This window comes from Pipistrellus hanaki (assembly GCF_964339955.1).
Source record: "Pipistrellus hanaki genome assembly, chromosome: 2".
In the NCBI taxonomy this organism is placed as follows: domain Eukaryota; kingdom Metazoa; phylum Chordata; class Mammalia; order Chiroptera; family Vespertilionidae; genus Pipistrellus; species Pipistrellus hanaki.
Genome location: NC_140504.1, coordinates 6979053 through 7038085, shown reverse-complemented (window position 1 = coordinate 7038085; position 59033 = coordinate 6979053). Strand labels below are relative to the sequence as shown.

General features: G+C 59.0%; 3 protein-coding genes across 6 annotated transcripts; 2 read left to right on the top strand and 1 right to left on the bottom strand.

Annotated features, from left to right (window-relative positions):
- Nucleotides 1-2106: 2106 nt before the first annotated feature.
- Nucleotides 2107-14271, bottom strand: AIRE (autoimmune regulator). The gene is made up of 14 exons (XM_084873851.1): nucleotides 14021-14271; nucleotides 12944-13118; nucleotides 12490-12645; nucleotides 12048-12122; nucleotides 11266-11379; nucleotides 10065-10207; nucleotides 9850-9954; nucleotides 8836-8999; nucleotides 7742-7826; nucleotides 6580-6762; nucleotides 5854-5972; nucleotides 5634-5736; nucleotides 2967-3035; nucleotides 2107-2432 (listed from the first exon to the last, which is right to left on the bottom strand). Exons 1-14 carry the CDS (start codon nucleotides 14168-14170, stop codon nucleotides 2352-2354), a joined length of 1722 nt encoding a protein of 573 aa, XP_084729977.1. The 5' UTR covers nucleotides 14171-14271; the 3' UTR covers nucleotides 2107-2351.
- A 6048-nt stretch (nucleotides 14272-20319) lies between these two features.
- Nucleotides 20320-31765, top strand: DNMT3L (DNA methyltransferase 3 like; the record flags this gene model as incomplete). The annotated part of the gene is given in 15 exon segments (XM_084873785.1): nucleotides 20320-20443; nucleotides 20881-20979; nucleotides 21314-21358; nucleotides 22570-22649; nucleotides 22729-22841; nucleotides 23874-24042; nucleotides 24115-24274; nucleotides 26119-26247; nucleotides 27129-27217; nucleotides 27920-27995; nucleotides 28532-28671; nucleotides 29221-29306; nucleotides 30894-31033; nucleotides 31036-31061; nucleotides 31685-31765. Coding segments are annotated over 15 exon segments (1557 nt in total).
- Nucleotides 31766-36263: 4498 nt separating this feature from the next.
- On the top strand, nucleotides 36264-46302 carry ICOSLG (inducible T cell costimulator ligand). Of its 4 annotated transcripts, none has more exons than XM_084873765.1 (8): nucleotides 36264-36384; nucleotides 36419-36447; nucleotides 39181-39221; nucleotides 40006-40368; nucleotides 41257-41556; nucleotides 43103-43276; nucleotides 43768-43803; nucleotides 44638-46302. In XM_084873765.1, the coding sequence occupies exons 2-8, from the start codon at nucleotides 36434-36436 to the stop codon at nucleotides 44646-44648; spliced, it is 939 nt and encodes a 312-aa protein (XP_084729891.1). In that variant the 5' UTR covers nucleotides 36264-36384; nucleotides 36419-36433; the 3' UTR covers nucleotides 44649-46302. The 4 variants fall into 4 exon arrangements, with proteins under 4 accessions (XP_084729891.1, XP_084729890.1, XP_084729893.1 ...); XM_084873766.1 differs by having other exon boundaries at nucleotides 36272-36367; XM_084873764.1 differs by having other exon boundaries at nucleotides 36264-36447.
- Nucleotides 46303-59033: the final 12731 nt, after the last annotated feature.

The window sequence follows — 59033 nt, the reverse complement described above, 5'->3', positions numbered from 1 at the left end:
ACCTGCCTGACCCAGACCGGAACAGCTGCTCAACCAAGAGGTACGGGGCACTCACCCCATGCTGGTGGGAGTCAGGCCCCCTCCAGGGCTAAATAGACCCTAAACATGAGCTGTTCTAGGGGGGCCTGCCCCTCCCTCGCTCCACCCTGCAGGTGCAGCCTAAGTGTGACAGTCAGCACCATCTGCCTCAGAGATAAGGACTCTGGGGACAGACCAGGCCAGGGGGAAAACGTTTAAAGGAGTAAGGTCGGTCGTAACTCAGTGCCGGGAGTTCCTTTGGGTGGGACATACAGGCCTCCCTCCAGATCAGGCTGGTAAATTGGGGTCATAAAACACCGCAGCATCCTGCACTCCCATTGGGAGTCAGGACAGACATTCTGTTTGAAGCAAAACAGGCCAGGTTGTGTAAATCACCTAAGGAACAGCTAAAGACGGCCAGTTCTTTGTCCTGAGGGGCCAATCAGAGAGTGAGAGACCAACAGTGGGATGGGATGGGAAAAAGAGGAATAAGAGGAGGGACTGCCCCTCCATCGGGGCTCTCACCTGGGTGTTTGCCGGCTGCTGCGTCAGCCAAGGTTTGAGCCCAGATTCGAATCTGTAATAAACTCTTGCATGCTTGATCAAATTGGCTCCGGTGGTTCATCTCTTGGGGACTCGCTTCGTAACACTAAGGAGCCCATGTTCAGGCAAAGAGGGCCCCCAGAGGGGCTGTGTGAGCCAGCCAGACCCAGAGAGGCTGAGGGCTGTGAGTCTTGACTGGGACCCCTACTCCTGCTGTCACTCCCTGCCTGGGCCTCCTTGTGTGGGAGCAAAAGCCATGCCCCACGTGAGCACAAATCCTAGCTTTGCTGCCCACTCAGAGGCCTGTGGCCGCTTCCCTTCCTCCCAGGCCTCTGACCCCCCGGGATCTGGGCCTTCTGTCATGGGTTCCTGAGGGTGAGGGAGCCATGACAGCCATCCCCTCCACCAACACTGACCCAACAGCTGTGCCAGGCCCTGGGGACATGGCCCCAAACCAGGCAGGGCCCCAGGGACTGACCCCAGCTGCAGTTCTGGGAGACAGACACGCTAGGAAGAAGCCGACCAATCCAGAAGCCAGCTTCAGACCTTGGAAGTGGCCGTGAGGAAAATTGGGCAGAGGGGCTGGAAGCTCCATCAGGGAGCCTTCTGAAGCCACCTGGTCCTTTAGGGCCCCTGCTCCGAGGCTCCTGGAGCTCAGTCCGCACTCCGGCCCTGACCCCACTCTCCCCAGGGCTTCCTCCCAGAAACCTGGAGCCTGCGGTATCTGCCTGCCCCACTGACCTTCCCTGTCATTCACTTTCTGTGTGGCCTGCGGGTTGGGGTGGGGCTCTCACATGACTTGTTTACAGCTGTGCGTGACTCATTCAAGTGTGCCCCAATCACACAACCTCCGATTTGACCTCCGATTTGTTGCACAGACACACCTGCCCCTCCACTGGCATGCTTCTACCCTCTGACCCCAGTGCTGCCTACCTCTGTATCACAGTTACCCCATGTGAGGCCACCTTCCTCTAGTATGTGGTCCATCCCTCCACTGGAATATCCCTCTGGGACCCCACGGCTGGAAAAATGCTTGGTGCTTAGAAAATCTACAAGGAAGTGTTCTTGAATGAATGCATGACTGACTGACTAAATGAATAACTGAATGCATGAGGTGGCATTGGAGCTGAGCTCTCAATGCTGAGAAAGCAGGCTGCAAAGCATCAAGGGAAGGAAATATGAGCAGAGGGAGCAGCCCTCAAAGGCCCTGGGCTGGATGAGCTTGGCCCCTCAGAAACAGAGGCAAGCAGGAGCGCGGTGCGGGCAGAGACAGAGGTGGGCGGGGCCAGGCCAAACGTGGAACCTGGACTTTCCTCCCAGCGCCAAAGGCAGCACCGGGGCGCTGCCGGCAGAGGGCAGCGTGGAGCTGTCCCATCTCTTTTTGATTCCAGCTCCCAGGCGTGAGTTTCCAGCCAGCCAGCTCTCCACCTACACTTCGGGATCCAGAAACACAGGGGTTCGGACCCCCGGAATAAACACACCCCATCCCCTGGAGAACATGTTAAAACCACACAGACGTGACGTGACTTTAATGGTAGTGCGCATGCTGCTCTGTGTTTACAAAGACGGGTTGTGTTTATAAGCCACATTGACAATCCTTGGAACTTGGCGGCTCCTCTTGGCTGTAACCTGGACAGGTCCAGGGCGAGGGAGCGTGTCCCTCTGTCCCCCGCAGAGTCACCGTGGGCACAGCACGTGGGCACTCACAGGTCCACCGAGGCAGGGCTGGGAGGGTCCGATCTCACTCGGCCCCTTCCCCTTCCATGCTTGGAGGCGTGGGCCCTCCTGGATCAGGAGGGGAAGGTGGGCACCTCGGCCAGCGGGCGGGACATGCTCTGGATGGCCCACTGCAGGATGCCATCGAAGGAGTGCTGCGGACAGAGCAGAACCAGGGTGCTGGGACCCGCCAGAACCTCCAGGAAAGGAATGCCTGCCCCACCCACATCTGGCCCCCTGGGATAGGGGAATGGCCAGGGGTGTTGACCTCCGGGCCAAAGGTGATGAGGCCCCTAAAAGCCACACTTTCTTCCCTGCGAACCTAGCAGAGAGGCCGGGTCAGGAAGAGGAGGGAGAGAGCCACAAACAGCAGAGCTCCTGCCCGAGCTCCTTTCCCCCCACCCCCCACCCCGGAAAGGCATGGCCTCCAAGTCAGACTCTGGTGGCCCTCTTGCTGGGGTTCTGCAACACCCCCTGGGCACCAGGACCTGCAAGCCGGCTAGAAGGGGGAGCAGCCCAGGGTCCCCTTGTTGAGGCTGTGTGCTCATGTGCACAGAGGGGTCAGGGCCATGCTAGAGCCCAGAGCCAGGACTTCTTGCCCCTCCTGTGGCTCGGGTGCTGGCCGGCTTGTGGATGGTGGGGGTCGGGGGGAGCAGGAAGGACAAGGTGGAGGCCATGTGATGGGTTACCTCGCTCAGGAGGGACTCCAGGTCATCCCTGTGCAGAACGGGCTCGTGACCAGTAGAACTGTCCCCTGTCTGGAAGCCAGGAAAGGGAGGTCACCCCAACGTCCACAGCCCAGTTAGGGACATCCCCATGGAAACAGAACTCCCTGCAGAGGCTTCAGGGGCAGGGGGGTGTGGCAAGTGCTGGGAGGGGGCAGAGGGGTGCTGAAAACTGAATTCTAGCACCCAGCTCCTTCTGGAGGCAGTGGGCACAGGCAGGGTGGATGTGAGGGAGCTGGGAGCTGCCTGCCCCAAGCCCTCGGATGTGCCTGCCTCCGCACGTTGCGTGTGGCCCTCTGGGGAATGTGAGGTGACTGAGAGAACTCCGTCACTGATGGAAAACTGAAGACCCGAGAGGGAAGTGCCTGGTCTAAGGCCAGCCAGTCGTGCCCCTGGCAAAGGTGCCAGAGCAGGGAATGAGGCCAGGAGGGGAGACATCCATACTGAAGTGGAACTAAGTGAAAATGGCCGGCGTGTAGCTCAGAACAGGAAGTGCCAGCATTCCGCCGGGGAGGGTCTGATAAACACAGGCCCCAGCCCCAAGGTGTGCGGGAGCCTTCAGGAAACGGTCTGGGGCAAAGGGAGCTGCAAATTTTGACTCCAAAATGGCAGGACATTTTACATCACAATGAGAAGAGGCCAGCCCTTGGTGTTAAGAGGAAAGAAACTGGGTCTCAATAAAGGAAGCTTATTCTGGAGGGAGGAGTCCCTCCTGGGAGACCCACCCCCCAGGCTGCCCGGAGGCAGTGAGCTGGCCTGGGCACACCCTGAGCAGATGGGTGGGGACCGGGCCGCTGTGAGTCCCGCCAGGTGGTCCCCACAGTCCCTTCCTGGGCGGGCCTGCATGCTGGATGGGCCTGGATGCGGGCAGGACCCCTGGGGCCCCCAGATTCCTCCAGGCCAGGGATGTGGTCAGGGAGGCCTCTGCATAGGGCAGCTAGGGCAAGAGGCCCCACCCTCTCGGGGCTCCTGACTGGGGGGCAACGGGACCCCCCCGATTCTGAGGGAGCCCCCGATGACTGCTGCTCGGCTGCTGGGGCCTCGGCTGCCTCTCCTCCTGGACAAATGAGGGTGGAGAGGGTTGCTTCTCACCACGGACTCCTGGCTGCAGGATGGGGCTGGGAAGGGTCCCAACCCAGGGCTGCTGGAGGAGCGGGGTGTGCATGGAAATGGGGTTCTAAGGAACGTTCCTCACCGAGCGATCTGACCATACACTCCTACCTAACCCGGCAGGTCATGGTGGATAGTCAGAGGCACAGAGCTTCTTTAGTGAAAGCTTTTCTTTGCCTCAAACCAGTGGCCGGCAAACTCATTAGTCCACAGAGCCAAATATCAACAGCATAACAATTGAAATTTCTTTGGAGAGCCACATTTTTTAAACTTAAACTTCTTCTAACGCCACTTCAAAATAGACTCGCCCAGGCTGTGGTATTTTGTGGAAGAGCCACACTCAAGGGGCCAAAGAGCCGCCTATGGCTTGAGAGCCAAAGTTGGCCGAACACTGCCTTAGACCAACCCCATCCATTGCTTCTATGCATCTAGTTAACAAGCCTTTGAAATGCCCCTGTCAGACCCCTCCTTCTAAAGCGTGACCCCCTCCAGACAGCACACAGTCTTAACTGTCCTGTATCCCATCCGGGCCTTGCTTTCTGCCACCTCCACCCAGGCTTCCCTGTGGCCCTTCCTGAGCCTCAGTGCAGAGAAGAAACTGCAAACTTTATTCTGTGGAGCATTGTTCTCCGTCTGTTGAGATCTTGCTTCCAAGCTTATCCTGTTTTGAGCCACATACATTTTTATAAAAAGTCTCTACAGCCCTAGCAGGTTTGGCTCAGTGGCTAGAGCGTCAGCCTGTGGACTGAAAAGTCCCGGGGTTCAAATCTGGTCAAGGGCACATGCTTGGGTTGTGGATTCAATCCCTAGTGTGGGGCCTGCTTTCAAAATATTTAAAAATGCTTTTTAAAAAATGCTCTAGCCAGGCCCATATGGCTCAGTGGTTGAACATCGACCTATAAACCTGGAGGTCAGGGTTCGATTCTGATTAGGGCCTTGGGGGAGGGGAGGTTTGGGCTCCACCCCCAGTGTGGAGTGTGCAGGAGGCAGCCAATCAGTGGTTCTCTCTTCTTATCATTGATGTTTCTCTCTCCCTCTCCCTTCCTCTCTGCAATCAATAAAAATATATTTTTAAAAAATGCTCAACAAGTTTGAACTTCCTTTGGGCGGGGGGGGGGGGGGGGGGGGGTTGCACGAGTAGTTCATCCTACGTCATCACGTGTGCATGATCACCCCACGGTGGGGTCCCCTTTCCGCTTGCCCCTCACCCTATCCCCCCCTCCACTTCACATACACACACACACCCCCACCGGGTACTCCCGGCTGGGGGAAGGGTACGGGGCCAGGGAGCTCTGGGCACAGACGTGATCCAACCTGGGACCACTGCTTAGGCGGGCTTCCTTTCCGATAGATGGAAGTTACCAAAAGGGAGTCCCTTGAAACAAAGCCATCGCACAGAAACAAGGAACACGTGTTTCGGGGTGTGATGAAAACCCGCGAAATGGGCGCCAGAGCTCCTTCCCCAGATGCTCTCCCTTCACCTCTCCACCCCGCGGGCCCCCTGCCCCCGGGGGCGCTCACCTTGGCGGGCCCGGGGGCCGGGCGGGCGGGGCTCGGGGCGGGCGGCCCCTCCCCAGGGGCCGGGCCGGGGTCTCCGGAGCAGGATCGGCAGCGCAGGACGGCCCTGCGCAGAGCGGGGGACAGGCTGCGGGGTGCCGGGGCTCGGCCGGGGCTGGCGGGGGGCAGGAGGGACCCCCGCAGGACCGCTGGGTGCCCCCCCTTCCCCGGGTCCCTCACTCACCCTGGCCGCGCGCCGGCGGGGAAGTGGCAGAGCCAGTGGAAGGCGGCAGCGCAGTGCGCGCACCGCAGCGCGTCCGCGCCGTCCCCGCACACCCCGCACCGCGCGCCGGCCGCCGGGCCCTGCGGGGCGGACGGGAAGGGCCCGCTACCGACCCTGCACCCCCACCCTCTCCCAGGGATCCCGCCGGGCTGGGCCGCAGGGTGGCCGCGCGCAGGGAGGGGCGGCTTGGGGTCCCGGCCCGGAGAAAACGGGCGCCCCCACCTCGCTCCTCCTGGGTGCGCCTCGGCCCCTTCCAGGCCGGTCAAGGGGTCTCTGAAATGGCTCTCTCCAGAGGAGGCATGGAGAGCTGGGGTTCGTGGGGACTCCCCCAATGCCACCCCAGCCCCTGTGCTGTCTGTCCAGCCTCTTTTAGGGCTGGGAATTTCAGGAGCAATAAGGATGCCGCCCCCTGGAGGAATCCCTCCCAGAATCCTCTCCCCCTCCCCCTCTCTCCCACCCCCGTTCTGGGTGCTCTCCCACAGCACCCACCCCCCATGCCTCCTTCCAGCTTCTTCCCACCTGCCCTCCCCATGGTTCATCAGACTGCTCCTGGCAGAGCCCCTCCCCCAACCCCCAACCCCCAGCCCTGACTCCTAATCTCCTTAGACTCCTGCCCCCTTTCCCTCCACTTTCCCCTGAGTCACTTCCTCCAGGCAACACCAGACCCCAGGGCCCTGGCCCCCTCACCTGCTGCCCCTCAGGGCCCACGCTGAGTAGGGGGCGGAGGGCGGAGGGGTCCAGGATGGGCAGGGGGGCCCCGGGCGGTGGGTTCAGCAGGTGCTTGTAGGCGACGGCAGTGTCCATACCAGCGGGGGGCTCCCTGAGCAGTCCCTTCACCTCCTCTCCCGAGGACCGCGGTCCCAGGATGACCTGGAACCAGGGCCCCAGGCTCAGAGGGGCTGCAGGGACCCGCCCAGCACCAGCCAGGGCGTCAGTGACTGCTGGGAACCGGGGCTGGTGTGGGAGCCATGCCACGTGGGTCAGAAAGGCCGGGGTGCCGTCCCAGCTCCGAGGCCCTTCACCCTTCACCCTTTCCCCATCTGAAGGTGGGGTGCCCCAAAGCCTCGGGGACTGTCGAGGTAAACACCCCATCTACATCCAGGCCTGTGTTATATCCTTCATGTCTTTGCTGCATCAGACACAAAAACATTTTGGGGTGAACATTATCAAAGCACATCCCTTGGGATGACAGAGCAGAGGCACCCCAGTTCAAGCATTGAGAAACGGGGCCACTGTAAGGGCAGCGGCCCAGCTGCTGACACCCCTCAGGCCCTGCTATAGAAAGTTGAATTGGGGGGGCGGGGGGAGTGGGGAGGCAGAAGAGATCAACCAAAGGACTTGTATGCATGCATAAAAGCCTAACCAGTGGTCATCTCTCTCCCTTTCTCTCTGTACAAAAGTCAATAAAATATATTTTTAAAAAAATTAAAAAAAAAAAAATTGGTTGCGGGCACATCCCCAGTAGGGGGTGTGTAAGAGGCAGCTGATCGATGACTCTCTCGTTGATGTTTCTAACTCTCTATCTCTCTCCCTTTCTCTCTGTACAAAAGTCAATAAAATATATTTTTTTAAAAATTAAAAAAAAAAAAAAAAAAAAGCCTAACCAGTGGTCACGGACAACAGGGGGGTGGGGGCATGTGTGGGGAGGAGTTTGGGATGGGAATGGGGGTGGGTGGGTGGATGAGGACAAATATGTGATACCTTAATCAATAAAGAAATGTTTTAAAAAAGAAAGTTGAATGAAAGTGGCCAGGCCAGGGTGGGGACACGTTGTTCAACGGCTGGGCAGGCCCGGCCCCAGGAGGGGCCCGCGGGCAGGGCCTGCAGGAAGACAAGGGCCTGTGCTTACCGGGATCTCCGCAGGTGGCTCTTTGGCCCCAGGCAGGTCGGGCTCGGCTCTTCCCTGGAGGCAGCTGGAGCACCTCCAGGTGCCGCTGCTCACGTGGTCCGGGCCAGAGGCATGCAGAGCAAGGCAGAGGCTTGGTAGCTTCCCAGCCCCAAAGCTCAGGGAGGCCTGAGGGCTCCTCCCAGTCGCCCTTCCCTTTTACAGATGGGGAACCAGGCAGGAAGTGGGCAGAGCCACCGTGGAAGGGCCCGCCCCGCCAGTTCTTAGGAGAGCCCAGGATGCCCACTATGTGCCTCAGGTGGGATGAACCTCACCCACAAGATCAGTGTCCCGGGGTGCTTCTCGGATGAGCCCCAAGATGCCCGGCACCCACACCTGCAGCCGCCTGTGCCTGCTGTCAGGGGCTGGGCCTGCAGGTGGGGCCTCCCGGGGCTGGTGGTTATACGCTGGACCCACCACGTGGGTAAGGGCAGGAAGGAAGAGGATGGAAGAATGACGGGGTGTCCGGGGTGGGCAAGCAGGACAGTGACCTGAGCCGAGCCCCCTTGTTTAGAAGCTCAGAGAGATGTGACCCGGTCAAGGTCACACAGCAAGCAGGGGCAGAGTGGTGGCTACAACTCCTCCTAGGCCCTCCCCGCAGACCACCATGACCTGTGGTCACGGGTGCTAGAGGGCAAGGCTCTCCCGGTGACTGGGCAGGGTGCACTGGGAGGCAGACCAGCCCTTGGGGTGCAGCTTTGTGGCCTGACTTCATCTGGGGGTGGAGGGGTCAGCTGCTTGAGGGGAGTTTGCCCGGGAGTGTGGAGTGAGATGGGACAGACTGGCCACTCCTTGCTTCCGGCATCCATTCTGCTTCACCACCCTCAGTGCCCTGCGGGCCAAGCTGGCCAGACTGGGGACAGTGTGAGGGAGGTGGAGGGGGAGCAGCCAGGGCCCCACTGTCCAGTGCCCTGAGCCCCACTGTCCAGTGCCCGGAGGCCTCCCACTCGGGCCAGTGGGTAGAGGGGGCTGTGAAGCAGGTGGGAGGGGGGCCAGTGGGTAGAGGGGGCTGTGAAGCAGGTGGGCGGGTGCTGCGGGTGACCAGCACGCGGGCTCACCTGGGGATCTCCTGCAGCGGCGGGGACAGGCAGGCCAGGTGGAAGGCGCGGGGGCAGCCGTCACAGCAGATGAGCTCCCCGCCGTCCCGGCACACGGCACACTCGTCCTCGTTCTTCTGGCCGGAAAGAGACCCCATCCTCCGGTGGACAGGGGGTGGGCCAGCCTCCCCCAGAACGGCTGCACTGCAGGTGCCCCAGAGGCTCCCCAGGGGCACCCCGGTTCCCGGCCCGCTCCCCGGGCCTGCCCACCACCCCTTCCATCTCTGAGACTCTAGTCCCTGCACACCCGCCACATCCACCTCTCTCGGGAAGAACCTTTAGGAAGCGGGTTTCTCCCGGGCAGCTGTGCTCCAGTGGCCCCAGGCTGCACGCCCACCCCACCTGCCCCTTCCTCACAGGGTAAGGAGCTGTAGGCCCAGAGGAGTTCCTGTTTGCCCTGGGCACCTGATGTCCCCTCCCCCTGAGGCCTCCAGTCTGTATGTGCCCTTGCCTGCATGTACCCATGATGCCCTCCTTCCTGGGTGCCACCTCCTCCAGAAGCCCCCTGAGCTGCCAGGCTGGCAGCCAGGCACAGCAGTGAGCACACTCATTATAACAATTCTCCCAGACCTGCCAGCCCAGAGCGGGCCTGGGTCCTGCTGGATCCCGGGGCCCGGACAGGGCCTGGTGTGGAGGGGCCGGGATCTGGGACTCGTTCTGCCTCAGTAAGAAACGCTGCCAGAGCCCAAAGGTGAGCTTGGCATTCAGGGTCTGGCTCCCAGGAGGGGCAACCACCATCCATGGGCCAGTTTGGAGGTGAGGGGCAGCTGGCCTCTGGACCAAACATTTTTAAAAGCCCGGCAGGACTCACTGTCTCTGGCTTATTTGAATGTTCACCATTGTGTGTTATCAGGAAAAAGACACTATTGAAAACAAGAGCTCCCCCTGCGAACAGGGGCGTAAGCCTGTCCTGCCATCACTGAGTGAGGTGCCCCAGACAAGTGGGAAGCCCTGGCATCATGGAGATGAGGGCACCCCCCCCCCATGTCTGGGAGTTACCTGGTGGAGCTGGGGCTCACTGGGGAGGGGGAGGGGGGCCGGGACCCTGTCCTGCTGGCCTGCTCTGGGGTCCTCGCCAGCCTGCCAGGGAGAGACAGGGTCACCAACAGGGGAGACAGTCAGGGCCGGAGCCCCCGCGGCCACTGTGTGTACTGGAGGCGGGAGCCACGTGGCTGTCGGGCAGCACTTACGGGGGCTGCGACCTGGGGGCCCTTTGCTCGGACCAGGGTCTTCAGGCCGCCGCCGCTGCGGGCCTTGCTCCTCCCCCCGCCGGGGTCCTCAAACTTGCCGGGAGTGTACACACCGCCAACCTGGATGCACTTCTGGGTGCCGCCTGGGAGGAGAAGCTGACTGGCCCGGCTGCCTGCCCAGGTGCCCGCTCCGCTGCACGCAGGCCCCGGCCGGTGGCCAGCGGGCAGCAGGGAGGCCGGCGCTCTGCAGCTGGGTGCTCCTTCTCCCCCACCCGCCCCTGGGAGTGGTCTCTGCTGGGAACTGTATTGTGTGTCCCCCAAATCCACGTCCGCCTGGAATGTGGATACGGGACCTTATTTGAAAAGTAGGGTCTTCGCAGATGTGATTAGTTACAATGGACTTGCCCTGGACCCTGTGTCCAGCTACTGGTGTCCTCGTGAGAAGAGGAGAGGACCCAGAGAGACAGGGAGGAGGCCCCGTGACAACAGAGGTGGAGGCTGCGGCTGACGAGGCGCCAAGCCAGGGAGCCAGGGAGCCAGGGAAGGAGGGTCTGGGAGAGGCAGGTCGGCTCTGCCCTCGAGCCTCCTCGAAAGTGGCTTTGCGGACACGGAGAGTTTGGAGTTGCTGTTGCTTGACGCCACCCAGTTAGTGGCAATGCGGCACAACAGCCCTGAGAAACTACTGCCGGGTCCTTGTGTCCTCCCGGCGAGAGACCAGGGCCTCCGGCAGCTCCGAGGGGCCAGCTGGGCGCGGCCGTCCTGTGTCCTCAGCTGGTGCCCGGAACAGCGGGTGGAGTAAGGAGGTGCAGAGAAGGGGTGCTGCAGGCTGTCCTGCGAGAGAGCAGCCCTCCCCGGAGGTCTGAGCAGCACAGGCTCCCGCAGGCCTCAGGCTTACAAGCTGAGGACGTTCAAGGACGTGAGCCCGTGATCCTGAAGAGGCCCGTCCGAGTGGCGGGAGGGAGGGAGGTGACCCAGGGTGTGACCTGGACCACTCACCTCGCAGAAGTTCCCTGGCCTGCATGGTCAGCAGTTCCTCCTGTGCCTCCCCCCCCCCCCCCCCATCTCGGGGAGCTGTGCCTCCCACCCTTCCAAAGCCAGAACCACTCGGGGGACGCTGGCTGCCTTGTCCACGCTCCTGCCTGCTCTGGGGCCACCGGAGAGTGAAGGGGGGGCGTGGATCTCAGGGCCCAGCACCGTCTACCTGACTCAAACACCTGCTGGATGAGGATCCCCTCCACAGCCCCGCAGGCTCCCGGGACATCCCCAGACGACACAGCCACGGCTCTCTGGACCGAAGCGGACATCGTCTGGATTCCTGGGGAAGGGAGCACCAGGCGGGGGCCACCCATTGGGAAGATGGCCCCTGAGCACCCCCTCCATGCGGGCAGTGGGGAGCAAGAGGCACCCGGGCGGCAGAATCCTTCTCTCCTCCGCTCAGGGCAGGCCTTGGAGCAGGCCCAGCCCCTCCACACACATGCACACATACACACACACACACAGCCCATGTGTCAGAGCACAGACTGTGTGTGTGTGTGTGTGTGTGCGCGCGTGTGTGTGTGCGTGTGTGTGTGTGTGTGTGTGTGTGTGTGCGTGTGTATAGTGTGTGTACCCACTGGACATGGCAGGCAGGCAGAAATGATCAGGTTCCCCCGGAACATGGCCCAGGGTGGTGCTGGGAGGAAGGCACCAGGTGACCACAGAGGGCCTCTGGGGCCCTGTGTCTTGGGGCAGATGGGGACAGACAAAGGCCAGGCTGAATCCAGCCCAAGGACCAGGAGGCTTCTCTGGAGGAAGCAGAGGAGAGCTGCCTTGCAGGACGGGCACAGGAGGGGTAACCTCAGGCCCGTCCTCTCTTCTGGATGTGGCTTAGGGGTGAGATGCCATGGCTCCAGGTCCCAGGACAGGTCCTAGAGGACAGCCCCCTCCCCAGTCCACCTGCTGGACCCCCACACCCTGGCCCAGGACCCCCACACTCCTGCTCACCATTGCCCAGCGGGAGGCACGGCGGCTCAGCGCCGCTCTCCTGCTTCTTCGGGTGCTTGGCCTTCCCCTGGGATCCTGCGGGGGGAGCTGCGGCAGCCGGGCCTGCCCTCCACTCAGGGGCCGGCGGGCGGGCGGGGGGCAGCGCTCGGGTGAGCAGGGCTGGTCTTCCGGCTCCCGCGGGTCCCCTGGCTTTACAGGGCTCTGGTGTTCACGTCAGTGGAAAGGACGTGCCACCGCCTGCCTCCTTCCTGGGCACTGGGCCCCCTGCAGTGTGCCACCCGCACCTGGAGGGACCCCGCTGCCCTCCCCCCCCCCGCTGGCTTCTGCTGACCAGGTGGGACAGAGGCCCCCGAGCAGCTGGGAGAAGGTGTGGGGGGACCGGGGTGCCGGCCCCTCGGGGGATCTGTGGCCAGAACTGCTCTTGGGACTGCGGGCTGCGTACCTGGGCTGGAGGTGCGCCTGGGGGACAGGGCTGCGGGCGGGGCCGCCCGAGGCTCCTCCAGGGCCTTCCTCTTGGTGGGGGGTCTGGGCAGCGGCACTGGGGCCTTGGGGCCGGCCGGGGGCTTCCTCCCCTTCCGGGGCTGGCTGAGGTCCACGTCTGCGGGGCGTGGGCAGAGGCCTCAAGCCCAGAACTGACCTCTGGGCACGGTGGGCGAGGCCCGGGCCTGTGTCTCCTGGAACTCAGGGCTGTCCTGGGTGATGTCCAGAGTCTCCCTAACACCCCCCCGCCCCAACTTCTTCCCACTTACAGTCCCCCTGGGGCTCAGCGACATGACTCCACGCATCCCGGCCCCCAGCCAGGGAGGCCGGCCTGCAGGGACCCCCACCCCCAGCCAGAGAGGCTGACCGCCAGCCAGGGAGGCTGACCCCAGGCCCCAGCCCCCAGCAGGCCCCACCTCTGGGGAAGCTGTCCAGGACCGGCTGCAGCCGGGCGTATCTCTCCAGGTTGTAGTCCTTGAAGAGGACCCTCCAGAAGTCCAGGATGGCGGCGGAGTCCTGGGTCAGGAGCCAGGAGAGGAGGGCGTGGAAGGCCTGGGGGCAGCCCTCCTTCTCCTTCAGCCGCAGTGTCTCCTGGAGCGAGAGAGGGGAGGGGGAGGGGGGCTTCTGTGCTTCCCCAGCCCCCTCCTCCCGCCTCCTCTGTGGGGCTGGAGGGCGGATGCCACCCCAGAGGCGTCTGCGGGACACCTGGCACCCGCTCATTTCCCGGCTGGGGGCAGGTCTGAGGATGGCACTGGATGTTAGTGTGAGGGGGGCTACTTGGCAGTCATCTTAGGGGACCTGCCACTGGCTTGGACGTAGGCTTCGGGGTGAGATGCCCTGGTTCTAGGTCCCAGGGCGGGTCCTAGGGGGCAGCCCCCTCCCCAGTCCACCTGCTGGACCCTCACACCCTGGCCCAGGAGCAGGGGGGCCTTGGGCCTGCTCACCATTGCCCAGGAGGGGATTGGGATCTGCGTTGGGGGCACATCTGGAATTTGCCCAGGAGATCGTCCCCCAGGCTGGTGGCTGGGCTTGGAGGAGAGAGCTAGGGCATGGGGGGCAGGAGCCAACCTCTAACTGGTCCTGGGGGCTGTCCATCTGGCTCGTGGGCGGGGCTTGGGGGGATGGTTGGGGGCCTTGAGAGTGGTGCTTAGAAGCAGGAGGTGCCGGGCGCATCCATCAGGGACTTCTCTCCCCACTCCTGGGCGGGGCGTGGGGAGTCTCGGGGGGTGTGGGGGCTCCGGGGCGGGGCTTGGGGAGTCTCGGGGGGGGGGGGTGTGTGGGGGCTCCGGGGCGGGGCTTCGGGAGTCTCGTGGGGGTGTGTGTGGGGGCTCTGGGGCGGGGCTTGGGGAGTCTCGGGGGGGGGGGTGTGGGGGCTCCGGGGCGGGGCTCGGGGAATCTTGGGATGTGGGGGGACTCCTGGGCGGGGCGTGGGGAGTCTCGGGGGGGTGTGGGGCTCCGGGAGTCTCGGGTGTGGGGTCGGGGCTGGGGCCCACCTGGAACTTGTCCTCGGGGACCACGTCGTGGTCGGCCAGCGCGTGCAGCAGCGGAAAGGCGCTGTCCACGGCGACGGCGATGTCCGTGCGGTGCAGCCTCAGCAGGCGGCGCAGCGCCCCGTCCCCGCCGCCGCGGGCCTCGCCGGCCATCCCGCCGTCCGTCCGTCCGTCCGTCCGGGCGCGCGGACCGGGGCCCTCTCCGCGGCGGGGGTCCCGCGGCCTCGGGGTGCCGCCGGGCCTGTGGGCCGCCTGGGCCCGGCCTGCCTCCCGCTCTGCCAGCCTCGCCGGGCACCTCGGCACCTGAGCGGGCGTCTCCCTCCGCGGGGCTGAGCGCCGGGCCCCTGTTATACCTCCCGGCGCCCCGGGAAAGAGCAAAGGCCGAGCTGCCCCAAGCCAATCAGGGCCTGGAGCTTGGGGGGGGGGGGGGTGTCAGGTGGGGAGGCCTGGAAACCTCCCTGTAACCCTGTAAGACGTGCCCGCCAGCCAGCCCCGCTCTGCACCTGCCCGCAGTCTGTGGGCCTTTCTTTTCCGGGCCAAGGAAGCTTCTAGATCAGCACCCCCAGGCCCTAGGCCCCAAGCCCCTCACTCACGTGGGCCCCTGTTCTCAGGAAGGCGAAGACACTCATGTCACAGCTATTGGCACTGCCCGCCAGCACGCAGGGGTCCCCAGAACTGAGGCTTTCGGGGTGACCCTCGAGCATTGCCTCCAGTAGCTCAGCAGACACAGAGTTTGAGTATCCTCCTCCTCCAAGGTCACCCTGCACACCCCCCCCCCCCCCCCCAATTGGCTGAGGGACCCTGAGCCGTAACACAATGGCTCCAGGGGAACTAAAAACTGCCCTCACTTCACTTTTTTGAAACCACGAACCCCTTGCAGGTGCACCTGTGCCCTCCAGCCCAGCCGGCCCCATGCGGGCGTCCCCCAGCCATTTCGGTTGGAGATTAGCAAAGAGACTCTTGTAGAATTCTGGACTTTCCACCACGTGGGGGGTTCCCTGCCAGCCCCTTCCTGCAGGTGACCCGGAGCGGCCGGCAAGAGTGAGGGTGGCCTGCGTGACCCACAGAGGGAAGAGGAGCCTGGAGCCAGGGCCTGGGTCACTGCCTTTGTGGGGCTGAGCCTCAGTTTCTCCTCGAGACACTGGGTGCAGCGACATGCCTGCTGCTTGGCAGGCCACCTCTAGGCCCCTGTCCTCCCCTGCAAGTTCCACAGGAAGTTAGCATAGAGCTACCCTAAAACCCAGCAATTCCACTCCCGAGTGTACACCCCACAGAACTGAAAGCATGTAAACACATGTATATGCATGTTCATAGCAGCAATATCACAGCAGCCAAAAGGGGGTGCATGTGTATGTGTGTGTGTGTGTGTGTGTGTGTGTGTGTAGGGAGGAAAACAACCCAATGTCCATCTACAGGAGGATGGTTAAGTAGAATATGGTCCAGCCCTGCAATAGAATATATTCAGCCAAAAATGGGACGAAATTCTAATACATGCTACAACGTGGTGAACCCTGAAATATTATGCTAAATGAAATAAGTCGGACATAAAGGTAACCTATTATATGATTCCATGCATATAAAATGCCCAGAAGAGGCAAATCCATAGAGAGAGAAAGCAGATTATTGGTTTCCAAGAGCTGGGGGGTAGGGAAAAAGGGGGGCTGCTTAATAACTATGGGGTTTCCATTGGGGTGATGAAAACATTTTGGAAATAGTAGTGATGGTTACACAACATTGTGGTGTACCAATTGTTACTGAATTTTAAACTTTCAAATGGTCAAAATGGCAAATTTTATGTTATGTGCATATTACCACAATAAAATTAATTTAATAAATCAGCTCTTAAATTAATTAGTTCTTAAATTCTATTTTTTTTAAGTTTATTGATTTTTAGAGAGAGAGGAAGGGAGAAGAGAGAAACATCAATATGAGAGCTATCCATCGATCAGCTGCCTCCTGCACACGCCCCACTGGGGATGAGCCCAAAACCCAGGCATGTTCCTTGATCAAGAATTGAACCAGCAACCCATCAGTCCACCTCTTCCTTCTACCAGGTCAGCATCCAGCATGGAGCTTCCCCATCCAGCCTTGGCCCTCAGTGGCCTCTCCGCTAACAGGCCCTTCACCCAGAGCCCAGACAATAGGGTGCTGGGAAGACACTCATCTCTCCATCATCATGTGGTTCAGTCAGCACCAGGACTGTAGCAGGAGCTCCCTCTGCCAAGGGGGTTAAAAACAAAACAAGCCACAAATAGTTGGCATCCAGAAAAGCCTGGCACAGAAACACAGGACACGAAACAAAGAGCAGAGTCACAGAGCAGCTGGGGTCTGGCTGGGGCTTGCACAGAGCCAGCACACCTAGTGGGCAGCTTCAGACCATGTCCAAGGGTCACCACCCAACCTCCTCTACAAATGACACACTCATGGGGTGGCCTCAGAGGGCACCGGAGCCCCATTGAAGCAAGTCCTGCTCTGCGGGGCGGGCCCTACACAGCTGATCCTCCACAGTGGTCGATGGTCACAGCCAGTCCTTGCAGCTCATTAGCCTATGGGTAAGTCCCTCCCATTGATATGCCAACAGCAATCAAGTTTCAACTACAAGAGGAGGGTGTACACAGTCCATACGGGCATGGGGGTGGGGTGGGGTGTGTGTGCACATTGAGGGCCAGCTTGGGTGATTAGAAAGGCTGTGCCACTGGACCCTACAGAACACCTATGCCATTAGGCCACTCTACCAAGCCTGGGGGACCTAGCAGCTCTACCTAGTGCACAGAAACAAACACAGGAGGCTGCCAAAGGAGGAAATAAAGAAATATGTCCCAAATGAAAGAAGAGAATAAAACTCTAGAAAAGGAACTAAACAAAATGGAGCAAGCAATCTACGAGACACAGAGTTCAAACGCTGGTTATAAGGATGCTTGCTGAACTTAGTGAGAACCTTAAGAGCATAAAAAGGATCAGTTAGAAATAAAGGATACACTAACTGTAATGAAGCATAATCTACAGGGAATCAACAGTCGAGTAGATGAAGTTGAGATCCAAACCAGCAATTTGGAATATAAGGAAGTGAAGAAAAAACAAACAAACAAACAAACAAACAAACACTCAATCAGAACAGCAAAAAGAATAAAAAATATAAAAAGAAAAGAAAACAAGAATAGTGTAAAGAGCCTCTGGGACAACCTCAAGTGTATCAATATTTGCATCATGGGGTGCTGGAAGAAGAGAGAGAGAGCATGAAATTGAAAACCTGTTTGAAAAAAATGACAGAAAAATTCCCTAACCTGGTGAAAGAAATAGATACACAAGTCTAGCAAGCACAGAGTCCCAAAAAAAGATGAACTCAAAGAGGCCCACACCAAGACACTTCCTAATTAAAATGCAAAAAGTTAAATACAAAGAGAACATCTTAAAAGCAGCAACAGAAAAGCAGTTAGTTACCTACAAGGGAGCTCCCATCAGACTGTCAGCTGATTTCTCAACAGAAACCAGCTGGGCAGAAGGGAGTGACACAAAATATTCAAAGTGATGAAAAGCAAGGAGCTACAAACTAAATTACTCTACCCAGCAAAGCTATCATTTAGAATCAAAGGACAAAGACCTTCCCAGACAAGGAAAACCTAAAGGAGATCATTACCACCAAACCAATATCATATGAAATGTTAGCGGGTCTAGAAGAAAAAGAAAAAGGGGAGAAGACAATGAATATGAGCATTAAAATGGCAATACGAGCACATCTATCAACAATTTAATCTAAAAAGCAAAACACATAAACAAGCAGAGCAGAAACCGACTCATTGAGAGCATTTTGACAGTTGCCAGATAGCAGGGGGGTTGGGGGAGGGGGTAAGTGTAAAAGCTGAAGGGATTAAGAAATACAAATTGGTGGTTACAGAATAGTCATGGGATGTTAAAGTACAGCACAGGGAATATAGTCAATAATATTGTAGTAACTATGCATGGCGCCAGGTGGATGTGAGATTTATCAGAATGACCACTTAATTATGAACGTCGTGTCTAATCACTGGGTGTACACCTGAAACTAATATAATAATGTATGTCAACCGTAATTGAAAAATTAGAAATAATTAAAAAATAATGAATAAAAAAGTTGATCAAGAAAAAAGAAACCTGCAGAGCGTATTCTCCAGAGCATCTGGGATATTGCTCAGTGGCATATGTCCTCAGTTTGGCTCAAACAAACTCTTACAAAAAAAAAAAAAAAATTCTCTTCCCTCCACTTTTAAAAAATAGTGAATTAACTTGACTCTATATTCTAAATAATTTATATATATTACATCACACATTAAGTACAGTATGTATTTAATATGTATTATATACAGTATATGTTAAATATATTTATGGGTTGAAAGAGTTAATATTGTTATAAGCATCCATACTATCCAAAACAATCTGCAGGTTCAGTGCAACCTCTATCAAAATTCAAATGACATTTTTTACAGAAATAGGAAAAACCATCCTAAAATTGGTATGGAACCACAAAAACCCCCAAAGAGCCGCAGCAATCTTTTTTTTTTTTTTTAAATATATTTTATTGATTTTTCACAGAGAGGAAGGGAGAGAGATAGAGAGTTAGAAACATCGATGAGAGAGAGTCATCGATCAGCTGCCTCTTGCACACCCCCTACTGGGGATATGCCCGCAAACAAGGTACATGCCCTTGACCGGAATCGAACCCGGGGCCCTTCAGTCCCCAAGCCGACGCTCTATCCACTGAGCCAAACCGGTTTCAGCAAGCCGCAGCAATCTTAAGAAAGAACAAAGCTGGAGGCAGCATTCTCCCTCATTTCAAACTACATGACAAAGCTTTGGTAGTTACAACGGCGTGGCATTGGCATAAAAACAGACACAGATTAGTGGGACAAAACAGAGAACCCAGAAATGAACAAACACATACATAAACCAAAACGAGTGAGAGAAGATATTTACAAATAATATAGGTGATAAGAAGCTAATATCCAGAATATATAAAGGACTCATGGGGAAAATCCAATTAAAAATAAGCAGAGAATGTAAGTAGACATTTTTCCAAAGAAGACATACAGATGGCCAACAGGCACATGAAAATATGCTCGACATCACTCATCATCAGGGAAATGTAAATCAAAACCACAAGGAGCTATCATCTCACACCTGTCAGAATGGCTACTACCCAAAAGAGTCAAAAAGTAAGTATTGGCAAGGATGCAGAGAAAAGGAACCCTCATGCGCTGCTGCTGAGAATATAAATTGGTGCCGTCACTGTGGGTAAAGGTATGGAGATTCCTCAAACACTAAAAATAGAATTACCGTAGGACCCAGCATTCTACTTCTGGATAATTATCCAAAAAACAAACAAACAAAAAAAACACACACACAAAAAAAAACACTAAGGAAAAGATATCTGCACTCCCATATTCATTGCAGCATTATTTTTTTTAAAATATATTTTATTGATTTTTTACAGAGACAAAGGGAGAGGGATAGAGAGCTAGAAATATCAATGAGAGAGAAACTTGGATCAGCAGCCTCTTGCACACCCCCCACTGGGGATGTGCCCGCAAACGACGTACAAGCCCCTGACCGGAATCGAACCCGGAACCTTTCAGTCCGCAGCCGACGCTCTACCACTGAGCCAAACCGGTTTCGGCCCAACTTGTCACTGTTGATGTTGTCCTCGGTCACCTGGCAGAGGTGTTAGTCAGGGGAAGTCACGAGGTCGGGCCAGCCGGCACCCAAAGGGGACCTGAGACCCCCCAACCCCTCCCTTCACCCCCCACTGCCTGCCATTAGGCCCATCCCACCCAGGTAAATGCCTCCTCGCTCCTTCTTCCTCACCTCTGCCCCTCCTCCTTCCTCCTCCTCCCTCTCTCCCTTCCCCTCCTCCTCCAGCCCTGCCCCCACCCACGCCAGGAGCATGAGCCCCCCAAGCCCCGCCCCAGAGTGCCACGCCCCTCCCCCACTGGGCTCCAGGCCTGAACCCACCACCCAACTCCAGACTTCGCTCAGCATCCCTTTACAGAACCCCTTCCCCTGCCCCCAAGCCCCTTCCCTCCCACTGGGCACTTAACCCCACCCCACCTCCTCTCCCCTCCTCCCTTCCGGAACCTTCTATCCCACCCACCCATATAAGCTGCCTGCGGGAGCCACTCACCCTTTCACCCAACACCCCTTCCCACAGGAGGCTGCTCACCCCTCCCCCGCACGTCTGGGGGTCCCTGCACCCCCACACCCAATGACCCCCAGGCCTCCCACTTGACCTGCTTCCTGCGGGTTCCTGGGAGGCCCCTTCCCCTGGCCCCATGGCCCTCTCCTCCCCTGGGACCCTGAGCCTGGAGCGCCCCGACAGCCCGGACCCGGACAGCCCGGACCCGGACCCCGCCAGGCAGCTGGAAGAGGAGCCGGGGCAGCTGCCCTGCGAAATCCGTGAGTCCCTTCCTCCTCCTCCCTCGCCTCCTGCCTTGAGGGTCCAGCAGATCTGGGGACACGCGGGCGGGAGCACGGGAGTGGCCGTGGGGCCCACAGCTGCTGGTGGGTGCAGAGGGAGGGGAGGCTGCGTGGGTCTTAGCTCTGGACCCCTCCAAGGTCCTCGCTCTGTGGGGAGAAGAGGTGGGGAGGGACTGGGCACAGGGGCCACACCTAGCTCCCTCTCGAGGTGGGCACTCACCACCGCCTCCCTGCCAGGAAGGCCTTTCTCAGGGCTGGGAGGGGTGGGTGTCACTGTGGAAGGTGGGTGGGGGCTGAGCTGGGTGCTGGGCCCCGTCGCCCTTGCTGGGGGCCAGGGGCTCCAAGGCAGTGACCGAGGGGCCATTTTCTCCCCCCGTTTGTGCCTGTCCTGTCTCCTGGGCCGTGTCCCACGGCAGCTGCCCCCGCCATGGACCCGGAGGCAGAGTGCAGCGTGGACATCATCGTGGTGGGCTCCAGCGAGAAGTCGTCCACCCCTTCGCCTGAGCCCTGCAAAGGTGAGGGCTCCTTTGGGTGCTGGACCCACCACTTGGGATGCCAAGCCCAGGCCTGGGCTCCAGGCTTCTCGGATATTCATGCCTAAATCAGATGCTAAGGCAGGGGCTGGAGGGCCCCACCCAGAGGCTCTCCCCACCCTCCAGCTTGGGTGGGTAACATTCCTGGAAAGATAGGTTGAGGGCTGGGGTGGGGTGGGGATGAGGATGAGGGTGGGGGTGGGGTCCGATGGCCCCTGTGGCTTCAGACAATCAACTGTGACACGCAGGCACTTAGGCTGTGTTCAGACTGCAGGCGGGTAGCAGAAGGAAGGCCCCACTTAGCTTTCTTTTCCAGATCTGATTATCTATGAAGTCAGAGTCAACGGGCGAGACATAGAAGGTGAGTGGTCGCACGCGTGCCCACCCCCCAGGTAAAGGGACCCGCTGGCTGCAGCCTCCCACGGGCCCCATCCAGGACGGAGGCCGCGGGCCTCGCTGGTCCTCTCCCTCCACAGGCCCAGCCCCCATGGCTCCATCGAAGGCACACAGTTCAGTGTCTTACATTCCCAGAATTGTGCAACCATCACCGCCGTCTAATTTATGACATTTTATCACTCCCAACCCTCCCCCCAGCCCCAAGCCATTCTCCATTCCTTCTCACTTCCCCCTTCCACATTAGGCAATCGCAAATCTCGTTTTCTCTTCGGCTTTGCCTATTCTGCAGTCTGCATTTCCATGCGCAGTTCAGGATCAGCTTGTCAGCTTGTGTATGCGCACACAAAAGCCGGCCGGGATTTCGAGAGGGATGTGTAGATGAGTTTGGGCAGGCACGTAGTTTTAACGGTGTTCCCCGTCTGACCCATGCGTTAGGGCAGTGGTCGGCAAACTGCTGCTCGCGAGCCACATGCGGCTCTTTGGCCCCTTGAGTGTGGCTCTTCCACAAAATACCACGGCTTGGGCGAGTCTATTTTGAAGAAGTGGCGTTAGAAGAAGTTTAAGTATAAAACATGTGGCTCTCCAAAGAAATTTCAATTGTTGTGCTGTTGATATTTGGCTCTGTGGACTAATGAGTTTGCCGACCATGGTGTTAGGGTCACTGAAGGAGGAACACATGAGGCCTAAGTGGTGAGGGATTATGAATGTATTAGGTCCTTGGGATATCAGATGGGCAGAGCCCCAAAATGGCGCCAGCACCCAGGGCTGGATGGGATGGGATGGGACGGGATGGGACGGGATGGGACGGGGAGTCAGAGATTGTTAAGGGCTGTAGGCAGGCCTTTCCTGGGCGGAGAATTCTCTGGGCGGGGCCAGGCCCCAGGAAGGTCCTCCAGGGGAGAGATAATGGTCTCAGCACCGGAATGTGGTCTTCACCAGTGGAATGTGGTCTGAGCAAAGAGGAAATGTCCTCCTGCGGTGGCCTGAAGGCCAGATCAATCATTTGATCAGACTTCACACCATGGGCCTGGGGCGCTGATTCCCAGGTACCTAGATTTTTCCTTCAGCAGCGCTTTGTGGTCTTCAGTGCCGGGGTCTTGTATCTCTTTTGCTAAATGTGTTCTCGAGCCTGTGGCTCTGTCTGACGGTGTCGTTGCGCCTTGGCTGTCCCCTCAGAGCTGTGCATCTGCTGCGGAAGCTTCGAGGTGCACACACAGCACCCCCTGTTCAAGGGCGGGATCTGCTCCCCCTGCAAGGTAAGCCGGGAGCCGAGGGGCGGCCGGGAGGCCTCGGGAGGGGAGCAGCGAGGGCACTGGCTGCTTTGCCCTCTCCAAGGACAAGTTCCGGGACTACTTCTTCATGTATGATGAGGATGGGTGCCAGTCCTACTGCTCCATCTGCTGCGCCGGACAAACGCTGCTCATCTGCGAGAACCCCGACTGCACCCGGTGAGGCAGGGGCGCCCGGGGCCGGTGAAGGCCAGGCCCCCAGGAAATGTCCCTTCTCAGCCACGCACCTGAGAATGGGGGGGGGGGGCTGCCCCCACCACAAAGGGTGACTTTCTCCAAAGCTCTTAATTCCCAGCTCACAATATTTTTATTGAATTTTTTTTTTTTTTTTTTTTTTTTGAGAGGAAGGGAGAGAGAGGGATAGAAAGTTAGAAATATCGATGAGCGAGAAACATCAATCAGCTGCCTCCTGCACACCTCCTACTGGGGATGTGCCCACAACCCAGGTACATGCCCTTGACTGGATCGGAATTGAACCTGGGACCCTTGAGTCCACAGGCTGACACTCTATCCACTGGGCCAAACCAGTCAGGGCTCCATCTCACATATTTCATTTGATGTCAAGCCTTGACGTACAGGAGGTTGGGTGTCAAAAAAGATTTGTGTTTTCAATTCTTTTTTTTTTATCGCCAAGACAAATTGTTATTGCAGCTGCTCCCCCAATCATTACGGAGGGTGGACACCCTGCACTCTTGGTCATGGTGGGAGAAAGAGGGAGACAGGCAGGGACATGTTCATTCCTTGTTACATGCCAGTTACATGCCAACATGAGCTCCATTCATAGTCCCCCCCGCCTTTTCAGTCCCCAGGGCTATCCTTGCATTTGCCGTCCCCCACCCCCCCAAAAAAAACCCCACAAAAACTGGTGTTGGAAAACCTTAACTGTGTCCCAGGCTCCAGGTTCGGGGAAGCAGGTGGCTTAGGGGGTTCTCTGAAATCTGTCCACTGTCTTCTGCAGGTGGCTTGGTTCCTGTAAGAGGGACACCCCCCCCCCACACACACACACACACTCTGGTCCACAGTCTCGCACACAGTGGGGTGCAGACGAACAGCCAACTTTTCACAAGAGCCTGGGTGTACGCGGCTCCGAGAGCTCGCTCCACAGCGAGGGGCAGGCTCTCCTAGGCCCGCAGACGGTCCGTGATTTACGCGCTGTCATCTTGGTTGCTGCAGCTTTCTGTTTGACTCTAGGTGCTACTGCTTCGAGTGCGTGGACTCCCTGGTGGGGCCCGGAGCCTCGGAGAAAGTTCAGGCCAGGAGTAAATGGGTGTGCTTCCTGTGCCGGCCCAGCTCCAAGGGGCTGCTGCAGAGCAGGGAGACGTGGCCGGAGCAGCTGAAGGCCTTCTACGACCAGGAGTCGGTAAGGAGCCGCTCACCGGCGGGACGGACTGCTGCCGGGGCCCCAGCTTTGCTGGCCTCCTCTGGCCACCAGTTGCAGAATGCCCGCCTGCTCTGGTACAAGGTGAAGCGGAAGGCGTATGAGCAAACGTGCTTTCTCTTTGACAGCAGCTTCCCCGAGCTGGTCTGCTTTCCAATGACTTTAGCAGGCGGCTGGGCTTGTGCTGAGCCTGGGAATGAGGTGTTGGTAGCAGGTAGGAGAGGAGCACAAACACCTGGGCAGCCGGCTAGCCCCACGGGGGCCTCTTGAGGGCTGAAGGTCACGGTCAGGGGCCAGGATCTAGGCAGGAGCAGTGAGCTCATCTCAATGGGATGAACTGTGACCTCCAAAAACCACGTCCAGGTGCTGACCCTGGTACCTGTGAAGGTGACTTGTTTTGCAAATAGGCTCCTTGCAAATGCAATGGAGTTAAGGATGTCTGTGTCCCTGCTGGATTAGGGTGGGTCTGGAATGCAGTGACTGGTGTCTGATAGAGGAAGGAGAGGAGACTGGGAGGTAGACTGTCACAGAGGGAGGACGGTCACAGAGAGAGGACGGCCATGTGACTTGGGGGGGGGGGGGAGGTTGGAGTGTGGTCTACACGCCCAGGCCCCAAAGACTGCCAGCCCCTCAAGACGCTGGGGAGAGGCCTGGGTCAGGGCCCCCCTCAGACTCCCATCGGGGACCAGGGCTGCTGACACGGTGATTAAAGACCTCGGCCTCCTGAGTAAATTGGTGGCCACCCAGTTTATTCCCATTTGTTGTGGTTGTCCTGGGAAGTGAAGGTGGGAGAGGGGGGGCGCTTGGCCATGCAGCAGTGGACAGGAGGGGCCCACAGCCAGAGCCGGTTCTGGGGACTTGCACACAGAATTGCTGGGCCCACCCATAGGGTGCACAGGCGGGCATGCTGTCCCGCCTCTCCCGGACACAGGCTGGGGGCGTGCGCGCACTTACAACCACCTTGGCAGGGGTCTCTACGGTGCTTTTTGGAGACCAGGCACCTGTCCTCCTCATAGAACCTCCTTCCGGGGCCACCTAGTGGCAGAAACTGTCCATCTTGGTGTCCCACAACCCAGGCTTGCAAGTTGCAGGACGACTTTGCAAGAACATGAAGTTCACATTTGGAAATGTGCCTACGCCAGCCCGGTGCCAGGCGCAGAGGGCAGCGGCTCTGCGCCCCACAGGTGCCCCACAGTGTCCGTCAGTCACAGCTGCCCCTGTGCCCGATGGCCCCCCTGGTGGCAGAAACCAGCCATCTTGGTGTGGGACGACCAGGCTGGCCAGCTGCAGAGGACCTGCACTTTGCACGAAAATGCCCACACTCCTCGGGGTGGGCACACCGCCCTGCCCAGACTCCCCTGCTCATTCACTCGCTGCCTGTGTGGGTGCTGTGCTGTCTGCTTGTGCCCAGGCAGGCCCTTCCTCCGGTGGCTCGGGGTCCCCTGCAAGCCTCCCACACAGGCAGACATGCTCCCTCCCAGGCCTGGCTGGACAGTGGGCAACTTGATTCCTTGTTTGCAGGAGGCCAGTCCCCCCCCCCCCCCACGTGCACTTCCTGGGGGTAGGGGTCTGGGGGGGGGGGGGTTCTCCAAATGGACGTCCTGGAAGAGGAAGGGAAGGGAAGGGCAGGGCAGGCATCATCCTTTGTCTCCGGTGTGGCTTCTTCGTGGCTGAGCCCAGGGCACAGGTCCTCAGCCTGGGAGGACCTCCCGTTAGTGACAGTCAGGGGTGCTGGGGGCTTGGGGCTGCACTCGGCACCCACACAGGGAAGGAGAGGAATGGGGTGGATCCCACCGCTGCGTGTATTCAGGAGCCCCTGATGCTGGGCTCTCCCCAAGAAATGCACAGCGAGTGCCCCCCACCCCCCACCGGACTGTCTTCCTCACTCGGGAGGCCATGCCTGCTGCCTTTGCTAGCGATGGCCTGGGGAGGGGTTGGGGTTGGGGCGGGAGTGTGGGGTTGGGGCCTGGGGGTGTGCAGGGAGCCCCAGGTGAGCCTCTGCTCAGGGGCACCCCCTGCTGGCCAGGAAGGAGCCTCCCTGTGACTCACGGGCTCTAGCCATGTTGGCCCAGAACATTGACTATTTTTTTAATAAACAGCAGAGTCCCATGGAGATGTACAAAATAGTGCCTGTGGGGGAGAGACAGCCAATCCGCGTGCTGTCCCTTTTTGGGGACATCCGGAAAGGTGAGTGGTGGTGCCCGGAGGACGCGCACCGGAAGATGCGCCTGTCTGTCCTGGGGTGTGTGTGCATGTGTGTGCGTGTGTGTGTGTGTGGGGGGGGAGGGGGTGTAGAATTTTCCCAGTGTCACACTTGTTGAGCACCTGGGGCAACTCCAGGGGCTGCGGCTCACTTTGGGGGCTGGGAGAGGGTGCGGGAGGCCTGGTGCTCACTCCCTCAGAAGTGCATGGAAGGAAAATGCAGACGGTGGATATAAGGTGCCCATGAGGGCAGTGCGGCCAGGCTCTCTGCCCACGGCCACCTCACAAAGTCCACTTCAGATACCGCCTCACCCCTGGCCACCTCGCAGGGCCGCCAGCCCCTCCTGGGGCTCCCAGCGCCCTCACTCGCAGTGAGCCCCGCCGGCCCAGCACTGCTGTGCTCCGGCCTCGCCCCGGGGGCCTGCCTCTCTGCACCCCCGAGCTGACTGCCCCCTGCTGGTGCCTTTGCATAGAACGGATCCTTCTGGGCTCTGCGGGCATGAGGAGAGGCCTGAAAATACATCCTAGTCCCAGACCAAATGGCATGGGGATCCCGCCCCACTCCTGGCATTGCCTCCTGCCCTGAGCCGTGGTCACTGCAGCCTCCGAGACCCACAGTGGGCACAGCTTACCGCTGAAGGCACCCGGGAGGCAGGCCATGGCTGCCCTGCCTTCTCCCGCCAAGGACACAACCCTGAGCCCATTTGTACTTCGCAGCCCAGGAAGGCGGCTCCTCCACAAGCCGCTTGGCTTCCTCAAATCGGCTTACTCCTCCCCTCGCCCCCATGTGGCCTTCCTGGCCATTGTGGCCTTTTGGTCCCGGTTGGGCTCAGAGTCGACGTGTCTGCGTCTTTGTTCCCCACCAGAGCTGACGAGCCTGGGCTTTTTGGAGAACGGAGCCGGCTGGGCCAAACTGAAGTACCTGGACGATGTCACCGACGTCGTGAGGAGGAGCGTGAGTACCCGTGGCCGTCCAGGCCTCGACGGGAGCGGGTGTGCCCGCGGGCCCGGGTGGGGACGCGGACAGTGGGGATGCAGCGGCCCCATGCCGCCCGCCTCTGCCCCCCAGCTGGGCCGACGTGAGGTCTCCCAGGAATGGGCACCCGTCCGCACAGCTGCTGGGGCTTGCCCTGCGGTGGGAGAGGAGCGGGGCATTCCCGTGGCCCCCACACTGGCCAAGCCCAGAGCAATCAATCGGCCAAGCCTCCTGTCCACCTTGCTGAAGCACCAGGGGCCGGTCCCGCCCAGACAGGGCGAATCCCCACCCCACCCTCTAAAGCGAACACGGCCGATGGAAAGCATCCCCGACCATCCCACCGTGAAATGTCCTGGCTCCTTGAGGGCTGTCGCCGACGTCCTGGCCTGTGGCCCCGGGCAAGGTGCCTACAAGCTTCCAGTGAGGCCCTGAGCCCGGGGTCAGGGCACTGGTTCTCAGAGCGATCTGCAGGGTGACGCCTGCCACCGGCCATCACTCGGGCTCCCTGTGATATGGAGCCCCCTTCAGACAGGCAGCCCCGAGTGTCCCGAGAAGGTCACCGGTGGGTCTGACCCGGTGGCTTCACTGCACGCCTGAGTGGTGCCACCGCTGGGCACACGGGAGCCTGCTGCAGGACAGGCCCGCCCACTGCATGCCTCCCCCGTGTCCCGTGTCCTGCAGGTGCAAGAGTGGGGCCCGTTCGACCTCGTGTTCGGCTGCACACCTCCCCTCCGCCAGGCCTCCGGCCGCACTCCGGGTAAGAGCACCCTCTGCCCCAGTACCTGGGCCCTCCCCCCAGCCATGGCCCACCACCTCTCCCGGAGGGCGGGGATTACACCCTGACTGCATCTTATAAAAGCAGCCTCACTGAGGCATCACCGACATCCGTGACATGTCCCCTTCGGCAAGTACGCTGTGATGTGCTCTGACAGCTGTCCCCTGGGAGGCCATCGCTACAGCCCAGACCCCTGGGCCCTCTGACCCCATCCTGCCCCTTCCACCTGCAAGCCCTGCCTCCTTTTATCCGCCTCTGCACACTAACACTGGGCACGGGTGAGGCTGGTCGCCACCCCGGGCGACATCGAGTCCTAGGGGGACAGAACTACCCTGGGCAGGTGTGGTACCGGGGGCCCAGACCCAGACTGGCCCCGGGGGCCCAGACCCAGACTGGCCCCGAGGAACGGGTCCCTCCGCAATCTCCACCCCCCTTTCCTCCCCCCACACCCTCCCTCCCCCCCTCCCCGCTCGTGCTCCTGCGCTGGGCAGAGCCAGATGCGCCCGGATGTCCCCCAGGTTGGTACATCTTCCAGTACCAGCGCATCCTGGAGTACGCGCGGCCCCCGCCCAGCAGCTCACAGCCCTTCTTCTGGATGTTCGTGGACAACCTGATGCTGACCGAGGCCGACCACCCCACTGCCAGACGCTTCCTGGAGGTGCGTGCAGGGGCGGGCGGCCTCGGGGTGCCAGCCAGGCCGGGCCTCCCCCGGAGCACTCGGCCTTGGCCTAGGGGTGTCGGTTTAGGGTCCGACCGCGAGGCCGGAGTAATTTTAATTTTATCAGGAGTAGCTGTTAGATATTGTCGGATGTTCTTTTTAATGTTAATGGAGATAATTAATTTTCCTCTTCCAAGAAAGTTGCTAGTAAGGTCTTCTATAACAAAAGGGTAATATGCAAATCTACTGAGTAGCGGAAGGACCATTCCCCATGGCACACACTCACCACCAGAGGACAGACGCTCAATGCAGGAGCTGCCCCCTGGTGGTCAGCGCACATCATAGCGAGCAATAGAACTCCGGGTCCAGCTCACGCTGTGTGTGTGATGTGCAGCAGTGCGGGCTGTGTAAAGTAGGACAGTCTGGAAGACTGTTGACACAATTCCGAGGGCCACACGTGGTACTCATGGCGGCTGAGGCCTGCGGGCACCCCAGGGGACAGGCTGTTGTCCAGGTCACCCTGATCCACAGCCGATGTTTCCACCCCAGATGGACGCTGTGACCATCCTGGACTCCTGCGGCAGGTCCATCCGGAATGCTGTGCACGTGTGGAGCAACATCCCGGGCGTGAGGAGGTATGTCCTGTGCACTGGAGCCCTCTGGGCGGGAGGAGGGATGCTGGCCATGGAGGAGACGGGAGTCTGAGGACACAGGAGCCAGCCATGCCCAGCAGCCTCTCTGCCCAGGGTGGGACCTATGGCTGGGGGGTCTCTGAGGCAACCCCAAAAACTCTGGGCATGCTCAAGGTCGGGGACACCCCTTCCACTTTGGGGACCCTCTGCCCAAAAGCTGTAGCACCAGTGCTCCTGAGGTTCTCACCCCAGGACTTTGCAGGGCTTCCCTGCATCCAGAGAAGGAAGTCCACACCCCTGGTCACACGGCCACACGCACCCGGGCCTGGTACCCCTCCCCAGCCTTCGGCAGCACAGCCCCCCTTTGCACGGGACACTCACACCCTCAGCCCCACTCACTCACTCCCCCCACTCATGGACACATAGTCACAGTCACACAAGCTCACGCACACCCCTCCGCACCCACCAGACACTCTCCTGACTATTCCTGCTTGTGAACATTCTCTTCTCCACCTCCTCCCCCAACCCTCCCCCGGGGCCCTGTGGCAGCCTGCTCCTTGGCAGCCTGCTCCCCGACACCTGCCCTGGCTCCGATTCATCCACACGGTCCTGCCCTGGGCAGCCCATGTGAGCCACACTGATGCATCCCAGGGTCAGCCCAGTCCTCCCTCCTCCTCACAGTGGCTGCTGGGCCTTTCCCACCTCCCCGGTCCCAGGTGCTCCCCTCGCCAGGCCCACGTCCAGGACCCGCTTTAGGTGCGGCTAACGTGAGGCGGCTTTCCGGGAAGTGTTCTCCCTGAAGCCTGGACGGCCGTCCTGTGGGTGGTGTTTACCCTGTTCCCCCTGCCCTGCCCAGCAGCTGGCGCCCTGCCCACGGGGTTCCCGGAAACAGGCTGGGAGCCGGGTCCCCTCAGGCTCCCGCTGTCCTGACGGCGAGGAGGGGCCCCTTCCCGAAAGCAGACTGGGCGGCCATGCCACCCTCTGCCAGCCAAGCTGCCTGGGGTGTGTGAAGATGGGGGGAGGAGGGTTGCCAGGAGGAGCCCTGCATGTTTCTGGCGCTGGAGCCTCATACTTGGCCTTCCAACGGGAACCAAGGAGTGTGTCTGGCTGCAGGGGGAGCCTGGGAGCATGAGACTGCACGTGCTGGGCGCCATGTTCACCGAGCCCGAGTCCCACGGGTTGCATCACATTGCAAGCTGGGGTCCTGTGCTCTCCCCACCCACCTGCCCCCCATGCAGGGTCTGCAGCTCAGGCTGCCCCAGGGCCCCGGGAGCTGCTCAGGTCTCCCTGTCTTGGGCAGATCAGAACCCCTTGGGAATGACATTCCTCTCTGTGGGGTCTCCATGATGCTGCTTCTCACTGAAAGGGGACTCCCCAGGGGGCCAAGGTCTGTCGTTGGGGACCCTCTGCCTTTCACCAGCTTCTCACAGGCCGGGGGGAGGTGGAAGGGGTGGGGGGGACATGCACGCGGGACGGGGTGTTTGTGAGAGACTCTGAGAAATCTGGAGAGACTGGCACTGGCCAGCCCCCACCCCCCCCCCCCTGCCCGGGAGGCGTGGACGGTGGGTGAGGGCTGCCCTCTCCCCGCAGCAGGCATTCGGCCGGGGTGACCTGGGAGGAGCTGTCCCAGCTGGCTCAAGACAAGCAGAGAGCTCGGGCCGTGGCCGCCGCCGGGCTGGCCTCGCTGGTGAAGAAGTGCTTCCTCCCCCTGAGAGAATATTTCAAGTATTTTCAACCGAACTAACTTCCTCTTTATATGTGAGTCATTATACCACGAAAAAAAAAAAAAAAAAAAAAAGACTTTTCTTTTCTTAGAATTAAGATAACTTTCCTGATATTGTCCCCATTTCCCTCTTTCAAATGATTATTTTATTTGCTTGACTTTGGATTTCCATGGTGACCTCAGACCCCTATGCCTTTTGGGTCTTTGAGATGTAGCCACGGCGCTTACCCCTCCTCCTGCCCCCGCCCCCAGCTCCTCTGAAGGGAGGGGGCGGAGTGCCTGGCGTCTCACCAGGGACAGCATCCGGGTGTTCAAGCCCTGTGCGCTGCTGCAAGTGTTCGTGTGTGCTGTTTGTGGAATTAAAACTACGCTTATTACGGGGTTGGTGGTCATTTTTGGTGTTTTGATGTACACGCGTGGCCTTGATGCTGTAGGACACGGGGCTGGGGTGAGAAAGGGGGGCAGGACACGTTTCCCAGGCGGCTGGTGCGGGAGTGATGCTGTCACGTGACCACTCACCCCCCTGACAGCCACACAGCAGCCCCGACCTCAGCAAAGTGCAGAATTCCGAGCGTGGTGAGCAGAGGGAGAAGGGATGAGGGGGCAGCACCAGGTGGAGACCGATATGCCATGCCCTCCCGGTCTTGCTGGGCTCCAGGGAGGGGAGACCCTTGTAGAGCGCTGGTTCAAGCTGGATTCGAATCCTGTGGTGAATCCTAAAGGGATTTTTCCAGTTTAGCCAGGAGCCCCCCAAAGGGCCCAAGGCTGAGGTCGTTAACCACTTGGCTTGTCCTGGGTGGGCATGCTGGCCGGGGCTTGGTATCGTTAGTGGGATGAAGACACTTTGTGGAAGAAAGGTTGGGCTAGAACTGGACCTTTTGTTGAGGACTTTAAAAACACACACGTACATTGTTAAGATTAGCTGTTTCATGGTTAATTTTCTTTCAACTTGGCTGGGCCAGGTGCCCAGACGTGTGTTCGAACATTATTCCGGATGAGATAGGTGGGTGGGTGCTGTGGTCTGAGTGTGTGGGTTCCCTCACCACATTCATATGTTGAGATCCTAACCCCAACATGAAGGAGTGAGGTGGTGAGGTCTTTGGAGCTGACTCAAAAATGAGATAACTGCCCGAATCAAAGGCACCAGCGAGCGTCCTGCCCCTTTCACCATGTGAAGACCCAAAAAAGGGCTTGTACCTGACTGCTGGCACCCCGACCCCCCACTTCCAGCCCCCAGCGCCCCATGTGTGTGGTACTGTTCTAGCAGCCTGATGGGCCCGAGACTGCCCTGTCCAAGCCACTGAAGGAACCAAGGCTGACCTCTGGGAGTTCTGCACACCATCTGTGTTGGTGTTCTTGGAATAAATTCCCTGTCATGATTCCGAGGGGAGGATCCAAATGCTCCCCTAAGGCCCCTGGGGATGAAGCCTTTTTCCCTCTTCCTGTCCCTCCTTTTCCTTTCATTTAGAAGCTCTTTACTAGATTATTTCCTAAACAATAGGACTTTTTGGAAACTTTCCTGCTTTAGCGAGTTCTTGCTCTTGATATCTTCCTGGTTTGTCACAAAAACATTTCTCTCCGGGAGGGTCTCTGGAACACTTCTCTAACCCAGGCATGTCGCCAGCACAGGCATGATGCTGACATTGTCGCCAGCACAGGCATGATAAAAGGGGGAAATGTTCTGATCTTTTTTTTGCGGGTGGTAGAATTCTTAGGCAGGAAGCAGTCCTTATTTGGGAAAACATTTTGATAAGCCAAAGGCTCGGGAGTAGGAGCCGGAGAGCTGGTGTTTCTGTATGCCACGCACTCAAGGTGCAGACAGCTCTGCCTGAGGTCAAGAGGGAATCTGGCCTCTGAGGAGGAGGAGAGGAAATTCACGGAAGCCAGGGGAAGAGTAGGAAAAGTAGGGGAGAGAGAGAATATATATTTGTTAAAAAAAAAATTAAAAAAAAATATATATAGTCCTGCTAGAGTTTATACATATATATGTGTAAATATATGTATCTTAACAGGAATACATATATTCCTTTAGGGAGAATTTATATATAGTCCTTTGGTTTTGTTTCTCTGGAGAACCCAGGGCTGCAGCTACTTTGATCAACGTGAACCTTCTCTCAGCAGTGGACAGGAGGACACTCCTGGGCTCTGAGGCAGATCTATGTCTAGGGGCTAATTTAGCAAGACTTGCAATGAAACCAAGGGAACAGCAGCCCCAAAAACACACGGGATGAGGGGATAGGAGCATCCAGGCACAGATAAGACCTTCCTGGAGGTCAAGCTCTGGATTCAAGCTGTGGCAGCAACAGAGCAGCGATGGTTGAGCCCTGGAGGGCTGACTTCAGGCTGGTTACACTCCAGGTCACAGGGTCCAACCTAACTCCTGTCCACATACCATCAGCGCTCCCAAGAAGACCCAGAGCCCCTTGGAACAGCTTGATGCTCTCAGCTCGCTCACAGACACCTGGAGACCCCCCTCTGGCTATTTAAGCCCATCCACAGAGCCCTCTCCTGGGACCCTCTGAGTTTGGCTGAAAGTGACCCCTTCTGGCTTTCCCACCTACACCCAGAGCTTCAAGTCTCTGGCATGAATACAACTCCTACTGGGTCCCAGGTCTGCCCAGATGTTCCTCCAGGCCGACTCTCTCCCCACCCCCCCCACGGTGGTCTTTTCCCTATTGGTCCCAAAACTAATCCACGCATTAACTCGGCTGCTTTCTGAGGAACAGCTTATGATACCCCACTTCACAAGGGAAAATGCAGGCACAGAGGGTCATGTGACTTTCTGAGGTCACAGCTCCTGAATTGCAGAGCTGGGAGAGGAAGCCAGCCTGCACTTCCCAGGTGGGGGTTCCTGGTCCCACTCCTGGGGGTGCCCCTCCCTCCGTGGCCCAGTCCCCCTTTGATGTCCTTCCAGCCCAGCTGCACTCCTGTGCTCCTGGCCTTCTGGGTGTGGGGCTGCCCAGGAAGCAGAGCTCGGCTCCTCCCTCACCAGCCTCAGCTCCTGCCAGCTCTGCCTTGTGGGCGCCTAAGCCTTGGGGCAGTGCCCAGGCTGCAATGGGTACACTTTCCCTTCTTAGCTCCACAGGGGGGTTCTCTCTTCCCCAAGACCCGCTCCCTCTCAACAGCCCCAGAGATTGCTTATGGGGTCCACCGCTTCCAGCTCAGCATCCCTGAGGGCGAAGTAGGAATTCGTGTGGGAGCGGGAGGCGAAGCCACAGCCTGTCCGTGAAGCCCAGCCAATCGGAAAGCTTCCCGGGTTTGAGGGCGGGGCAGATAGCGGCCCGGTGGGGGAGGGGAGGCACAGCCAGCCCCGCCCTCCTGCCCCACCTGTGGGAGAACTTGAGGCTGGCCCTCCCTAAACTCTGTCTTCCTCTGCCAGCTGCTGCTAACCCATGGGGAGAGAACCAAGGCCACAGAGATCAGGTCCCCTCCAGCTCCCCGTCCCTCGCCCCCGCCTGCATTTGTTCCAGCTGTGGTCCTGGACAGATCGGTTCTCTGGCTCCAGGAATGGGGTGAGTCTGATACTCACACCCCCCACCCCCGCCATCGGATGTGTGCCCACGCCCTGCGCTCCAAGCCAAATCTTATTGATATATCTTATATCCTCCCCTCCCCCAGTTCAGATGGTATCTGCCCTTCCTGCCCCCCCCCCCCCATTCTCCTCCACCGCTAAGAGGCGGGGTGGCCCCCACTTGGTCTCTTTAAATCCTACACACCAATCTCCCAGCCTCACCCGGTGGCGGGGGGGGGGGGGGGGGGGCAGGTTTGAGAACCGCCAGCCCACTCCCTCCTGGCAGCCAGCCCTCTCGTCCAGGCCTGTCTCCCGCAGCCCGGTCCCACCTCCCAGCAGTTGTGCCCGGAATCTTGGTTGATGAGTGACAATGTGCAGAAGCTTGGCTCTGCCCTCACCTTACCCCTGGCCTCTCCTACCCCCCGCCGCCCCAGGCGGGCCTTTGCCTCTGAAGCAGCCTGGGAGGCCAGACATACCCCTCCGGCCTGCTCCCAGACCTGAGCTGGGTGCCTTGGATCCCAGGCCCTTCCTGGGGGCCTCTGCAGGGAGGGCACCCTGTTCCCTCATGGCCCCACCTCCCTCACCTCAGTGGCACCTGGCCCATGAGGGTGGGAGTGGGGGGCCCTGGCCCAGGGGCCCCAGAGGGCTGGGTGGGGAATGGAGCAAAAACCCAGAGGGCCGGGTCTCACCCACGTGGGGGAGCAAAGATGACATGGTTTCCACGCGGGGCCTCCCAGAGCCTTCAATGCGCAAGCAGGTTGTGGCACGTGACCCAGGAGGCACGCAGGGTCGGAGAGCAAAGCTGGGGGACAGGAGGGGTACACCCAGGGCCGGACTGGACAGTAGAGCCTGCGGCCTTCCATCCATCCATCCATCCATCCATCCATCTATCCTTCCATCCTTCCTTCCATCCATCCATCCATCCATCCATCCTTCCATCCTTCCTTCTATCCATCCTTCCATCCTTCCTTCCATCCATCCATCCTTCCATCCATCCATCCATCCATCCATCCTTCCATCCTTCCTTCTATCCATCCATCCTTCCATCCATCCATCCTTCCTTCCTTCCTTCCTTCCATCCATCCTTCCATACATCCATCCTTCCATCCATCCATCCATCCTTCCATCCATCTATCCTTCCTTCCTTCCTTCCTTCCTTCCTTCCTTCCTTCCTTCCTTCCTTCCTTCCTTCCTTCCTTCCTTCCTTCCTTCCTTCCTTCCTTCCATCCTTCCTTCCTTCCTTCCTTCCTTCCTTCCTTCCATCCATCCATCCATCCTTCCTTCCATCCATCCATCCATCCATCCATCCCAGATGTGGAGCTCACTTCACTTGAGAGCTGCAGGTACTGATGGAGAGAGGGCGGGAGGGAGGGAGAGAAGGAGGGGGCCTGGGGCAGGGACCCTGGGCCGAAGGGACGGTCTGCGCGACTCTGGGGGGCAGCACTTAGCCTTCCAAGACCCTTACGCATGGGCAAGCCCTTCCCCAGCGCCCACGGCCGCCCCTGGTGCCACACTCCCCCCACCTTCCCGGGCACCTGCAGCACCACACCCGTGCCTGGCTCCCACCCGCCCGGCCACCTGAACCGCCTGGAGCCTGGTGGCCGAGCTTCCGTTCGGGGAGCTCCGCCTAAGGCGGGGTGCGGGGGCGGGCCGTGGGCGGGGCCGTGGGCGGGGGCGGGGTCATGGGCGGGGCGGGCCGGGCCGGGCCCCAGTCCGCTGCCCGGTTTCTCAGAAGCTGGTGTCCAGGCGGCGGGCGCGCAGCGCAGTGAGAGCTCGGCTCGGCGGAGGCGGCGCGAGGTCCCTGCGCCCCGAGGTCTCCCGCGCCCCGAGGTCTCCCGCGCCCCGAGGTCTCCCGCGCCCCGAGGTCTCCCGCGCCCCGAGGTCTCCGCCTCCACCATGAAGCTCAGAAGGTGAGCGGCCAGCGCCGGGCCCCGGGGAGCCGGGGAAGAAGCGGAGGCGCCGCCGTGGAGAGCTGGTGCCCAGGAGGGACGACCGGGGCGCCCGGCCGGGACGCGCTCACGGGCGGCAGAGCGGCGGGTCCGCGCGCAGGGAGGGCGGCCCGGAGCCGGTGGGCAGCCCGGAGCCGGCGGCACGGGGCAGGGCGGCCCCGGGCAGGGCGGCCCCGGGCAGGTCCGGGGGTGCGGTTACCTGCTAGTCCGTGGCATCCGCCAAACCGTGGCGTGGGGCGGACGGCAGTGCGTGGGGATCGAGGGCAGTGCGTGGGGTCGGAGGACAGTGTGGGGACCCACGCTGTGTGTGGGTGTGTGGGTGTGTGGGTGTGTGGGTGTGTGGGTGTGCGAGGAGGCGGGTCCTGGGAAGGGAAGGAAAAGTGCTCACCGCCCCCCCCCCCTCCCTCACTCCTTCTCCCTCCCCTCCTGGCCCGGAGGACTGTCAGGGCTGGAGAATGAAGGATGTGATACCTCAAGGCCCCCGGTGCCGCCCTGACTGCCACAGCCCAGGGATTCCCCTCCCCTATGGGCAGAGCCAGACTGGGAAGGTGGGCCTGCTGGGCCCAACCCATCACCCAGGTCTCCTGCCAATCACCCAGGCCTCCTGCCAGCCCCGGGGGCGGGCAGTTTTGCCAAACACCACCGTCAGGGCGTGTCCAGCCTTTGACTCCCCGGATCAACTGGTGAGGCACCTGGTGCCCAGGTTTCCAGCCACACAGCCCACAAGCCTGCCCACACCGGAGGGTCCCACAGCCCAGCCTCCCCACTCAGACATGTGGGAAGTTCTATGGTGTTCGGTTTGCTCAAAAGAGGAAAAAAAAAAAAATGTGCTAGACCGTCTCAGCCAACAGCCGCCCTCACCTGGGAACGGTGTCCCTGTCTGTCTGACTCAAGGAGGGTGGGCTGGAGCTGGAGGCAGGGTGGTGACGGGGGTGCGGGAAGGGAGGGGCCGTGTAGTGTCTGACAGCAGGGACCAGAGGACCATCAGGGAGAGGTATAGAGAGCCCCGCATGCAGGCAGCACCCAGGACAGGGCTCTCTGTACCCCCAGAAGAGGCTCTGAAGGGGCCCTGACAGGTGCACGCGTGTGCCTTGGACCCTGTGCACAGACAGGGCGAGCCTCCTGAGCACCCATAGGCGGGCTCCGTGGGAGAGAAATGGGGTCCACAGAGGTGTCTGCGTAGCCTTGTATTTTAGAAGGCTGCTCTGGCTGAGGGGAAGATGGCTGGAGGGGTCAGGACTGGAGGTGGTCATCACCGCTCTCCCCACAAACGGGAATGGCGGCCCCAACAGGGACAGTGAGAGAGGACAGCCCCACCTGCAGGCTGTGGCCTTCGTGGGGTATGGGGAGCCCCTGGTGGCAAGGGACATGCCTTTAGACCAGTGGTTCTCCACCTTTCCTTTTTTTCTCTTTAATATATTTTATTGATTTTTTACAGAGAGGAAGAGAGAGGGATAGAGAGTTAGAAACATCAATAAGAGAAACATCTATCAGCTGCCTCTTGCACACCCCCTCCTGGGGATGTGCCCGCAACCAAGGTACATGCCCTTGACCGGAATCGAACCTGGGACCCTTCAGTCCACAGGCTGAAGCTCTTTATCCACTGAGCCAAACCGGTTTCGGCATGTTCTCCACCTTTCTAATGCCGAGACCCTTTAATACAGTTCCTCGTGTTGTGGTGACCCCCAACATAAAATTATGTTCGGTGCTACTTCACAACTGTAATTTTGCTACTGCAAATGAATCGTAATGTAACTATCTGTTTTTTCCGATGGTCTTAGGTGACCCTGTCAGTGGTTCTCAACCTCTGGGTTAGATTAGGACCCTTAGGTCTTAGCAGAGCCTAAGACCCTGCTAGCGGTGACCCTGCTAGCGGTAGAGCCTAAGACCACCGGAAAACACAGATATTTACATTACGATTCATTAACAGTAACAAAATTACAGTTATGAGGTAGCAACGAAAATCATCTCATGGTTGGGGGTCACCACCACATGAGGAACTGTATTAAAGGGCCACAGCATTAGGAAGGTGGAGAACCACTGGTCTAGACAGAGTCAGATGACAGGGGTCTCTGCCCAGAGCTCGGGGCGCACAGCATCCTGGGAGGCGGTAGGAACGGGTGGCTGGGTTGAGGGCACCAGGAGCCTGGAAGTTGGGAAGTTCTCACCCCCGCAGCCCAGCTGCCCACCGGCCGGAGGAGCCTCCCAATTGGTTTCAGAATGAGTTCCTTCCTCAGAGGGCTGTCCTGCCGCTTCCCCACGGCCACTGGGCATCTCAGACCTGCTCTTTCTCCCCCAAATTAAACGCAGCTCCTGCCATGGGCTCTGTGGACGTAGTTTTTTGTTTGTTTGTTTGTTTGTTTTTTCCCGATTCCATACAATTTCTTGGAATCTGTTCCTCTATGGCTGGGCCACCAGGGTGTCCAAAGCTATGCCTGGGGAGTGTCTCTCACTTATCACACGTTCACCCTTGTGTTGGGGGGTTAACACGGGAGCTTGGGGGATGCCGGCCCCTCGGGACTTGCTGTGCTGGGCAGGGGGGTGGGCGCCCCCTGCTGCAGGGACCTGCTGATGGGCTGGCTTTCCTTGGGCGCGTCCACTTTTCCCCGATGGGTGTGACCCACTCCTGCCCGTGAGAAGGAGCCCTTGCCTCTGGAAGAAGGGGGACTCACTGCCTTTCTGGTTCCTTTCCAGTGCTGGCCTGCTCCTCCTGCTGCTCAGCGGCCTGCAAGCCGGTGAGTCCAACAGCCCCCCTGGTCCAAAGGCCAGTTCCCGGCCCTTCAGTGCGGAGAGGGGGACCCTGGGGCGCAGGGGTCAGCAGGGGCCCTGCCACAGCCCTTCTTGTCTTTCCGGGGACTCCTGGGAGGTCGCCGGGCCCCCAGCGGGTGGGATGGAAAGCCACCAAGGGGTCGCTTGTCTAGACCCTGTAGCGCTTGTGTTATCATGTGTTCGTTGGGTGTAGATGGAACACACTTCCTCCCGCACGCTTCAGGCCTCTGCTTTCCCGACGAGCTGGGAGCAAGGGACAGGGATGCGCCCAGCTCAGAGTGAGGGAGGGCAGAGCTGGGCCACTGTCCTGCAGCCCTCCACGTGTCTGTACGGACGGGAGATCCAGTCTGCACGCGTCACGTGGCCTGCCTTGGCACACAGTGCATTATAAGTCTGTTGTTGAGAAGCTGATGTTTTCTATTAAATGTCTAAATTTTTACAAAACCCTTTTCAGTGGAATGAATTATAAACTCCCAAGAAGGAGCAGACAGGGGCCACCCCTACTTGTCCCAACACTGGCCTCTCCCATCCTGACAGGAAGTCCATGTGAGACAGCACATCCAATTCCGGAATTCTAAATTATCGCATTCCTGTGTGTATCTTATGAATACGTTCCTTTTCTACTGAAATGAGTCAGATTGGTGTTTGAGAGAGTTCCCTCCCCCTTCCCTCTCCCATCCCTCAGAGTAACTTCGCAGGTTGAGTAAGATTCAACCTCAAAACATAAATGTACTTTCTGAATCACTGCAGATGGTCAAGAGAAAGAAGTCAGAGCGATGGTGGGCAGTGACGCTGAGCTCAGCTGCATTCACACCGAAGAAACGAGTTTTGATTTAAACGAACTCTATGTTTATTGGCAAATCAAGGATACCAGCAGCAAATCAAGGATACCAGAAACCGTGGCTTACTACCTGGCGGGGAACACCTCCGTGGGCCATCACAACAACCGGTACAAGGACCGGGCCCAGATGTCCCTGGACAGCATGAAGCAGGGCAACTTCTCTCTGCATCTGTACAACATCACCCCCCAGGACGAGCAGAAGTATGACTGCCTGGTGTTCAGGAAGATGACAGAGAAGATTCTGGAAGTGAAGGTCCTGTTGCACGTGGCAGGTAAGGGCGTCGGGACTGACAGCTGACTTCATCCCGGCCCCTGGCCTGGAGAGAGCATTAAGGAGACCCGTTTTCTGGCTCCTTCACCTGATTCTTCCTGTGGAAAAATCCCAGTCTCAATGAGCAGCCTTCTGCTTAACTGTGCATGACCCTGAGCTGGTTGAAACATCAACTCGTAAGAAAGTTTTCACAACCTGAGGCTCCCTGGTTTCACAGAGATACTCCTAATCTTGCTGTCTCAACTCAAACTAGATTAAAATATATATTGATTTCAGAGAGTTAGAGAGAGGGAGAGAGAGATAGAAACATCAATGATGAGAGAGGATCGTTGATCAGCTCCCTCCCCCACACCACCTACTGGGGTCCGAGCCCAAAACCCGGGCAGGAGCCCCTGACCGGAATCAAACCTGGGACCCTTCAGGCTGACGCTCTACCCACTGAGCCAAACCGGGCAGGGCTCAAAATAGATTTTTAAAATGAAATTAGGAAGGAGTGCTATAGGGCCGTTTTGAGGTCAGAATTTAGGAAGAAAATGAAAGTCAATCAAGATGCTCAGGGCACGGCCAGTTCAGAGATGGGCTGTGGCGGCAAGCTCTCCGTGACACTGGATGCCAATGACCGGCCTCTTTGGGGCGGGGAGTGGGGGACGGTCCCTGTCCTCAGGCTCAGTGACTCCCCTATCGGAGTTGGAGGAGAGACTCTTGGGCAGAACAGGGCCAGTGCCCGCCGCCCAGACCAGAGCCCTTGGTCCTGTCTCTCTCTCTCAGGGTCAGGGGCACGACGGGCCGCCTCCCCTCTCACCTGGCCCTGGGCCCCTGAGCGCTGGGTACCCCTCCATGTCTGACCTTCCGAACCTGGCCCCCCTCACCTTCGTTTCTCCCCCTGCAGCCAACTACAGCATGCCCGTGGTCAGCGCGCCCACGGCCGCCCCCCAGGACGAGGAGCTCACCTTCACCTGCACGTCCACCGACGGCTACCCCCGGCCCAACGTGTACTGGATCAACAGGACGGACAACAGCCTGCTGGACGAGGGCCTGCAGAACAGCACGGTCTCCCTCAACGTGCGGGGCCTGTACGACGTAGTAAGCGTCCTGACCATCCGGCGCACGCCCCACGTCAACGTGGGCTGCTGCATCGAAAACGTCCTGCTGCACCAGAACCTGACGGTCAGCAGCCAGAAGGCGAGCGGTAAGGACCCGCAGGCCTGTCCCCGCCACGGTCTGGGCCCGGGGAGCTGGGAGACCCTCTCAGAGGACGAAGCCCCTCCGAGGGGACCCGCAGCAGCATCGGAAGGAGAGGTGGTTGGAAGGGAGAGGAGGGGAGAGTCAGGTGTGCGATGACGGCATCACCACGTGAGTGGCCATGGGCCCGGGGCTGGGTGCTCCATGCACCCTGGTTGGCTCCATCTTCAGTCACAGGGCCGGTGTTGCGACCCATTTCACAGGGGAGGGACTGAGGCTCTGAGTGCCTGTGCCGCAGGTCAGAAGCACCAGAGCTAGGCAGCAACGGCGTCAGGATTGAGGCGCACACCTGTGCTGCCCCCACCAAGCTTTTTGCTTTTGGGTGTGTGCCCTCTGAGAAGATTGCCCTCTTCCCCCCATGCTAAGGGTCCAGCTGGGCCTGTGCTGGCCTGAGGCCTCCCGAGGAAGGGGCACAGACAGGTGACTCCTTCGCAGAGGCCACGGTCTCTCTCCAGCTGTGTCCCCGTCACAGTGCTGAGATGAGAAGAGGAGGTACGCCTGTGGGCCGTGCCGCTGCAGGACGGGGGGCTCGGTGCACTGTGGGAGGCACCGGGCTCCTTGTTCGGGAATTACAAGAATCGCGATGGGGACACAGCGCTGCCCCAAGCACAGGGCCTCTGGCGCGGCCCTGGGAGCTTGCAGGAATCACAGGCTGGCCCTGACCTACTGTGGGGGCAAAGCCGCCTTCTTCTCGTCTCAGCCATGCCTTGCTAGTCTGTGTTTGGTTCCTTTTTCTGTGCGTCATCCAGGGAATCAAATCATGCTAAAGTCTGTGGTCTTGCACCAAAGGGGGTTCTGAATCCAGACACAAAGATGGCATCAGGTGTGGTCTTGTACATGTTGGCTAGTTTCCCCCGAATTGCTGTCTTGGGTACAGCTGCCTTCCCAGGGGGGAGGGCATCCATGACCGTTTGATTCCGCTGAAGGGGTCTGTCGGCCGTGAACTCCCTTGTCCGGATGGTTCCCATGTTGTTCATGATGAAGGTTGATCTTTAAGCAGCCTGGAAGGAAAAGAGCCACTTGGATTTTATTTATTTTATTATTATTATTATTATTATTATTATTATTATTATTATTATTTTTAAATATATTTTATTGATTTTCTACCGAGAGGAAGGAAGAGGGATGGAGAGCTAGATATGTCGATGAGAGAGAAACATCGACCAGCTGCCTCCTGCACACCCCCTACCGGGAATGTGCCCGCAACCAAGGTACATGCCCTTGACCGGAATCGAACCTGGGACCTTACAGTCCGCAGACCGACGCTCTATCCACTGAGCCAAACCGGTTTCAGCTGGGATTTTATTTTTAAAGTCAGCAATAAAGCTAGACAAAGAGAAAATGACGTTAAATGTAAAGAGCCAGAAAGAACCCGTGCCTCCTGCCACCACCCAGGGCTGGCATGGCCCATCCCGGTAGGTGGGGCGGAGAGGCTCCTGGGAGGGAAAGCCCTTCCCTGAAGCCTCGGACTAGCTTCCTCCCGTTTCTTGCAGAGCCATTCCCAGGATCCACAGGGAGCAACACCGACGTGCCAGGCAAGGCCGAGGCAGGGAGCTCCAGCACCGTGGTGGCCGCCATCGCGCTGCTGCTGACGGTGGTCGTGGGCGCGGCTGCAGGCTGGTGGTGTCGGAGCCGGTGTCCTCACCGTCCTCCCCGGGGCTACACAGGTACCAGGCGGGCGCGCTTGTGGCCGGGGTGCGTTGTTTATGTGGTGGGAAGCGGTGTTTGGCCTTTCTCAAGATGTTTACAAACTCTGCAAGGAGGTGGTTTCCTTGTAAGTGCAGTGTTAGTGGCGTTCGCATCCTGAGCGAGCACACGCCCACGGGGATGTGGAGCCCGTGTCTGAGGCCCCACGTGCCTGACGCGTCTCCCAGGTTGGGGGTGGGGGGGAAGGACGGACTCCGAATCCAGAGGTCCAGATGGAGTTCATTTCTGCGGGAGCCGAGCTGCCCGCCCGCCAGGCCGCACAGGGCGCCCTGAGGCCAGGCCCAGAGCCTCTCAATGTGCTTCCCACGCCCCCTCCCCAGAGCGTCTGCCCTGGGCGGGGTGGCCCTGGGAGTCTGTCTTCGGCCCAAGCCCTTGAGCCACGGGGGTCTCCAGACCGGCCCCTGCCCGCCCTCCACGGCCTGCCCTGAGCACTCCTGCTTTGTTCCCACAGGGGCCCAGGCTGCGAGGCCAGAGCTGGGGCTCACCGGTGAGTTTGCCAGGGGCTCGGGGAGAAAGCGGGCAGGTTCCGTGGGCCCAGGCGGCGGGGCAGCCGCTTCCTCCACGTCCCCACGTAGCAAAGCGTTACCTGGTGACCGGGACGTGCACAGGGGCCTCTGTTTTCAGAGACACGGAACCCCCGCGAAGGCACATTCCACTGGCCCCGCCCCACACGGTGCTGCCCGCGGGGCCGCTAGCTGACCGCGGGTTATGGGATTCCCCCCGCACACATAGGGCAGGGAGAGCGAGTAGGACGAGGGCCCCGCACCTCCACCCAGCCCCCCGTGCTCCTCCCTCACTGCCTCTGTGCAGATGCCCCACCCTCCCACCCACCCCTACAGGGGGTAGGGCCGGCTTAAGTGGGTTCAGACTCTGAGCCCTTCCTAATAGAACAGTGAACTGGTGTTTCCCGGGGAACCAAGCACCCCACAGTCCCAGGGGCAAAGGTCGACGTGGCTCCCATCCCAATTCGGGGACAATATTCACCCCCAGCCTCATCCCCAGCAGCTGCCTCGGGCTGTGCGTATCTTTGGGGTCAGACCAGCCCTCACTCGACCCCGTAGGCAGATCCCTGGGCCTGTCTGAGCCCCGATCCTCTGCCTAGGAGCCTGGGCCTGTCTGAGCCCCGATCCTCTGCCCAGGGGCCTGGGCCTGTCTGAGCCCCGATCCTCTGCCCAGGGGCCTGGGCCACGCCAGGGGCTGTGGCCGCAGGAGGAGCAGGGCCCGCAGGCCGTGGGGATAACTCTGGGACACGTCTCTCAGACAGCGGGGGGCTGCCTGCAGGCGGCGTGCTTCACCTCCCTCTCCTTCTCTTCCTCCCAAGACCACATCTGACAAGTACACACCACCCAGGAGGTGGACAAGGCTTCCGGGAGACGCCACCCGGAGGGACCTCAGAAGGCAGATGGCCACCGGCAGGCTGGTGGCAAAGGGGGGCTCGGCCTCGCCCTTCACCAGGAGCTTCACGGACACGCAGCCGCTCTGGCCCGGGGGCCCTTCCCCTGGAGAGACCGCACTTGACCCCACGTGAGCGGGCGCCCAGCCTCGTGGCCAGACACGGCTCCTCCCTGCCGCCAGCCCTTCCCCGTGTCCGTGGGCGAGGGCTCTGAGAGGGACCGGAAGACAGACGCTGAGTGGATGGAAGAGGGGAGGCGCCCGCTCTCCTCCGGAGGGTGTTTGCGGGGCTCCCGTGATCGTCTGTGCACATGTGTGTGTGCGTGTCCCGTGTGCAGGGAACGGTCCACACGGAGACCCTGGGATCGCTGTCCTCTGGGCCCCTCACCGGGGAGAAACGGCCGCGGTGTTCGGGTGAGAAGCCAGGTTGCCCTCCTGCAGAAGCACAGCCGAGCCCGAGGGAAGAAGGAAGCGGCAGGAGAGCTGTGCTCCGGGGGATGAGACACGCGGCCGGCGACGAGGACGTGTGCCCGCCGGTCCTGGAGAGTGGGCGCGGCACGAAGAGGGCTACCCAGTCTCCGGCAGCTGGCAGATCGCAGTCACGTCCTCCGAGCTCGGTCTGGGCAGCTCCCGGCGCTGTGGCCGCGGCCGCTCGCCCGGCTGCCCCTGAGGACCTGCAGGGGGTGATGGAGACCCCAACTCCGACACCGGTCCCTCCGAGCCCACGGCCCCCTGGTGATGGGAAGCGGGCGGTGGCCTGGCCCTCCCCGGGCCGTGTCCACGCTGTGGCTGGAGTGAATCTTGCAGTTTGAAGTTTCCGGGACGTTCTGTGAAGGCGGCTCCAGGTAACCCCGGTGTGCACACCCCTGGAAAGGGGGCCTGAGGTCCGCCCATGGCCCTGCGGCTCGGAGGGGCCCTGAGCCGGACTTGGAGCGGAAGTGAGGACTGGACTCCGTGGGGAAGCGGAGTTCCACGCTTGTCACAAGAAATCCTTGGTGTGTCCTTGTGGCAAGAAGCCCTGGTGTGGCTCCTACGTGAGGGTGACAAGGCCCACCAGACTTTTAACAGAAAGCATTAAAAGACAGCGTCATCCCTGAAGCCTGGCCGAAGGGAGGACAAACTGGCATTTGGAGCAAAGCACTGGGTGTGGTGCCGCCCTTCGTCCAGGCCCAGGGGCCCGGGGTGCTGGGGCCGGTGTCCCCGAGGATGGGGCAGCCACGGAGGGAAGCTGGTTTCCTCCTTGGAGGCGGCCCCCCTCAGCCTTCTCCCAGCATCTGTGGCCCTGACCTGGGGCTCCCCAGGCTCCATGCCCTGATTCCTCATCTCGCCGCTGGCCCCCCACAACCCTCAGCTACAGCCCGGCAGCCCCTCCCCGCTGACCTGGGCCCAGGGAAGGCGGGCTGGCCTTGGTTCGCAGCACACGTCCGAGTCCTCCCCAACCCCCGTCCACCCCCACCCCCGTCGCCATGTGCTGCCGGTGCTGTAGGCCAGCGTTTTTCAACCGAGATGTTGCCTGGTGTGCCGTAGGTGCAGACAAGACAAGAATTTTATAATTTTTCACTATTTTGTTTACTTAATATTTCATAATAAAGTAATTATAAAATACTTTCTTTGTGTTTATTTGATTCCTATTCAAGAGAATTACTTTATATATAGTCAATGTAGGCACAGAGTTAAATTTTTTAACATTTTCTAATGGTGGTGTGCCTCGTGATTTTTTTCATGAAACAAGTGTGCCTTTGCCCAAAAAAGGTTGAAAAACACTGCTGTAGGCCACTGAGTGCCCTAGCTTGACACCTGCTCCCACAGACCCAGGTGGAGAGAAGGCAAGATCAGCTGTGTCGTGGCTTTGGCCAGCTCTGCTGGTCCTCCCTGCAGGTCTGGGCCCTGCCTCACCATTGGCTCTTGCTCTGGGGGTTTCTGCCCCCCCCAGGGGATGCTGGGCAAGGTCTGGAGACATTTCAGTTGTCTCACTGGGGGATGGCTACTGGCCTCCGGGGTGTAGAAGGCAGGGGCCCTGCTCCAAGTCCAAAAACACAGACGGTCCATCGCAGAGAAGTGTCCCCCCTGAAGGCCGGTTCGAGGGTGAGTCCCTGCCCTCCGAGGCCACTTTCCTGGGGGGGGAGAGAGGGGAGCAGGGCAAGGGGATCCCCTGCCTCCCATTGCCGTCCACACTGGAGGGTCCAGGTCAGGGCTGTCAGCCTCCCCCCCATCCCAGTCCACACCAGGCCCCTGCTGCATCCCCGTGGTCTCCAGTATCCCAGGTGCCCAGTGGTGAGTCTCCTTGGGGACGGCTAACGCTTTCCTCGAACCCATACTGGTCCTGGGAGAAGTGACAAGCAGGGGACTTCTGTGAGGAGGTGGGGGTGGGGCCAGCCAGCTCCCCAGTGTGCAGGGCAGACCCCGGTCCGAGGATCCAGTGGTTCTTAATTAAATGCAAATGGAGTGAGTGCTCCCGTCAGAAGACAGGCTGTGGCTGAACGGGTAATAAGACAATCTCCTTACACACTCTGTCTGTGAGAGACTCACTTCAGGTCAAGACACACAGACTAAGAGCAAAGGGACAGGAAAAGATATGAGAGCGGAAACAAAGACCCTGGTGGCAATCCTCATGCTGGACAACACAGACTTTGAAACAACTGCTGTCACTAGAGACCCAGCAGTCCCACGTCTGTGTATTTGTCCAAGAAGCCAGACCCTAAAGAAAAAGCCATAGACAACCACATGTTCACTGCAGCATTATTTACAGGAGCCAAGCTGTGGAAGCAACCCAAGTGCCCGTCAATAGATAAATGGACTAAGACGTGCGGGGTGCAGTCCTAGCTGGTTTGGCTCAGTGGATAGAGGGCCAGCCTGCGGACTGAAGGGTCCTGGGTTCGATTCCAGTCAGGGGCTCATGCCCAATTGTGGGCTTGATCCCTGATGCGGGGTAGCCCATCGATAATTCTCATTATTGATGCTTCTATCTCTCTCTCCCTCTGTGACATCAATAAAAATATATATTTTTAAAAAAGACGTGGTGCATATATACAATGGAATGACTCAGCCACAAAGAAAAATGAAATCTTACCATCTGCAACAACATGCATGGGTCTAAAAGGTATTGTGCCGAGTGAGATCAGACAGACCCGGGAAGACAATATCATGTGATTTCACTGACGTGGATCTAAAAAACAAAACAAACCAGCAGACCAGAAGCAGACTCAGATTTAGAGAACATTTTGACAGTTGCCAGATGGGGAGGGGGGTTGAGGGTGGGGAAAGAAGGGGCAGGGATTAAGCCGTACAAATCGGTAATTACAGAGCAGTCACGGACAGTGTAGGGAATATGGTCCATAATCCTGGGACAGCTCTGTATGGTGCCAGGTGGGTACGAGACTTATGTCAGTTACATAAAGGTCTAATCACTAGGTTGCACACCTGAAATGAAGATAATATTGCACATCAACTGTAACTGAGAAGTAAAACATTGAAATTTAAAAACTCATTTTCTGAAAAGAAGGTGGGAGGGGTGTGGTTGTAGAGGCTGGAACCTGGGGGTGACGCAAAGCAATCCGAGAGGCCCGGTGTCCCAGGGGACAGGCCTGGCCATGAAGGGGACAGGTAAGGGCTGGTGTGTCCAGACCTCGGAACACCGCCGCTCCTGCCCTGACAGGGGTGTGGCCTGTGGAGGGGGCCCCAGGCCTTGGCAGCAACTGGGGAGGCTGGAGGCACCCCTGTCGGAGTGGGCCAGGCCAGGGCGAGGCCCAGGCCGGAGGGCGGCACTGCCATCACCCAGGGGCGTGGGGTTCTCCGACGCTGCCCAGCTGCCCGGAAACCTGGCGCCTGAGCCCGCCGGGACTTCCCACACTGCCCTCGGCGCTGAACATGCCGGGCTCTTTGCAGAAAGGAGTCCAGCTCCTCACATGTCCGGGAACATTCCATCTGTCCCCGGGCCTGCATCATAGACCCGACTTTGGTTTTTATAACTGATGGGGTTCTCTGCTCATCTCCCAATACACCCTCCAAATCTGAAAAAGAAAAACTTCCTGTGAGACCCATTGGGAAAGGAAGAGAGTTCATGTCACCATCTAAATTTTATTTAAAAATTTTATTGATTTTTACAGAGAGGAAGGGAGAGGGACAGAGAGCTAGAAACATCGATGAGAGAGAAACATTGATCAGCTGCCTCCTGCACACTCCCCACTGGGTATGTGCCCGAAACCAAGATACACGCCCTTGACCGGAATTGAACCTGGGACCCTTTAGTCCTCAGGCAACGCTATATCCACTGAGCCAAACGGGTTAGGATTCACCATCTAAATGTCATGTGTCCTCGGTGGGGTCAGGCGGGATGGGATGTCAGAGGGGAAGGGCCCGAGCCAGTGGGGTCAGTATCTGGGGATCAGGGACCGTGGGAGAGCCTTCACTTGTGTTTCAAAGGACTCACAGCGTGGGCGGGTTGTTTATAAACGTTACTTCTCGGCGGGACTCATCTAGGAATCTCTTACCCTCTACCATCAATCAAGCACCAAGTAAAAACTAGCGGTAACAGGCAACAATCAAGAACACTGAAAGAATTGTGAATTGGAGGGCCCAGGTCTGGGGCTGGCTATTGGCTGTAGACAAGAGACTCATGAATAGAAGGGACCCCACAATGAGAGGGAGACCTCACAGCAAGAGAGGACCCCCAGAGGGGGACGCCATATTCAGGAGACCCACAGGCAGGGGATGCAGGGAGGAGATGGTCCTGGAATGGCTCCATCGCAAAGGATCATGGCATGAGTCAGCATTCGTGAATCGGCTCCTGGACTTTGGGCCCAGGGCTTCCTCAAGGCCCTGCCAGCTGGTGTCCTGGCCCCAGAGTGGCTTCCCTCGTCCCGGGGAGACCTGGGCCTGCCCCCCAGGAGTGAGTGCTGTGCGAGTGGTCATTTCCGGGAGGGTTCTGGGCTTTGAGCCCCAGGACAGATGTGGGGGGTCGTGGGGGTTGCTCGACAATAGGCTTTAAGCATCAGGCACCTTCTGCATGGCCAACGCAGGGGCCAACAGCCGTGGGGAGAATTGCAATAAAACCCAACAAACTCTTAGTTAAAATTACTCCCCAAATGAACTTCCTGTCTGCCTTTAGGGCCTCAAAGAGGAAGTGACACTTGGGTGGCCCAAGAACCAAGTCGGAAAAGACCCTCTGAGCCCCCAGGTTTCCCAGAGCTGCCCTGGCATTCTCTCCACAGCAAAGGAGGAGGCCATCTTGGCGGCCACAGCGTGGGGCCAGGGCCTGAGAGAGGGGTGCCAGCCAGGCCCGCCCACCTGGCTATGTGCTTGGCCAGGTGACTAACCTCCTCTGTGCAAAATGCAAGCAATGCCAGTGGGATGGGCGGAGGAGTGGGGGGTTCTGCGAGGACAATGAGAAGGGGCGTGCAGTTTGTGGGAAAAGGGTAGGTGCGCTAGGATGCTAGGTACATGTCACCACCACTCTCCTCCTCCTCCTCCTTCTCTTCCTCCTCCTCTTCTCCTCCTCCTCTGCTCCTCTTCTCCTTCTCTTCCCCTCCTCCTCTTCCTCCTCCTTCTTCTCTTCCCCTCCTCCTCTTCCTCCTCCTTCTTCTCTTCCTCTCCTCCTCTTCCTCCTCCTCCTATTCTTTTCCTCTCCTCCTCCTCCTCTTTCCCTTCTTCTCTTTCCCTCCTTCCCCTCCTCCTCCTCCTCCTCCTCCTCTTCTCCTCATTCTCCCCTTCCTCCTCCTCTCCCCCATCTTCTCCTCCTCGCCCTTCTTCTCCTCCTCCTCCTCCCTCTTCTCCTCCTTGATCAAGAGCTTCCTCTGTGGGGGTGGGCCGGCCAGCTCTGGAGGGCGCAGAATTTTCATTGATGAATTGTGCTTCAGGAGGGGGCAGGACCCTGTCCCAATCAAATCTCTGGCTGTCCTTGGGCTGGGCATGAGAGCCCCACCCAGGGCAGGAGATAGTGGGGGAAGGGCCTGGGGCTCTGTGCCCGTAAGTCAGCTGGAATCAACCCTGTGGGTGTGGCTCAGGTGAGACAGGAGTTCATGAGCTGTTCCCGCCCTAAGGCACCTGACTCCTCTGACGGGACTCCTCCGGGCTTCCAGGGAGGCTGCCAGGTGTCCCACAGGAGGCGGGGCCGCTGAGGGCGGGGCAGCAGCCCAGGTCCCTCCTGGCCCCCGTATCCTGCAGAGGAAGTGTGCCTGGCCCACGGGGCGGGGGGCGGGGGGGCTCTCTGGGCCACCATCAGGTCAGGAGGGCAGCCATGCTCCAGGGCCGGTCCCCATCAGGCCACAGGGGCACCCACGCCCCGCCCATGTCAGCAGCTGAGTCAGTAGAGCCACAGGTGAGGGAGGGAGGGAGGGAGGAACGAAGCAGCCATGTAGGTTAAGTTTTACACAGGAAATCATGGTGAACCAAAGAGTATGGTGAGGTAAACATATAAGCCAGTTTTGTTTGTTTTTTAATAATATTGATATATATTTTATTGATATTTTTTCCAGAGAGGAAGGGAGAGAGATAGAGAGCTAGAAACGTCGATGAGAGAGAAACATCGACCAGCTGCCTCTTGCACACCCCCTACCAGGGATGTGTCTGCAACCAATGTACATGCCCCCGACCGGAATCGAACCCACACCAGTTGCGAAGAGGCAGTGGTGCCCGTCTGGCACCGCTGAGCCTGTCGAGCTCCCACTCGTGGGACCGACACCCCGGCCTTGAAAACAAGCCCCTGCGTTGGGCCTGTGTGTCTTCCTACAGCCGCACCGCGAATGGCCTGCATTTGCATACATAGCAGCGGTCACAGCTCACTGGGCGCTCACAATAACATTGTCATGCAGCCAGACGGGCACCGCTGCCTCTTCCCAACTGGTGTGGGGGTGGGGGGCCTGGCAGCCGAGCAGAACCCATCAGCCCACCCGCTGTGGACGGCAGCCTCTCCTGACCCCATAGATGGGCAACAGAATGAGGTCCCAGTGATTTACCGAGAGAAGGCGAGGCTCAGGGTGTGGGACCGGGGCCGTGCCCGGCTGAGACAAGCAAGGCGCCAGGACACAAAGCCCAGGGCAGCGCCCCCTCCAGGGGCTGGGTCTGCACTCCAGCCTGCCGGCGTGGTTCTCCATCAGCCGGCTCCGGGCCCCTCGCTCCCTGCACCTTTGGCCTGGCCCTGCCTGTCTGAGGCCGTGGGAAACAGTAACGACATATTTAGGAATTTGCATGATACCCTCTAGGTTCATTCATGTTGTTGAACATGGCAAGATTTCGTTTTTTTTTATGGCTGAGTAATATTCCATTTGATATCTATACGGCATCTTTATTCGTTCATCTGTCAATGGGTGTCTAGGTTGTTGCATATCGTGGCTAGTGCTGATAGTGCTGCGATGGACATAGGTTCCATCTATGTTGTCATATGTTTTCCTTTTCTCTGGGCGCACACCCAGAATGGTACGGCAGCTCTCGTTTTAGCTTTCTGAGGAGCCTCCATGCCGTCTTCCATGGTACCGTAGCTGCGCCAATTTACACGAGGGTCCCCCTTCCTCCCCATCCTCTCCAGTGCTTAGCTCACCCTGTGCTGCCTTTTTGATGATATCCCTCTAACAGGTGTGAGGTGACACCACATTGCGGTTTTGATTTGCATTTCCCTGCTGATGAGTGATGTTGAGCACCCTTCCGTGTGTCTGTTGGCCATCTCCATGTCCTCTTTGAAGAAATGTGTTGTGTTATGTGAAATAAGTCTGAGAAAGACATGCTGTGTGATCTTACATGTGCGCTCAAAAAACAAAAACGAGCCCTAACTGGTTTGGCTTGGCGGACAGAGGATCGGCCTGCAGACTGAAAGGTCCCAGGCTCGATTCCGGTCAAGGGCATGTACCTTGGTTGCAGGCACAATCCCAGTGGGGGGTGTGCAGGAGGCAGCTGATCGATGTTTCTCTCTCATCGATGTTTCTAACTCTCTATTCCTCTACCTTTCTCTCTGTGAAAACCCAATAAAATATATTTTTTAAAAATGGGCAAATAAGACAAAATAGAAGCAAACTCAGTGATACAGAGAACCATCGATGGATGTCAGGCATGGGGCTGAGGGGCTGAGGGAAATGGGAAGGACGAAGAAGTACGAATTGCCAGTTACAAAGCCGTCACAGGAGGCAGCGTCACAGCACAGGGAACGTGGTCAGTGACGGTGTAATAACCACGCGTGGTGCCCGTGGGTACCAGCGTTATCGGTGATCACTCTGTAAGGCATATACACGCCTGATCACTCTGTTGTACACCTGAATGAACACATATTACATGTCAGCTGTAATTGAAAGACAATTGTTTAAAAGTGTGGGAATGTGCAGGCGGTTGTGAAAGAGCTGGCAGCTTGCACAGGCCGTGGGGGGCGTCAGGGTCATCCACCCGACAGGAGGTGGCACGCAGGTGGGCAGGCAGAGCGCACGCTCAGTCCCATCCCGGGTCCCGGAGAACCAAGGTGCCAGCAACACTCCACCGAGGTCTCTGACACCCACTCTTAGCCCAGGACCTCCCTCCCCTCCCCCAATTATTTACCGCTCCTGTCAAAGTGTCCTCTACCTGCAAACTGTCAGGAAGGCACGGCAGTGTATGTTCTTCAATGACGGTTGAATGACTAGTTTCAATAGAACAGCACCTGAATGCAGACTGCCCTGCCCCCATCGGACTAAGGGCCTCTCTCACATGCTCCCCCCCACCCAGGGAAGCCGACTCCCCCTCCCCCCACTACCAGAGCATTATCAGCTCAATAAGCAGTCCTCAGCTCCTGGACCTGCGGTTGTGTGGCTAGATTGACAGCAGTTCCTTTTGACAAAGAGGGAATTTCCATCGGTTCGTTATAAACATTTGTTAACGGCTTCTATTTTTCACACTCTCGGCTGGGGCCCCCAGCCTGCCTTTGTGAGGTCCGAGATCCAAGAGATACCCCTTCTCACGAGTCGGTTCCGTCACAGCTCCCAGCGCTGCGCTGTGCTGGCTTCCTGTTCAGTCCTTCATTCCTTCATCCAGCACACCTCCATCCGACACTCACCCAGCACTCATCTCCACTCATTCATTCCCCAGCGTTCACTCAGTCCTTCATTCATTCCTTCTTCCAGCATGCCTCCATCTGACACTCACCCAGCACTCATCTGCCACTCATTCATTCCCCCAGTGTTCACTCAGTCCTTCATTCATTCCTTCATCCAGCGTGCCTCCATCTGACACTCACCCAGCACTCATCTCCACTCATTCATTCCCCAGCGTTCACTCAGTCCTTCATTCATTCCTTCTTCCAGCGTGCCTCCATCCAACACTCACCCAGCACTCATCTGCCATTCATTCATTCCTCCAGCGTTCACCCAGTCATTTATTCATTCATTCCTTCATCCAGCGTGCCTCCATCTGACACTCACCCAGCACTCATCTGCCACTCATTCATTCTCCCAGTGTTCACTCAGTCCTTCATTCATTCCTTCTTCCAGCGTGCCTCCATCCGACACTCACCCAGCATCAACTGCCACTCATTCATTCCTCCAGCGTTCACCCAGTCATTCATTCATTCATTCCTTCTTCCAGCGTGCCTCCATCCGACACTCACCCAGCACTCATCTCCACTCATTCATTCCCCCAGCGTTCACTCAGTCCTTCATTCATTCCTTCTTCCATTATGCACCCCCAGGAAGGCAGGATTGTTCCCCGAATGCCAAGTGTGGGGCCGTGGCAGGAACTGTCCCGGGCACAGGGATGTTGGCGAACTTCACCGAAGACAGGGAAACCAGACAAGGTCAGAGTGGCTGGGGTTCCGAAAGAGGATAGAAGGGGTGATGGGGCCGACCTTTTCTGTTCTTTCTGTAGAGGTTCCCGAGGAGGTGACTTGCACCCAAACCTACTCTCCTGTACCATTCATTCACTCACTCACTCACTCACTCACTCACTCTGGGCACAGGACATTCAGGCCTCCCACTGAACAGCACAGAGCAGGGCCCCAGGGGTCACTGGAGACTGGACACAAGTTCAGCTGTGTCCCGGGGTGGACTCGGCTGATGACCGGGCTGACGGAGAAACCAGATCATTCTCCCACGGGGGACGGGAGGCCAGCGGAGGAGGGGCCTCGGGCTGGTCTTGCCCAGCGGGGAGCAGGACGGGAGGCCCCAGGCCCATTCCCCACGATGGAGGACGGCCGGGTGGTCTCGAGGTTGGCGGGCTTCTTCGGAAAGTTAGGACATATTGTGAGTCAATAAGGACGTCCACTCGCTGACACAGCGAATGTCCCTGCGTCCCTTCCTTGTCCCTCTCCCCGCCGTGTGTTATTTGCCCGAATCTTCAGCCACTACCCAAGAGGCTCTTCCTGCCACAGGGTCCTGGGCTGGGCGCATCCAGGGTGCCCGACCGTCCCCTGTGGGGTTTGCTACCCAAAGCGTGGCCTGTCTCCTCAGGCTCGGGGCCCCTGGGTGTCCTGGCACTGAGCTGTGCGGAGGAGGGTGCTGCCGGCGAGCAGGGTGGGAGGTGCCCACCCTCTCCTGCTGCCCCCACCACAAGGTGTTGGAAAGGTCCAGAACCTCAGGTCTTAGCATGGAAGGGCATCCTACCAGAAGGCAGGGTGGGGGCTGTGGGTGGGGGGTGGTTTGCACGGCTCTGAGTCAACAACCTGATTTCCCTGGTGGGTGAGAGGGGGAGGGAAGAGGCGGCCTGAGCTTGTTCTCAGGCTGGACAGGAGTCTAAGGAGCTTCTTCCAGAGTCTGCTCCTCGATGACTCCTGACATCATCTGACTGGACGGTTGCTCCTGGGCTCCACCACCAGGAAGGCTGCTCCTGGCCCCTCGGGGCCTGCTCTGTGCTCCTGACTGACCCCATGGGCCCTGCTCTGTGCTCCTGACCCCACGGGGCCTGCTCTGTGCTCCTGACCCCATGGGCGCTGCTCTGTGCTCCTGACCCCACAGGCCCTGCTCTGTGCTCCTGACCCCACGGGGCCTGCTCTGTGCTCCTGACCCCATAGGCCCTGCTCTGTGCTCCTGATGACTCCACGGGCCCTGCTCTGTGCTCCTGACCCCACGGGGCCTGCTCTGTGCTCCTGACCCCACAGGCCCTGCTCTGTGCTCCTGAATGACTCCACGGGCCCTGCTCTGTGCTCCTGACCCCACGGGGCCTGCTCTGTGTTCCTGAATGACTCCACGAGCCCTGCTCTGTGCTCCTGACTCCACGGGCCCTGCTCTGTGCTCCTGATGACTCCACGGGCCCTGCTCTGTGCTCCTGACCCCACGGGCCCTGCTCTGTGCTCCTGACCCCACAGGGTCTGCTCTGTGCTCCTGACCCCACAGGGTCTGCTCTGTGCTCCTGACCCCACAGGCCTGCACCTCTGTGCCGTCCCTCACCACCGGTGCCCATCCGGGCCCTGGAGCTGAATTCACTTTGGAAAACCCCTTCAGAAATGTCTCAAAAAAGAGCAGGTGTGCAGCTTGAGGGCAGGAAATAGAGAACAGGTGCTACATGAGTGACCGGCAGGCAGCCACCTGCAGGCCCTGGGAGACAGGCCCCCTCTGCACAGACGGGGGCGGAGGAGGTGGTGGCTGGCCCCCCGTGGCCCTGGGCGCCTGCTGGGCCTCAGTGTCCCACGGGAGGCGCTGGCAGTATCGGTGACTCTGCTCCTGGCCTCAGTGACCGTCTGTGTGGTGGGCATGAACCCCAGGCCTGAGCTGGGGGCGAGTGGGGAGGGACAGGACAGAGCGAGCCTCCGCAGAGGGCACATAGCTGCCCGGGGCCTCCGTGAGGCTCACAGAGCGATGCTGAGCCCGGGTCCCACTGACGCCCTCTGGAATTACTATTACTGCCTTTGCTGTTGTTGTAGGGGCCATTACTGATCAGCAGTTTTGGGCCGGGCGTGGCCATGGACTGTGGGGAGAGGGAAGGAGCCGGTGGGGTGCAGGAAGGGAGGGCTGGTGGCTGTGCTGGGACAGGGCTGCAGGCTGCTCGCCTCCAGCTGCCTGGAGAGGGCCCAGCCGTCAGGCCCAGGCCCAGGGCCCAGCTCTGACTTCCCTGCACTGCCCCTCCCCACAGTGGGTCCCGGGGGGGCCACAGAACCACCCCACCGTGTCCAGGCCGGGGACACAGGCCGGCCATGGCCCCGCATCGCCCTGGAACGGAGGTCCTGGAGTGGCCGGGGCCCTGCCCGTGACCTCACCTGGCGGCTGTCACATTAGGAAAGCCCCCTCTCCTGCCCCCCGCACCCCGGACGAACTGTCCCCCGTGCTTCCTGGGCTCCCGTGCGTGTCTCCTCCCCGGGCCACATCCGGGGCCTCGGCGGACCCGAGCAGACTGCTCGCTGGGTCACTTCCTCCCGGCTTCGGGCTGGTGCGTCTCGTGGGATGAAAACCATTTATTTCCCCAGGACGTTTGAACGTATTTATTTTCTTCAGGCATGAGCGGGTCACAGCTGCTGCGAGCACGTGGGCCAGCCCAGAGAGACTGGCTGCCCAGAAGTTTCTATTCACAACCCCTAAGCCATTCGTGTGCAAAGAGAACCTCTGCCAGAAAGAAAGCAGGACGCAGACGGACATCCAGGGGATTCATGCCTGTGCACGCATTAGCTCGTTCCTAGTGAGGGGACGACCAGGTGTCCCTGCCGGTTCCGAGGAGCGGAGCAGAAAGCAGATGCAGACAGAGGAAAGGGACAGGGACTCGGGGGGTGGGGGTGGGGGCGGGGGCTGAGGGCCCCCACGGGCAGGGTGAATCTGCAGGTTCTAGTCCCTTCCTGGCGCTGCTGGAGCCCAGGACACAGATGGACAGAGCGGCTTAAAGTAAGAGCCGGGAGCTCTCGCTGCCCTGAGACTGAGTGCCCGGCTGATTCCGTCGGAGGCACCGAGGGGGCTGCCCCCCTCTTCCCCGAGCCCCGTGCTGCCAGCCTCCAGCCCCCAATCTCGGCCTCCCCTTCCGTGGCTCTTCCTCCCCGTCTCGTGGCTCGAATCTCCTCTCCTCTCGCCTGTAAGTGCGTAAGTAACTGGATTTCAGGCCCACCCTCAATCCAGAACAATTTCATGCCGAGTCCTTAAATGAATGACATCTGCAAAGACTCTTGTTTCCAAAGGAGGGCACGCCCATGCGGGGAGGGTGGAGGGCGTGGACCTAGCTCCTTGGGGGCCACTCTTCAACCCACTGCCTACAAGCCAGAAACAGCCGTATGGCTGTCAGTTATCCATAAGCACAGAGCAAGAAGTGCTCAAAGGCAATCCAGGCTAGAACCGGACACCCTGCCACCTCTGAGTCCTTGCTGCTTATTCCGAATTCCCGTGCACTGAGGTCTCAGGAATCATCTCCAGACTCCAGGGTGACAGCGTCTTTTACCCCCTCTGGCCTGAGAGCCCCAGGCCCGGGGCGGGGACCGGGCTCGCTGTGTAGTGGACTGGGGTTCTGAGGTCTGTGGGACACCAAGGAGGTGTCCACAGCACCCACAGGCCTGGGGCTGAATGGCGGCTGGGATTTGGGCGGGGTGTGGGATGGAACCTTGGAAGGACCTGCACTGAGAGCCCAGTCCTCTGGTTACTCCTTCTCTCCCAGCCTCCACCCTTCTCCCCTTCCCTGCATCTGTCCCCCAACACCTAAGACTGCAGGCTTCACCCTCCCGCAAAGACCAAACCACCACAGGAACCCACATCTCTGCCCTCTCCTCCCTCCTTTCACACGCCTTCACTTGCAGAGGGTCTGTGGCCCCAGGACCTTTGCACCTGCCTATCCCTCTCCCAACACGCCTCCCCAGGTGCCTGAGGGCACACCCTCCTCCCTCTGGTTGGTCTCTGCGCAGAGAGGACCCCCATCCCCTCACCGTGAGAAACACATACACACACACACACACACACACACCACACGCCACACACCACACACACACACACCACACACACCACACACACACACACACACACCACACACCACACACACCACACACACACACACACACCACACACACACGCCACACACACACACACATACACTACACACACACACACACACACACACACACCACACACCACACACACTCACACACACACCAGGGCTTGCATTTGCCTCAGGCCTCCACACGATACTCTGTCTTCTCCACCCTGTGTCTCCAGTGCTGTCCACAGCCATCACCCCATCACTGTCAAACCACAGTGCTCAGCAAAGGACACCCGTCGATGGGTGAGGGGTGAGCCTCCTCCTCCAGCCTGGGGGAGAAGTGGCTGCTCCTTGCCCCCCATCCCAGGCCCATTTCAAGGGCAGACCTGCCGGCCTCACCCCCTATCTGGGTTGGCCCTCGGGCGAGTGATGCCTGGATCCTCTCTCCTGGGGACACAGCCAGAGGGTCAGGGAGGGAACAGGCGGGTGGGGGTGCTA

Coding starts and splice junctions, on each gene's coding strand:
- AIRE (XM_084873851.1), bottom strand. CDS start 14,170: ATGGCCGGCGAGGCCCGCGGCGGCGGGGACGGGGCGCTGCGCCGCCTG. Junction 12,123..12,489: donor CAGGCGCACCTCCAGCCCAG/GTACGCAGCCCG, acceptor CTCCCCCCGCAG/GATCCCAGGGGAAGGCCAAG. Junction 11,380..12,047: donor GTGCCTCCCGCTGGGCAATG/GTGAGCAGGAGT, acceptor TCCCTTCCCCAG/GAATCCAGACGATGTCCGCT.
- ICOSLG (XM_084873767.1), top strand. Junction 40,369..41,256: donor GGTCCTGTTGCACGTGGCAG/GTAAGGGCGTCG, acceptor CTCCCCCTGCAG/CCAACTACAGCATGCCCGTG. Junction 41,557..43,102: donor CAGCAGCCAGAAGGCGAGCG/GTAAGGACCCGC, acceptor CGTTTCTTGCAG/AGCCATTCCCAGGATCCACA.